The 52,585-nt window shown below is 55.0% G+C and overlaps 2 protein-coding genes across 4 annotated transcripts; both read right to left on the reverse strand.

The window, feature by feature from the left end:
* Window positions 1-15,783: 15,783 nt before the first annotated feature.
* On the reverse strand, window positions 15,784-27,564 carry LOC115343976. The gene is made up of 19 exons (XM_030020614.1): window positions 27,312-27,564; window positions 26,709-26,803; window positions 26,364-26,489; window positions 25,976-26,055; window positions 25,435-25,555; window positions 25,024-25,110; window positions 24,183-24,287; window positions 23,544-23,724; window positions 22,316-22,422; window positions 21,732-21,881; window positions 21,369-21,523; window positions 20,833-20,980; window positions 19,989-20,126; window positions 18,992-19,168; window positions 18,183-18,338; window positions 17,552-17,653; window positions 17,053-17,155; window positions 16,652-16,711; window positions 15,784-16,382 (listed from the first exon to the last, which is right to left on the reverse strand). Exons 1-19 carry the CDS (start codon window positions 27,427-27,429, stop codon window positions 16,231-16,233), a joined length of 2,361 nt encoding a protein of 786 aa, XP_029876474.1. The 5' UTR covers window positions 27,430-27,564; the 3' UTR covers window positions 15,784-16,230.
* A 6,606-nt stretch (window positions 27,565-34,170) lies between these two features.
* On the reverse strand, window positions 34,171-44,925 carry LOC115343548 (coiled-coil domain-containing protein 81-like). 3 transcript variants are annotated; one of them, XM_030019605.2, is made up of 15 exons: window positions 43,561-44,925; window positions 42,833-42,894; window positions 42,102-42,258; window positions 40,977-41,233; window positions 40,484-40,569; window positions 39,680-39,792; window positions 38,807-38,924; window positions 37,855-37,981; window positions 37,176-37,376; window positions 36,691-36,848; window positions 36,270-36,392; window positions 35,962-36,082; window positions 35,276-35,473; window positions 35,027-35,151; window positions 34,171-34,346 (listed from the first exon to the last, which is right to left on the reverse strand). In XM_030019605.2, exons 1-15 carry the CDS (start codon window positions 43,622-43,624, stop codon window positions 34,187-34,189), a joined length of 2,070 nt encoding a protein of 689 aa, XP_029875465.1. In that variant the 5' UTR covers window positions 43,625-44,925; the 3' UTR covers window positions 34,171-34,186. The 3 variants fall into 3 exon arrangements, with proteins under 3 accessions (XP_029875465.1, XP_029875455.1, XP_040979950.1); XM_030019595.2 differs by having other exon boundaries at window positions 42,647-42,894; XM_041124016.1 differs by having other exon boundaries at window positions 42,622-44,925.
* Window positions 44,926-52,585: the final 7,660 nt, after the last annotated feature.

Consider the following 52,585-nt stretch of genomic DNA (forward strand, 5'->3'; position numbering starts at 1 on the left):
CTCAGAAAGATCAAGGACCAGCTTGCTCCAGGGATCAGTAGAGGCCAACCCATTCCCTCCTGGCTGATGAATGCCTGGCTGGTGGGGACTCAATGGCTATCTCAGGCAGGGTGGTGAGTACATTAACACTTAGCTGAGTGTCCCCAGCTAAGGGGATAAGCTAACGTAGGTTGCTCCTACCTAGGTATTCTATGCATTAGCCAAGAAGTAATTGCTCTGTGCTAAGTTGTTCATATCCCCTTTGGGCATGAGAAAAAAATTCTGAACAAGAGTGATCTGGAGAGGAAGGTTATACTAAATTGTTAAAGTTCTGCTACCCTCTCTGACCTACTCTTGGTCGACTGCATGTGTCTTACTTCCTGCATGTGTGTGCATTTTATGGCAGTGGGGGTCTTGTAATGTGCCAGTGTAACCCACTTGCATTGTGACTGGTGGGAGTTTCAGTGGCATTGGTGGGCAAAGTTAGGCCACTGTGATACCTAACTGGGAATATCACCTGGATTTTGTTGTCCTTCACTGCACCATTACTGCTACCTGACAGAGCTGATAGAGTGAAACTCTCCTGTCTTAATTCTCATCAGTATACACACTGTACTGCTCTCATTTCTGGTTCTTATGTGTGCAGGTGTATAGAAAGTTTCTTACCTTAAAAGGTCTGTCTTTATTTTGTCCAAAATCTCTGAGTAGCTGAAGATTTTTTGTTTGTTATAGATACAGTATATCATTTGTTTGCCAGACTGCCTGACTAGCATCCCTCTGGGATTTTCAGTAGCAGCAAGGAATTTCTTGATGGGCTGTTCCAGTGATTCCAGTCTTAACAAATGAGAAGTTTAATTGTAGTAAATGGCAGGTGTCTAAATTGTAGGTGGGATGATCTAACTTTCCTCCAGCAAGATTACTGAGTTCACTCTTGAGTATCTAGGTGTATGAGAGAGAGAGAGACAAGTGTCCTGAAGTTCAGAGATCACCCAAAAGTATTAAGAACTGGGATGGATTGCCTCCTTGAAGAAAGATTAAAGGAGTTAAATATATTATGTCAGTCAAGTGGAAGGAAACTTTTAATCTCCACGTATCTGAAGGAAGAGTGTAAACATGAAGGAGGACTACAAATTACTTAGTGGGCACCAGTGAATAAGAAGAATAATGGGATATATATGAAAGAAAGAGAAAACTCAGTAGTGGGACATGGAGGAGGAAGGATGCTGTCCCTTGAGAAACAGGGGAAGGTTGATGTGTAGGAGACACTGTGACAGCTAGAGCTGTTGTGCTGGGTCCTAAACAAGTCCCTAGAGCTTAGACAGCAAGGCTGCCAGGCAGGAGCTGCAAAGGATTTGGGTCAGCATGATTTTGAGGGACCTCAGCATGCCAGCAAAGTGGGGATTTCATGTAGTGCTCTTAGGGACTTTGCTGACTGCCAGCCTGTCTATGGGGGAAGCTACGTGGCTCATCTGGAGACATAGACCTGCAGCCCTGTCCATACGCAGGGCTGCAGGACTGTTGAATTGACTGGGCTGGGGGCCTGGTGAAATGTTCCAATGAACTGCTCCTGAATCATCTTAAACCTACGAGATCCAACAGGTGAAGCTGAATAGCTGTTTGAGACTTTGCATCAGTGCGCATTTGTCTATGAATGTAGCTGTTTTCATAGACATTGAGGAAAGTTTTAGCTGTGGCTCATTTTATAGCTGAGCTGGTTGTCCAGGAACTGGTTGCTTTGATTATGGGATATTTCTAAGGTGTGGTTTACATAACTCGCTTGTTTTATCTACTGCTTGATTTGATAATAACCTTTTGGAATAAGAAAATTAATGACTAGCAGCTAATATATGCTCATAGGATGAATGTTCTGGCAAGTATTTTATAAGAGAATCTGCAGGCACTGTATTGTTCTACTATAGTACCCTCACATCTTGTCTGTATCATTCATCTGTGATCCACTTGTATTTTCCTGGAGACAACCAAGCCATGAATTCCTTGGTATTGCTTACAGATGGGAATGAAGTGGTATACTAGGAAAGACAGAATTTGCCAGCTCTTGCAACGCACTGGGATCTGACATAGCACTGTTTTCCCACTCAATTTATTTTTATTCTGGCAAGATGGCAGAGGAGAAATAAAATGTTATAGGATGTTTGCAGGGGAGGTCATCTTGTACCATAAGCTAATTGTAGAGCATGTTGTTTAACACAGCACATGCTGCTCTCTGGACTCCTATCAGTGTTTGATCGAAGGGTAGAATCACTACTTGTCTTCTGTCTGAGATTTTGGAGTGTATCTCCAAATTATTGCAGAGAGAGTTTAAGAACAGAAATGTATGGATGCAAGAACAACAGACCACTAAATCAACCACAATGTCAAATAACAAATAAGTGTTATAAGAATTATGGCAATTTTGAAACATTATTTCCTTCTTAATGGCTCTAGAACCATTTAAAGATTTTTTTTTTTCAGTAGTCTGTTTATTGAAGCAAATGCATTAGAGTATCAGAACACTAATGCTGTGTGTTGAAGTCTATTCATGGTAAACAACATGGAATTAAAGCAATTTTCAGGAGGTGTGCCTTTTTGAGAATGCAATGGAGGTAGTACTTATTTCTATCTGATACATGCTGATCAACATGCAGGAAACGTTTGGCAATTAGTGGGTGAGACCTGGAGAGCAATGCTGCACTTTTCTCACTGAAGTTCAGATGAGAAATGTCTGCCAAGTCAATATGTTGGGTCTGACTTCAGAACTATACAGCCCTGGTTACTCCCACTGATGTTGGTCCATGTTGCCAGAGTTGAGAAGCTTTGAAAACTAAGCTCCAGGGCAGACAGGAGGCTAAGTCAGTGGGAAACTTCTTCCTCTTCATTAACGATTCATCTATCAATGAGCCTAATGTGTTGGCCTTGCTCTGGCAGGAGTTAGTGCTGCCTTTTCTTTATCCTAGATGTGTTCGGGGACTGGGGTCTGCTCTATAAAGACCTGTGCAGAGATTTTACATTTACTTGAAAGCAAATACCAAAGATTTTGGAACTTGACTGCATTATCAGCTGGTGATATGAACAGAGTGTTTTGACTTTCAGTTCTTGGCTTGTGTTATCATTTGCATTCGTGAAAATAAGACCTTGCAGTGCATTGCCAAATAATCATATCTTTAGTGGCAGTGTCTGATGCATGTTAGTGACAGCCCAGCTCGCGAAAGGCATGCAGCAGCGAGTGGCCACATTTCCCTCTGTATGCCTGTTCCCCCCTCCTTTCATTCTCTCTTTCAACTATTGGGTTGAACACAGAGAAACTTAAACCTGCTGCTATATAACTGCAGCTCATTGCTAATTCTCCTGGCTTGGAAATGCTTAACAAATACAATGAAACAGTGTACACTACTTTACTAACTGCTGGAGAAAGGCATCCAATCGATTGATGGTTTGAGTCTTGATATTACAATAGAGGAATTGGGGAATGAAGCTCGGAGAGATGTTTGAATTAATTGAATAATTCAGTTTAGCATTAACATGATGAAAGAACAGATCCCCTGTTGGGGATGAATCTATAATGCATACATGGATTTTTCTGCATGCCTTTTATCATTCAGAGCAACTGCAGTCAAGATGATGATGTGGAAACAATTAAAATCTAAACAAAGGGAATTTTTTTTAAAAAAGAAGTTTTTTGAGGAGGAAGCAAAGTTGCAAATATTTCATAGGATTTACAGGAGAGAGTTTTTGCTCTTTCAAAGTGGTATAGCAGCAGAATTCAGAACATAAACATAACCAATCTGTCTTTTCATGGGAGAGTGAGAGACTGCATTTCTTAACCATAAAAGAATGAAATTCTAAGCAGCAAGTGAGTAAGACATATTTGCAAAATGGATTTTATTTACATAAAGTACATTGCTTATAATACTTCTCTAATTAAATTGTCACATTGTACTACTACACAGGTAGTACATCGGTTCAAAGTGAGTGGACAGCCAGCTTTGTGCTGATAGTCTTCTTCCCATCCTTGGCCCTGGATCTCCAGGAGGATACAGGTCCACTGTCTAGGACATGACTTCTGGAAAGCAATAATTAAATCCCACATAAGCTCTTCAGCCTGACTCTGGCCATCGTCTCTTTAAGATGGGAAATCAGTGAATCTGTCAACTGCTAGCAGAGGGTGGTGCCTTCCAAGCATCTGTATATTGGGATCTGACAGTCTGTGTTTGGGAGTTTTCTTAACATAGCCACCAAATAAAAATGTCAGCAGTGAATCTGGGTGCCAAACCCTGTTTTTCCTTCTTCTATATACAAAGCATATTCCTTTGGAGTATGACCCACAACTTGTCTTTGAGAGGAAACCCAGAAACAGATCTTAGCTCTGCAAGATCTTCTTGCTTTTTAATAGAAAAGGACAGCGCAAATTTTCTTTCTAGAGCAAACTTATGAATAGTCAAGAGGGCACATATATATCAGATTGATTCTGTGACAAAAAATGATCATGGTGTGAATGCACTTAAGAATCAGATCTTTTGACAATGTTTTTAGTGTTTTCTGACATTGTTTGTTTGATAGTGGAGCTGAGGAAGAGAGGGAAATTCCAGCCCATAAAAAAGTCTCTTTTGAATATATTGTACACAAATTGTGCAGATAAATTGCAGTGCCATGATTTGTCTTCTTTCTCTACCTGCCTCCCTCTCCCAGAGAGTCCTAAGAGCTTTCTATTTGGAGATAGTGATGCACTTTGATTTTTGATGCTTGTTAACAAAATATCTCCAAATGTCTGACTGGCATTATTTAATGTGGCTTTGCTGAACCAGCTGACAGAATTCCCCTACAAGTTCCAAGTTCAGTCCCATGATGCCCCAGCTAATGGCACAATGCCTTGGGAGAAGTAGTTGTGGATGTATCTTGCCCCTCTTCTTCCCTGGACTGAGCCCCTTGCTGACCACAGCTCCGAGGGATTCCCAAACCACATCCTGAGACTCTATCACTTTTGAAAAACTTCAGAGGAGAGGGAACAGGAGGTCTTTTCATCCTGTCTATGGCTGTTGGATCTGGGAACTGACTTTAAAGGTGGAGCAAGGCAGCTGCCTGGAAGGGCTTAATTTGGACTCCACAACATCTCACCTGGTAGCTTCACCTCCACTTGCAGAACAACCATCCTGCAAAGCTGCTGGGGAGCATCTCCCATGGCATGTCAGAGCACCTGAACCCAGAGCCACCAGAGAAGGGCCTGGCACAACTGCAGTAGGTGTTAACAGAGCAAAGAGCAAAACTGGCAGGGCAGAGGGTGTTCCTCCCATTGACAGTTACAGCTCAATCCCAGTGGATTGTAAGTGCTGGCACAAAGGGTGAGCATCAAAAGCCAGTCAGATTACTTTGCTGATGTCATGCTTTTATTGCTTAGCTGCTGCAGAGAACAAGAGAAAGCTATCAGCCTCTGTAACCTCTGTGGCACATGTCCTTTACCAGCAGGAGTGATTTAAGGTGCTATCTGTTGACAGATTAGCCATCTTTCCCTGGTTGCTGGGGCCTTGAGAGGTTTCAGAAATCACAAAGTCATTTGTAAGCCTAACAAAATGAGAGCTCCAAGTGCAGAAATACAGAGCATCTGCAAAATGCATGGCTTTTAAAACCAAGCTGATAAAGCTCAGCCTGCCCTCCTTTGGTCCTGACATTCTGGGTGTGAATTTGGCACCAGCTAGCTCCAGCTTGCAGGTCCCTTCTTCTCTTTGTCAGCAATTGTGGCAAACCCAAAAGCTGTTGTTAAATTAGTTAAATGCACTCCATACCTAAATCAAGCAGTAACCCGGTCTCTTGGGATGCAGTCCTACTGCAAAGTGTTTAGAGTTACCTGCTCCAGAGCAATGCAAAAGCTTCATACAGGCTTGCTTCCACAAATGTTGCTTAATGTCAGCACTAATTTATACTTCAATTCTCCATGTTGGGCAGTGTTCAGTGTAAAAGGAACTAGGCCTTAAGCCTTATTGCTTCTAAGACTATTCAGGAACTAGGCTTTAAGCCTTATTGGTTTAAGACTATTCATATTAGACATACAACTAATTATTAGAAATTGTTTTAGATATGATTAATAGAATGCAGGTGCTTATAAAACAATATGCATAAGCTGCTTATTAAGCCTATGTGTCTCCCCCTCCATGGCTGGCTTGAAACCCAGTCAAGCTGAATCAACAGAAGAAGGATCTTAGACCTAAGCCATGGGAGTAAGTGATTAACTTTAGAACAAGATAAATTAATAGAATAGCCTGAGTGATTTTCAGAAATTCAAAGGTAATCTTTGATGCCTAAGAAGATAAGTGATTGTGGTGACCAAAGACCTTCTGCCTACAACCTGCTAACTTCAGAAGAACCGGGACACGAGAATTGATGAGATAAGATGATGAATGATAACAACATGGGAACTGAGATTGACTGGAAAATTACAAAGACTTTGAACTAGGACAATGGGTGGTAAAAAGGTATATAAGATTGGGAAATTTTTGGAAGGTTGCCATTCACTGTGGTGGTGGTCCAACTCTGAGTTGTTGATAAAGCAAACCTAGAGAAACCCATGAATGAAAATCCTTTAACATAGGCTGTGCAGAGAATGAAAGTAACAAAATGTTTAGGTGATGAGGAAAGACCTGATCCCCAGTGCTATTGGGCCTGTGGATGGGCTGCAAAGGGAAGGTTGTCTCCAGAAACAGCTTTCAGTCCTGGCACATTCCTTGTGGGAGAACTAGCTGGCCTTTTTAAATTTGGAAACAGGCTCTACAGTGAATAACAGAGAATGACTACATTTTTAGGTGCAACGCAAACAGGGAGCCAGGGTGTTGTTGGGCCAAAGAGCCTGGGGGACCTGCGCTTGCCTCAGCACCTAAACATCTCGTTACTCTTATTCTCTGCACAGCCTATTTCCAAAATTGAAAATGCCCAGCTAGTTCTCTGTCACGGTTTAATCCCAGCCAGGACCTAAGCATCACGCGGCCGCTCACTCACTCCCCCCCTGCCAGTGGGATGTGGGAGAGAATCGGAAAGAAACTGTAATTTGTGGGTTGAGATACGAACATTTTAATAGAACAGAAAGGAATAATCTAATAATGAAAGTAATAACAATAATAATACTAATAGGATTGGAATATACAAAGCAAGTGATGCACAGTGCCATTGCTCGCCACCTGTCGACCAATGCCCAGCGAGTTCCTGAGCAGAGATCCCTCCCAGCCCAACTCCCCCTGAGACAAGGGGAGGCAAAAGAATCTCAGTAGACATAATAAAGGGGGATGAAAGATGATGTTTAGTGCTTACATAGTTGAAATTAGCTGAGGTAGAGACAGTCCTTGATAAGAAGAGCTGGTCCCAAAACCAGCCAATGAGGTAGAGACAGTTCCTGATAAGAAGCAGGAGCTGGCCCCCAGAGCCAGCTAAGACTGGTCTTGCGGCTTGGGTGAATACCAAGACACCACTGAGCTTGCGCAAGAAAAGAGGTTACTAGTGGTGATGAAGAGGAGTCATCTATCTTCATCTCTGCGACCACCAGACGAGCACCATAAAGAGACACTGCACAAGCGCAGTTGAGAGGAGACCATGGAAATGACCTCTCGGAGCTAATTTTAATATGAAGCGGGTATAGGTCATGCATATGTATAGGCGTATTGTGAATATGTAACACTTGACTGTATAAACTTGAAGCGAACTGCCGAGTCGGGCGCGCAGGACTTTGGTGGGACTACCCCCTGTGCTGCCCAGCACTGAATGAACTTACCTACTTTACAATCTCACTGATTGTGGAGTCTGTTTTCCGCGTGTCACCCCCAGTTTATATACTAGGCATGACATTCCATGGTATGGAATACCTCTTTGGCCAGTTTGGGTCAGGTGTTCTGGCTGTGTCCCTCCCAACTTCTTGTGCCCCTCCAGCCTTCTTGCTGGCTGAGCATGAGAAGCTGAAAAATCCTTGACAGTATAAACACTACTTGGCAATAACAGAAAACATCTGTGTGTTATCAACATCTTTCTCATACTAAATCCAAAACAAAACACTATACCAGCTACTAGACAGGAAATTAACTCTATCCCAACCAAAAGCAGGACAGATATTCAGTCTTCAGTTTCAAGGTCCTTGACCCTTTTGCCTTCATGTCAGTTGAGAACAGATAAAAGTCATTACACCTTTTGGTCTGCCTCAGCAGAAGGAAGCCTCTTGGGCACTGGCAATTGCAGCCTCTTCCTCCATATCTGATAGCGAGTTTGGATGGATTGCTACATCGGAACATCTTCCAGTTACTTCCAGCTCCTCTCTTTAAAAGAAAACAATTGTAAAACCAGGACAGAAGTTGATAAACTTCTGTCCTGGTTTTCCAGATTGTGGGAAACACATTTTTCTGAAGTCACCAGTGGTGCTGTATATTCCGTTGTGAGGCACAGCAGGGGCTTCTGCTGTGATAGTCTCTGGGTGCCTGATGGAAACTCAGGATTGGCACTGGAGAAAAAGCTGCCAGGTTAAAGGTGCTGCTGTCCTTCAAAGTGACATCTCTCTCTGAGCAGGTGACAAGAGGGGCTGGACTCCAGCACAGACTGATGTTGGAAGGACAACAGTTGACTCCAACAATCAGTTATTGAAACCATAGGAATGGGAATGGAAAGTCCCCACATTGAATCCATTGAAGCAAGGATGTGAAACAATGAGGTTCTGTCAATGCTATTCCCTTACTGCCAATTTATATCATAGGTGCCCAGTTTTGGAGTAGTGTCAAGAAAAGCATGTCCTTAGCTAACCTAGCTTGATTTTTAATGTTAAAAATGACACCCACTTGTGCATAATGAGTATGCAATTGTAAGAGACCACCTTAATATACTGAGTTAGGTAATCACGTAGACATGTGCAGAAGCACTTTTGTTATATTGTATTGGGTCTGAGTGATACAGAGTTAATTCTCCCCATAGCAGCCCTCATAGCGCTGTGCTCTGCATCAGTAGCTAGAAAGGTGTTGATAACACACCAGTGTTTTGGCTACTGCTGAACAGTGCTGGCACAGCACCAAGGCTGTCTCTCCAATATTTTTGCCCCCCCTCAACAGCAGGCTGGGGCTGGGCAACATCTTGGGAGGGGACATAACCAGGACAGCTGACCTAAACTAACCAAACAGACATTCCATACCATATGACGTCAGCTCAGATATAAAAGCTAAGTAAAGGGAGGAGGAAGGGGGGCATTTTTGTCTTCTGGAGCAACCACTACGCATACTGAACCCCTGCTTCCCAGGAACTGGCTAGACATTGCCTGCTGATGCGAGGTAGAGAATAATATCATTTGTTTTTCTTTGCTTTCATGCACGACCTTTGCTTTCACTTTATTAAACTTTCCGTATCTTGAACTATGAGCCTTTTGTTATATTTTCTCCCCCCTCCCCATCCAGCTGAGGAGGGGGAGTGATAGAGCGGCTTTGGTGGGCACTTGGCGCCCAGCCAGGGTCAACCCACCACATATATAAATTGTTTGTAACCAATCATGTATTTTTTTGCCCCTTTTTCCTTGATCCTGCCGTGTGTATAAGACCCTGCTTGTGTTTCAAGTGTGTGCTGGCTGTGTTAGATGCCTCGCACCCTCTTCTGCGCAGAAAAGAAATAAAAACCAAGTATCTCGACTCAGTGCGTTACTGGCCGTCTGCATACCGGGTAAAAGAACCCTTTGGGGACAACGAGACGAGGTTTGCCACGCTGCTGCCGCTGGGACAAGCGGCATGCCAGGGTGTCCCTGCCACCCTGGGGCTCACAGCTGTCATCTCTTCCTCTCCCTGCCACAGCTGTAGCTGCTGCGTGCCACCAACTCGCCCCGCGGCCCCGGGCGCTCCTGCCCCAGACGTGCTGGGTGGCAGGGGAGCGAGGAGGCGTCGGGCCAGCCCATGTGTCACGTCGGCTGCAGCCTCCTGGGCCACCCGCGGGGCCAGGTGGCCCTCCAGCTCGTGGGACTGTACTCCACAGCATGCTGGGAGCTGTACTCCCTCCCCTGGGGCATGCTGGGGGGGGGTGTAGTCCTTCACCCCCAAAGGCATGCGGGCAGCTGTAGTCCCCCTCCCAGCAGCTGGGCGGGTGTGCTGGTTTTGGCTGGGATAGAGTTCGTTTTCTTCATAGTAAATGGTATGGGGCTATGTTTTGGATTTGTGCTGAAAACAGCGTGGCTAACACAAGGATGTTCCAGTTATCGCTGAGCAGTGCTTACACAGCGTCAAGGCCTTTTCTGCTTCTCACGCTGCCCCGCCAGCGAGGAGGCTGTGGGCGCCCAAGAAGTTGGGAGGAAACACAGCCGGCACAGCTGACCAAAGGGGTATTTATTCCCTACCGCATGGCGTCGTGCTCAGCAATAAAAGCTGGGGGAGGAAGGAGGAAGGCGGGAAGTTTGGAGTTACAGTGCTTGTCTTCCCAAGTAACCGTTACGTGTGATGGAGGCCTGCTTTCCTGGAGATGGCTGAACACCAGCCTGCCGGTGGGAAATAGTGAATGGATTCCTTATTTTGCTTTGCTTGCGCGCACGGCTTTTGCTTTACCTATTAAACTGTCTTTCCCTCAAAACCCATGAGTTTTCTCCCTTTGACATTCCGATTCTCTCCCCCGTCCCCCCTGAGCCGCGAGGATGGATGGGGAGGCCTGAGGGCCCTGGCGGCAGCGGCACCGGGGGGTGGGATGCGCCAGCAACAGCTGCTGTGGCGCCACGAGAGTAGCTGGTGACCCATGGGGTGGCTGGAACGGGGGCCGCCCTTCTCGTGGCCCATCCTGGCTGTGTGGTGGAGGGGACCGCAGCCTCTGCAGCACAGCTCTGACTCCTCTCAGGGTAGGATGAGGCCAGAAATGGAGACTGAGCTGTGGAACCCTGAGCAGGACGGCTGCAGGGGCATGCAGCCGGGCTGTGGCCCCAGGCCGGCCCACACCTATCCTTCGAGAGAGGCTGACGTGGCGTGGGCATTGCCACGGGCAACTGCGCGAGATTTGAACGGCCCTGAGGAGGGCCGGCGACCAGGAGCGCCTGCGAACAGGGTGGGAAAACAGGGCGTGGCGTGGCAGTTTGCGTAGGCAGGGAGTGCAGGTAGGGCGTGCAGGTAGGGCGCAGCCCCTGTCTTCCTCTTCCCAGCTCGAGAATGCTACTCAAGTGGTGGGCGTCAGCCCGGAGGGAGACCCCGGTATGGTTGCCTCTCTGGTGAAAGCCATTGTTAGGAAAAATGTGGCAACGAGGAGGTCCCATGTAAACATGCAGCTGTCCAGGTCTCTGGCTGCAGGGAGTGCCTGAGTCTATCACTGATGACAGAGGGCAGCGGGGACACCTCTTGTGTGAGGTGTGACCAGGTGGATGATCTGCTCGGCCTGGTGGTAGAGCTGAAGGAGGAAGTGGAAAGGTTGAGGAGTATCAGGGAGTGTGAGAGGGAGATAGATTGGTGGGCCCACAGCCTGCCACCCCTGAGGCAGAGGCAGCAGATGGAGGCTCCGCAAGAAGCAGAGGATCCCCTGCCCTCTTGCCAGCAGGCAGGAGGGGACCTAAGAGATGGAGGGGAATGGATACAGGTCCCTGCTCTGGGAGGCAGGCGAATCCCCTCCCGGTCTCCCTCACCTTCCCAGTTGCCCCTACGCAACAGGTATAGGGCTCTGGAACTTGAGGACAAGGCCAGTGAAGATCAGGGTGTAGATGAAGTCCTATCTAGGGAGGTGCCTAGGCCCAGTCGGGCAGCCCCATGCATTCTCACATCCTCTGAAAAAAGAAAAAGGAGGGTAATTGTCGTAGGCGACTCCCTTCTGAGGGGGACAGAGGGCCCAATATGCAGACCTGACCCATCCCACAGGGAAGTCTGCTGCCTCCCTGGGGCCCGGGTAAAAGACATTACCAGGAAACTCCCTGTTCTGGTACGGACTTCTGATTATTGCCCATTGCTGGTTGTGCAGGTTGACAGTGATGAGATTGCAGAGAGAAATCCAAAGGCAATCAAAAGGGACTTCAGGGCACTGGGACAATTAGTGGAAGGATCGGGAGCACAGGTAGTGTTTTCCTCAATTCCTTCAGTGGCAGGGAAATACACTGAAAGGAACAGGAAAACACACCTGGTTAATACGTGGCTCAGAGACTGGTGCCATCAGTGGAATTTGGGGGTTTTTTGATCATGGGGAGGTTTACACAGCACCGGGCTTGCTAGCGACAGATGGTTTCCAGCTATCTCAAAGGGGTGAAAGAATCCTCGCTTGTGAGATGGCAGGGCTCATAGAGAGGGCTTTAAACTTGGTTTGAAGGGGGTAAGGGATAAAACTAGGTGCACCAGAGATGAGCCTGGGGGCAGCGTGCCGATGTTAGGGGTGGATTCGATAACCCAGCTCAAATGCATTTATGCCAATGCACGCAGCATGGGCAATAAACAGGAGGAGCTGGAAGCCATCATGCAGCAGGATAGATATGACTTAGTCGCCATCACGGAAACATGGTGGGGCAAATTCCATGACTGGAGTGCTGCAATGGATGGCTACAAGCTCTTCAGAGGGGATAGGCAAGGTAGAAGAGGTGGTGGGGTGGCTATCTATGTTAGGGAATGTTTTGACTCTACAGAGCTACACGATTCTGATGACAAGGTGGAGTGCTTATGGGTGAGGATGAGAGGGAAAGCCAATAAGGCAGATATTGTGCTGGGAGTCTGTTATAGACCGCCCGACCAGGTTGAAGAGATGGATGAATCATTCTACAAGCGGCTGGCAGTAGTCTCAGAATCGTGTGCCCTTGTCCTTGTGGGGGACTTTAACTTTCCAGACATCTGCTGGAAATACAACACAGCAGTGAGTAAACAATCTAGGAGGTTCCTGGAGTGTGTGGAAGATAACTTCCAGACACAGCTGGTAGGTGAGCCAACCAGGGGAGGAGCCTTGCTAGACCTATTGTTTACGAACAGGGAAGGACTGGTGGGAGGTGTGATGGTCTGAGGCCGTCTTGGGCTTAGCGACCGTGAAATGATAGAATTTTCAATTCTTGGTGAGGCAAGGAAGGTGGTCAGCAAAACCACCACTATGGACTTCCAGAGGGCAGACTTTGGCCTCTTCAAGGCACTGGTTGAGAGAGTCCCTTGGGAGACGGTCCTGAAGGGCAAAGGGGTCCAGGAGGGATGGACATTCTTTAAGAAGGAAATCTAAATGCCTCAGGACCAGGCTATTCCCATGTGCCGCAAGTCGAACCGCCGAGGAAAACGACTGGCCTGTCTGAATGGGGAGCTTTTGCTAGGAGTCAAGAAAAAAAGGAGAGTTTATCATCTCTGGAGGAAAGGGCGGGCAACTTGGGAGGAGTACAGGGATCTTGTTAGGTCATACAGAGAGGAAATTAGAAAGGCAAAAGCTCAGCTAGAACTAAATCTGGCCACTATTGTAAGGGACAACAAAAAATGTTTTTACAAATATGTTAACAGTAAAAAGAGTCCCAAGGAGAATATCTATCCTTTAATGGATACAGAAGGGAACGTAGCCACCAGAGATGAGGAAAAGGCCGAGGTACTTAATGCCGCCTTTGCCTCAGTCTTTAATAGGGAGACCAGTTATCCTCAGGGTACTCCACCCCTTGAGCTGGAAGGTAAGGATGAAGAGCAGAACATACCCCCCTTAATCCAGGAGGAAGTAGTTAGTGACCTACTATGCCATCTGGACACTCACAAATCTATAGGACCTGATGGAATCCATCCAAGAGTACTGAGGGAACTGGCAGAGGTCCTTGCCAAGCCACTCTCTATCATCTATCGGCGATCCTGGTCAACAGGGGAGGTCCCAGAGGACTGGAGGCTTGCCAATGTGACTCCCATTTACAAGAAGGGTTGGAGGGAGGATCCGGGGAACTACGGGCCTGTCAGCCTGACCTCGGTACCGGGGAAGATTATGGAACGGTTTGTCTTGAGAGCACTCACATGGCAAGTCCAGGATAAGAAGGGGATCAGGCCCAGTCAGCATGGGTTTACAAGAGGCAGGTCCTCCTTGACCAACCTGATCTCCTTCCATGACCAGGTGACCTGCCTAGTGGATGAGGGAAAGGCTGTGGATGTTATCTACCTTCACTTCAGCAAGGCCTTTGACACTGTCTCTCCTGGTATACTCCTTGAGAAGCTGGCGTCTCATGGCTTGGATGGGCATACTCTTCACTGGGTGAAAAACTGGCTGGATGGACGAGCCCAGAGGGTTGTGGTGAATGGGGTGAAATCCAGTTGGCGGCAGGTCACAAGTGGTGTTCCTCAGGGCTCAGTGTTGGGCCCTGTTCTTGTTTAATATCTTTATCAATGATTTGGATGAGGAGATTGAGTGCACCCTCAGCAAGTTTGCAGACATCACCAAGTTGGGAGGCAGGGTCTATCTGCTCGAGGGTAGGAAGGCTCTACAGAGAGATCTGGACAGGCTGGATCGATGGGCCGAGGCCAATCGTATGAAGTTCAACAAGGCCAAGTGCAGGGTCCTGCACTTTGGTCACAGCAATCCCGTGCAGCGCTACAGGCTTGGGGAAGAGTGGCTGGAAAGTTGCCCAGCAGAGAAAGACCTGGAGGTGCTGGTAGACAGGCGGCTGAATATGAGCCACCAGTGTGCCCAGGTGGCCAAGAAGGCCAACGGCATCCTAGCCTGTACCAGAAATAGTGTGGCCAGCAGGAGCAGGGAGGTGGTTGTTCCACTGTATTCGGCACTGGTGAGGCTGCACCTCGAGTACTGTGTTCAGTTTTGGGCCCCTCACTACAAGAAAGACAGAGTTGCTGGAGCGTGTCCAGAGAAGGGCAACCAAGTTGGTGAGGGGCCTGGAGCATAAGTCTTATGAGGAGTGGCTGAGGGAACTGGGGCTGTTTAGTCTGGAGAAGAGGAAGCTGAGGGGAGACCTTATCGCTCTCCACAACTACCTGAAGGGGGGTTGTAGTGAGGTGGGTGCTGGTCTCTTCTGTCAGGTGGCTGGAGATAAGACGAGAGAAAGTGGCCTCAAGTTGAGGCAAGGGAGATTTAGGTTAGATATTAGGAAAAATTTTTTTACTGAGAGGGTTGTCAGACACTGGAATAGGCTGCCCAGGGAAGTGGTTGAGTCACTATCCCTGCAGGTATTCAAAAAGCGAGTAGACGGGGTACTTCAGGACATAGTTTAGTGGGCATGGGTGATGGTTGGACTCGATGATCTTGAAGGTCTTTTCCAACCTAAATGATTCAGCACTGTGCCCCTGTATCCCAGGGCGCTAGGTGCGGAGCAGGGCTCTGCTGCCTGCAGCGGGAGAGCCCCGGTTAGGGCAGAGCCCTGTACCAGGCAGGCTGGCAGCAGGGAGGGGACCTCCAGCCCAGCCCTGGAGAGCTGAGGGGTTTCCCAGGGACTCGCGGGGACAGCCTGGGCTTGGCCCCATAGAGCGGAGCTGCTGGCCGGGGGGAGTGAGGAGCTCTCTACTGCTGGGCATTTGATGTCCCCCCTCCTCCAAGCCCTTGGGGAGGTGGCTGTGGGGAGCCTGGCGCACCCTGGCCCCCCTGCCTGGCTGATGGCACCAGGCATGGCCTGGCCCTGTCCTGTGGGACGCAGTGCTCTGCTGAGCCCTGGCAGCTGCTGGGATAACGGCGGGATTTGGGGTCTGGCTGATGCTGCTGCACTGGCGAGAGGGCCGTGCCAGGGGCAGGGGACAGGTGCTGCTGCTGAGGCGGAAGAAGGCCAGAGCAGGCCAGCTGCCCAAAGGGCTGGGAGGCTGGCCTCAGCAGCCCAGAGGAGGTGGGGCAGGGTGCCCCTGGGGGCACAGCTCTTCCCGCTCCACAGGGAAACTTCTCCCCTGGCTCACGGGCAAGGACGTGCAAGACCGGAGCATGCCAGAGGTGGCCACGTCTGAACACCAGGATGAAACCTCCAGGTTTTGCAGTCCAGCAGGGCAGCTGGGCCTCTGTTGCGAGGACACGCTGGGTCAGTGTGTGCTGTGCTGCCACGGGCTGCTGGAAAGCCTGGGCGTGAGGCAGCTCTCAGGGCAATCCTGGTTCCTTCTCCCTTTTGCCCTCTGCCTCCCCAGAGAAAAGACTTCCGCAGGAGGTGAACAAACATGACTTCTTCTGGGGGCAGGCCTAACAGAGGGAGGACATTCTAAAACAATATTGGGGCCAGGGTGTGCCGAGGGGTGAGCTGTCCTGCACACAGCGGTAGAGGCCTGAATAACGCCGGCTGCTCAGCATGCTCAGGGTGGTTCCTGCGTGAAGGACACCATCATGGCCTTGGGCTTGTGGTTCCAGCTTTAATCAAAAAGAGCCATTTTCTTGAAGAGAGCTTCATTTCTGCCCGGCTTTGCAGGGCCAGCAGCACAGCGCCCACAGGGTCCATCCCGATGGTGGCTGCTCCGTCGGAGATCTCAGGGTCAGCATGGTCTCAGCTGCCAGGGATGAGACTGAGAGTTCGGCATCTTTCTCCAAAAGCTGGAGGGCTGCAGCAGAAGGAAAGAGAAGAGAGCTGAAACCCACCTATCTGCAGAGACACCCAGGCATCCCCTCCAGACCATGCCAGCCCCACCCATCCCTTTCCCTGGCCAGATGGAGCAGGTGGGACAAATGCGGCAGCTGGACGCTGCTGCTCAGGAATGCCCCCGAGACGTTGAAGCGTTGCCCCGGAGCAGGGCGAGGCATAGCAACACACCGCCCAGGCTCTGTCCCCTGCGCCGCCAGTCCTGGCGCACGCAGCACTGCCCCTACTCACCGTTGCAGATCTCAGACAGCTTCTCCTCGCTTTTGTCCCTCAGGTGCCGTGCGGCAAGCCCTAGGCACAGAGCTCTGTCGGACCTCCTGCTCCCCAGCATGCTCCCAGCAGCACAGCTCGTGGCTCTGCTGGTTTGGCTGCACACCCTCCTCCCCCTCAGCAGGGTGACCCCAGGGAAGGACAGTACCTGAGGGGGGGGGGTGGGACCGAGCAAGGCTGCCACTAAGCCCACCTGCGCGGGCAGGGGTGGGAGAGGGACGCCCAGAGACCCTGGCTGCCCAGGCCCTGCACGGGGCAGTCGGGGCTCCGGCAGCCACAGGGCTGCCCCGTGCCGCCAGTGCAGCGGCTGGGACTGGGACCAGGCTGCCTAAATAGGGACCCCAGGGGCTGCTGTGGCTCACCAATGAACCTCACGGCTGCTTCTCGCAAGGTGACCTGAGCATCCTTCAAGTATGGCAGGCTCTGACTCAGATATTCTTCAACTCTGCTCCTGTCCTGCACCAGCTGGAGAGAGCACAAGGGCATGGGGCTGACACAGACCCTCCCCAGCGGGCCGAACCGGTCCGTCCTCCCAGCACCCCCTGTCCCCCTTCCACCTCAGGCCATTCCCATCTCCCAGCCAGGAGCCCTGTGGGGTGGAGGTTCAGAGTCAGCTGCAGGCGGGGCGGGGGCTGGAGGTCCCGAGATCCCTCCGTCCGTCCCACTGCCAGGGCCCAGGTGGGCTAGGGTCTCCTTCAACATCCTGAGGGGAGAGGGGCCTGGAGAAGAGCCCCTGGGGGCTCTGTGCCTGAGGGCAGGGAAGGAGGCTGCAGCTCCAGGCTGCGGGCTGGAGCAGGGCAGGCGAGGCACAGCTGCACCCCTTGTCCAGCCCAGGCCCTGGGGCTTGGGGGTTGTCCTCACCAAGCACTCCCCAATTCTGCCTGTCTGCTGTGTCTGGGTCAGGCGCTTGAGCTGTTTCCACTTTAGCAGCTTTGCAGCGACGAGGAGGGCTTCCTGAGAGGCCTGCAGAGGAAGATGGGGATTGAGGGGATTGTGGACAGGGAATGGGGCTCAAAGCCCCGGCCTCCAACGCTTGCAGGGGCAGCTGGGAAGCTTCTAGGGACTCTTGTGTTCAGGCCTTGGTGGCCATGGGCTGCTGCTGAGCCCTGCTGGACCAGGTAGGGCAGGTGTGGGGAAATGTCCGTGCCAGCTTCTCCACCCCTCCTCGCGCTGGGTATGCTGGGACCCTTCCTCTGGGGTGCACTGGAGGCCACCTGAATGGGGGAGCAGGGGTGGGAGGGGACCCCCCACCTTCCCGTCCTCCTCTGCAGCAGGAGGCACAGAGGGAGGACGGGAAGGCAGTGGTGGGACCGGTGCAGGGAAGGAGGGGAGCTCTGCCCTGCCCTCAGTGACTCAGGCAGTTGGACCCTGAGGTGACACAGACTCCAAGCGTCCAACTGCCAGCAGCCCTTGCCCCTCCCTGATGCCCAGGCCACCCCCGTGGTGTCAGCACGCCCTTCTCCACGTCACTGGTCAGGTTTGAAACCCGTACCTTGGCCACGCTCTCGCTCTGGTCACTCATGTGGAAGAACAGTGGGAGCAGGCTTCTCCGCACGTTCTTCCTCATCTGCTGCTTGTCGTTCCCCACCACTGTCTGCATCACATCTCTGAAGAGGCAGATGGAGAGCTCTCGCAGCTGGCTGGACTGCTGGTAGGGAGGAGAACAGGAAGACTTCAGCAACAGCCGCTCCCTGAGCAAGGGCATTAGCGTGGCTGATGTGAGCGGAGATGCTTTGGCGTCAGGTTCTGCACACAGGAGCTGTGGGCCAGATCTGCAGCCGTGGCTGAATGGCCCCAGGCCCACAAAAGGCCACGCAAGAGGTTTCCATCAGGCAGTGCCTGTGCCAGCCCCCCCGGCATTCACCACCAGCCGCACCAGTGCAGAGCTCCCCAGGGATGGCCTGAGGAGGAGACCGGGCTGGCCCTCGGCAATGCCTCCGGGACACACGTCGCCACCTAAGCCTCAGCCCCTCGCCACGGCACTTGGGGAGATCGTCTGGTCCTGCCTGGCAGTGCAGCCAGGGGAGGCCTCGCAGATCTGAGAGCAGCTCTTGGCTTGCAGGTGCTTTGCACAGGGGCTAGGCTGGGCCTCAGCACAGGGGGCTTGGGTCGCCTGGAGGCATCAAGTTGTCAGGGAGAAGCCGTGCTGGGCTGCAGAGCGCAGAAGCCATCTCCACGAGAGCCCAGGAGCGTGAGGAGGGGAACAGCCCTGTGCAAGTGCTGCCGCAGGGGCGGGCTGACGGGCAGTTGTCCTTGCAGAGGGCCCATCAGTGGGGCTCAGGCTCCCACAAGCAGCCTTACATCATCAAAGAGTGGCGGGAGCTTGTCCACCAGCTGCAGAGCGGTGGGGCTGGCCTCCTTCCTCTTCATATGACCTATCACATTTCTGAAGACAAGCAGGGCCTTCATCTTGTTGCCACTGTTGGCATTCTGCTGGGTCTCCATGATGTCTGGCAGCAGGACCAACATTTTTCTTGCCTGCATGAAGCACAGAATTTCCTTTTTGTCAAGCGGTGAAAGACCACCCTGGCAAAAATGCTCTGCCCACTAAGCACCAGCCTCCCGTCCAGATTCCTGGCAGGTGGCACAGGAATCCCTTCAGCCACCTCTTGGCAGGTGGTGGCCATGGGCGCACCGTTGGGGACACGAGGATAGCAGGGGATAGGGAAGTTAGGGCAGGAGAACAAAGGCTCCGTGTCCCCTGCTCAGCCATCCCCTTTTCCGACGGGCCCAAGCGGGCAGGTGGGTTGGTAACCCTCCGGGCCTGGAAAGCTCCCCAGACGGCCACCTGGCCCCTCCATGCAGCGCTCTGTTGGCCCTCACGGCAGGGTGCGGGGAAGGGCAGAGATCTCTAAGCTGGCAATGAGTGAGTGGGCTGTGACCCCTTCATGACAGAGACCCACTCCCCCAGGCCCCAGGGTCAGCCCGTAACATCAGCTGTACCCGAGGCTCCGGCTCATCCTCCCCCTCTCAGCAGGATGCTTCTTCTGCGGACAGTAATCCCTCGAGTGAGGCAGTTTGGCACTGGCTGCCTCAGTGCAGAGCAGAAACTCCTGCCCAGCACCACGGGGACGCGCCAGGAGCGAGAGCTCCTGCACGTGGGTGAGGCAGCTGTTCTCCTTGCGCTGCAGTGGCAACGTCTGCGCCTGAAGGACCCCGGGGCCCGCGAAGGGGACAGCAAGGGCATTTGGAGCTGTCACCCCACCTCCTGACTCCCAGCCCAGGCCAAGGCACCGCGTTACCCACTGCCGCAGCCCCAGCCTGCCAACGTGGCTTCACTTGACTATGCCCTGCTCACCGTCTCAGGTCTTTGCGACAGCGTGACGAGGCCTCTGAGCACCAGTGAGAGCAGCGCCAGGCTTGGACGCCTCAGGTACCTATGGACTTTGTACAGGCCAGCAAACTCCTCTGGTTTAATGTCGCTGGAGGCCAGCAGCTGAAACAAAGATGGCAGTGAGAGACTGGCAGAGCCTGCAGGGCTCCCAACACCGTGCAGCTCCTGGTTCCCACTGGCAGCCCAGGGCCAGGGCACCACAGCCAGACAGCCTGTCCTGGGGGCAGCTCTGCCCGTGGACGGCCTCTTGGCACCCCAGTGCCCTACACCCCACCGCACACCACGTGGTTGTCTGTGCCAGCTCCTCCTGTCCGCTGAGCGTCGGCAGCCACTTGCTCTCATGCCTCTGAGGAGCGATTGAGCAGCAAGAGCTGGCACAAAGGAGGCACAACACGCGAGTGGTGACGAGCGTCTCCTGGCCCCAGCCTTGCAGCCCACTCAGCCTGTGCAGAGGCCATGCCTCTGCCCCTGACCGAGCCCTTGCCCTGCCCCAGGTTTCCAGCCTGCAGAGCAGTGCAGAGGGATGGATGCGGGCAGGGCGGGAAGCGGAGCGCTGCCTGGGCAGGCAGGGGCTGCCTGGGCTTCGTGCTCGTGCACCGGGGGCCCAAGCAGCGTGGAGTGGCCCTGCACGGCTGGCGCAGGGGAACCTGGTGCTAGGCAGGTCCCTGCTGGCCCTAAGGGGCTGTGTCCGTCTGTCCTGGAGGAGGTGACCGTGTCGGAGCAGATGGGAGGGGAGAGGGCCGTGCCTGTTTTCCTGGAGAGGCAGGCACAGCCCAGAGAGCGAGCAAGGACCGGTCTGATCACTCACAGCCAAGTGATGGATGCAGGCGTCCTCTGTGTTGGAGCTGAACACCCTGCGCAGCTGCTGGTCCTGGAGCTTGCTGAGTAGCTCCCTCAAGACCTTCTCCAAGGTGTGGGGCTGGGAAAGCATCACATCCCACATGGCCAGAGCAGCGCTGCAGGCCCAGAGCACTCTGTCAGCAGGGCTGCCTTGGCCACCACACTGTGCCCGGGCCAGCGCGGCAGGTCCCAGGCTGTCCTGCAGCCCTGGCCATTCTCAAGCCCCTCGCTTGAGTGCCTGGGTCCCTGCCTGGGCAAGCAGGAGGGGGCTGAGGTAGTGTTCCCCATGGGGCAGGGAGGAACCTTGTGGTGGGGCTCTGGGCTGGCTTGGCCAGGTTTGGCTACTGCAGGCCTGGCCGATCCACCAGGGCTGGAAAGCGTGGTGGGGTGGAGGGCCCTTCTCCTCAGGGGTGTCCTGTGGTTTTCAGTGGCTCTAGCAGCCTGAGAGTCCCCAGGCCCCTCTCCCCACATGGACAAGCCCACAGGAGCTGCTGGGGTCAGTACCTATCACAAGATGGAGAGAGCTTCAACAGGCTCGTGACCACTTCCATGGGGCACTGGTCAGTCATCAGCAGAAGAAGGCGGTCCAGGCTGTGCCGGGCTGACGCTGTGTGGACGTGCTCCATGTTTTCATAGATGCACCTCATGATGTTTGGCACCTGGATGGCACACGGGTGAGGATGGTGCTGCCACTGGAGTGCAGCCGTTTCCTCAGCTGCCTCTGAAACTGCTGCCCTATCCATCCTACTCTCCTGGCTTAAAATGGCTTCAAGGTGCCCTGAGGCACCTGCATTAGGGAGGGGGGGGGATGGAAGGAGGAACAACGCCTGAAAGGGCTCAAGGGCAGGGCAGCCACAGGCCGCTTACCTCCGTCAGCCAGGAGGCAGGTTCTCTCACAGCCACATCCAGGATGCTGCTCGCCTCCTCCTTGTCATAGATGCTTGAGTCTCTCATGGCCTCAATGGCCACAAGGACGATGTCTGTCCTCTCAGAAGGCTGGAGGTATTTTCCAAACGCCTATGGGAGGGAGGAAGGCGGGGAAGACACGTCACACCGAGTGTCCTGGTGGTGCTGCTTAGCTGAGCGGCGAGAGCAGCTCTGGCAAGAGATGGCCTGGCGGTGCTGACAGCAGTGCCCACAGGAGAGCTGGAAGCAGGGGCTGCAGTCACTGCGCGGTGGAGGATGAGAAGAGAGGGCCCTCAGGGTGAGAGAGGAGGGCTGGGGTCGTGGGCACAGTGTGCTGGCCCTACAGAGAATCCGGGCTTGCTGGTGGACAGGAGGGCTGGAGCTGCTGCTGGGACACTGGAGCGCAGCCCTTTTTAGTCCCTGCTCAGCGACAGCAGCAACCCTCTCACCAGTGACAGTGAGGCCATGCCAACCCTGCTGATTCCGGATCCCTTTGCTCACACAAGTCTCCTGCTGATGCCACGGACAAGCGAGGAGCTCATTACCATTGTAGTGTTGCTGGTGCTGGGCAAAGAAAGCCAGGAGGTGATCGCAGCTTCCTGTTCCCTTTGACGCTGTGGATGCTCTGCATTATCCTCTGGCAGTGTCGTGCCTAAACAGGAGGGGATCACAGGAGAGTCGGTAGGACACAGCGTCTTTGCCAACAAGCTTACCAAATGGTGAAAAGAGCTTTGAACTAGGAATGGCTGAGGAGGGAGGTTATGACCCACAGTCAGGGGAGGAGGTGGTGGACAAGGGCGTAAAGCACAGGGTGGCAGGCGAAGGGAACAAGAGGGACCTGAAGGACGATGGAGAAGGACGAGAGACACTTGCCTCAAGCATATGTGTGCAAATGCTCACAGCCTTGGAAACTCAAAGGAACCAGAGCTCTGCATGCAGTCGCACAACTAAAACATTGTTGGAATAACTGAGATGCAGGGGACGGCTTGCACGGCTGGAGTGCTGCGGTGCACGGATGCAAGCTCTTCAGGAGAGATGGGGAAGAGGAGGCTGCGGGGGGTGCCTCGCATTTGAAGGAGCAGCTCAGATAATACGGGACAATCAGGAGTCTGAGAGAGAGTACGTGGGTCAGAAGCAGAGGAGAGGCGGTGCTGGTGACATGGTGGTGGCAGCGTGTTGCAGACCACCCCCCCCACCCCCCCACCCCCTTCTTGGCGAGAGGATGTGGATGAAGTCTTCCTGAAAGCACGTGGGGAAGTCTCTGTGTCACATGCCCTGCTTCTCATGGGGAACTTTAACGTCCCTGAGACCTGCCTGCAAGATGGCAGGACGCAAGAGGTCAGGGAGATTTCTGGAGGGCGTCAGGGACAGCTTCTTGCTGCAGGCGCTGGAGGGACCAGCTGGGGTGATGCACAGCTGGATCTGCTGTTCTCCAATAGGGAAGAACTATTTTCAGGACGTGGTAATCAATGATAGCTTTGGCTGTGGGGACCATGAGACAGCCGGGTTCTGAGAGGTCCCGAGAAGAGTGGGGAAGGAGAGCAGCAAAGAACAGTTGGTCCCGGACTTCTGGCGAGCATTCAGCTTCTGCAGCAAAACGATAGCTGGGATGCTACGGGAAGCAGCTGTGAGGGGCAAAGGAGGTCAGGGAAGCAGACTTTCATGGACAGCCTCCAGAAAGCACAAGAACGGTCTGTTGCAATACCCAGGGAAACAAGCAGGCACATGAGGAGATGTGTGTGGAGGGATGCGGTCCACCACAGCTTCTCTTACATTTTTGCTGCAGGATGAATCTGAAGAGGTGATGAAGAGCATCCAAAGCAACCCAGCTGATCTCCCAGCTCTTGCAAGTGCGGCAGAGGATGAGATGCCCCAGCAGCTGTCCCAGCACGGGCATATGGATCTCTGTGTGGCAGGCAGGGCTGGCATCATCTCCTACAAAGATGCTCCAGACCTGGGCGGGGGAGGGAGGACAGGTAGAAGGGCGGACGGGCAGCAGCTGCGACCAAAGCCCTGAATGCAAGACTCTGCCCGGGGGAAGGATCCCCGGTGAGCTGGAGCTTTGGAGGGCCCTCCCAAAGCAGCTAGCTGGGCAGCAGGGCAGGGAGAGCTGCCAGGCCTGGGCTCCCACCAGGGAGAGCTGCCAGGCCTGGGCTCCCACCATGTCCCTTGGGCAGTCCCGTCCTGCACAGGACTGGGGGCCGAGACGGCTCCTGGCAGAGAGGGAACTGGGGAGAGAAGACCGTGGGAAAAAGAAAAAAGAAAGAAACCAAGACCCTCGCTCCAGGGCAGAGCCTTGCTGAACGCCTCAGCCGGTGCCCAGGCTTGCCGCGCAAGCATCTCTGAGCTGCAGGCTGCTCCCGTGTGCAGGGAAGGGGAGAGAGCCTGGCTGGAGGGTGCCTGGCTCCTTACCTCCACGGAGGAACAGCTGGCCAGCAAATCGCTCAGCCTCCCAATCCTCCCCACGGCCCTCTCGCACACAACTGCACTCTGGCAGTTGGTGAAGGTCAGCAGCATCTGGGAGGAGAGAAACTGCCGATGTGCCCTGCGAGCTGGCGCCCGCACCAGCAGAAGCAGCACTGCTGAAGTCCTGGCTGGACACGTGCGGTCCCTGTGGCCAGGCAGGTAGGGAGATACCACACCCAGGGCAGCGTCGGCTCCTTTCCGTGCCCTCCCCCAGAACACAGCCCTGTGTCCCCTCTCCATGAAGGCTGGGCTTTTGGGCAGGAGCCTGCCCGGGGGGGTCTGCAATGTGGGAATGGGGATACAGCCCCCTGGGAAGCCAGGAGTACAGAGCTTCAGGGCTGGGCTCCCTGTGCAGGACAGGCAGGTCCCCGGGGGTCTCTGCCCCGGTCAGACCTGGGGAGGAAAGCACAAGGGACTGCGAGGCAGGGGAAGAGCACCACCAGCTGCCACCACTGTGGTGCCTAAGGAGAGGGGGTCAAATGCCTCCCACCGCTTTGGTGCAAGGAAAGCTCTGGGGCCAGAGCTGGCCCAGAATTGCCATGGGCAAGGCTTTGCCGTGACACAGGAGGAGGCTGCAGAGGGGAAGTCACATCGACTGCAGGCAGGGGGCACTGGGCTCCGGAAGAACACGGTGGGCCACCCCTGCCTCCCCCAGGGGAGCTGGGCCCCCTCCCTGCAGTGTGCTCTGTGCATGGCACTGGGGTGGGAACTGTCCACTCGAGAGTGGACACTCCCTTCCAGGGTGAGGAACAGCCCCTGCGAACCCTACTCTTTGCCAACACCAGACCTGTAAGATTGTCTGCAGCTCTGTGAAGCCAGAGGCAGAAGAGCTGAGCACCAACGTCCGCAGCATGGTGTCCATGGCGTCCAGGGTCTGCAAGGAGGACAAAGGGTTGTGGCAGTCTTTCTGCAGTCCCTCTCAACCCTGGAGACGGATCTGAACTCCCCACGCCAAGAGAGGACGCCTGCGCTGCCTCGCGGTGCCCAGGGGAAGCCTCGGAGCAGGCAAGCTGCTGTGGGCAGAGCAGCCTGCGGCACTGGACGTGGCCAGGCCCACGGGAAGGGGACAAAGGGATGAGGGTGGCAAAGCAAAGTCGATACCCTGCCCTGCCTTGGATCTCCGGTTGTCTCTCAGCACGCGGCGGCCGGGGAGCAGCCCAGAGGGACTGGGGGCTCCTGAAGCTCAGCCGGCACTTACCTCAAAGTAGAGAGTAGTGTCCAGGCCCTGCATGTCTGTTTTTGGAGGAAGCAAGAAGACACTCTTGAAGCAGGCTTCTAAGAGGCTTTTCTTTTTGCCCTCTAGCACCATCTCCACTTTGCTGCAAAGAGAGGGGCGGGGGGGGGTGTTCTGTCGGACACTGGTGCTGGGAGCGGTGCCTCGATGCCTTGGGCAGGTGGACACGGAGCTCTGGAGCAGGGGGTCCCCAAGAGGGATGGAGGGTGTGTGGGGAGTGCTGCCAGGAGACACCTCCTCCGTCCTCGATATGGCCTGGGCCAAAGGACAGTCCTGGCAGGCAAGCCTCCCGCCTCCCGCTCTGGGGAAGAGCCGAGACGTGGCGGGGAGCTGCAGGATCCCTCTGCCCTCCTCCCCTGCGCCCTGCCAACAAGCTGCCAGCAGGGCAAAGCAGAGGCCCTCTGATGGCACCACTGGACTGTGCCTGGATGGGGGGTGGCCCCGGCCAGGCCCAGGGCCACGGGTTGTGGAAAGGTTCCAGCCAAACCAGGGGCCTGGCAGGTACCTCAAGGCAGCGATGGCAAGCATAGCTTGCTGCCGCACCGCTGTCTGCAGGTGGTCCCTGGGCTCCTCTTCCAGCAGCGCCTGCAGAGCACATCCGGGTTGGGACCTGGCAGCTGCCAGCACCCAGTGCCGGCAGATCCAGCGCCAGGTGGTGGCAGGGCTGGCGGAGACCCTCTGCCCCTGCCCCAGCACCGGCCCCCAGAGTGCCCCCCGCCCCGGTGCTGGGGTCTCTGCTGGCAGGGCTTCTCAGCGGCATCCGAGTCCCCTCGGGGCAGCTCGGTGTCCACACACGCTTGTCCCTGCCTTCCCCTGCCCGTGCGCTGTCCTCACGTTGTGCCGGTGCCCGGGGACCTTGCCGCCCTCCCCAGACCCGCCGGGTGTCCCCTCACCTTGATATTCTCTGCCAGCTCAAATTTGTGGCAGAACGCGTTCAGGCCCCGTGACAAGCCCTTGCACCTGGCAGCTTTGCACAGGGTGCAGATGGTCTCTAGGAACCGCATCTTCTGGGCCGTCTCCTGGCAGCCAGGGGACAGAGAGAGGCAAACGGGGAGCGTGAGAACGTAGAGACGCGGCCAGCAGGACTGGAGCACTGGGGCTGCAGTGCTGTGCAGGAGACCTGGCGGGAGCGGCTCTGCCCAGCCAGCGGTCGCCCAGCAGCCCCGTCAGCAGGCAGCAGAGCCGGTGGCTCCATCGGGAGACGCAGGCACCGCTACCATGGAAATGGCCGTGGTTACCTTTTCGGAGCTCTTTAGAAAAACCTGGATGAACTGCATGGATTCTTTTTCCTTTCTGTACAGAGCCAGCCAGCTGGAAGCGGCAGAGGGGGCACCTAGGAAAGGAGGAGAGCAGGGAGGGCTGTAGGGAGAGGCCGAAGGCAAACACGGGGAGAGGAAGGAGCTCTGCCCTCCGTCCAGCCCCGTTCCCGCTCCCCTGGCGCGGTCTCCCCACGGGTGTCCGGGCTGGAGGATGCCCGGCAGGTTGGGCTGTGATGCTGGAGCGCAGCACGGCACAGAAAGCCACGAGGGCACCGAGCTTAGGAACTCACTTGCAGATGGGCTGGAAAGGTCCCCGTCCCCCACTACGGCTGCCTAGTGCCAGGCCAGCTGCCTCTTGCTGCCCATATCGCGCAGCAGGAGCCGGGTCCCCTCTGCTGTCTCCCACCCTGCGGGAGGCTGTGCTGGGGCAGTCTCCCAGCCCTAAGCAGCATTCCGGCAGTGCCGTGCTCCCCACCCGTGGGACTGCCACTGCCGATGTGCCGGGGAAACAGGACCCTGGCGTCGATCCGGGTGCGGTCGCTGGCCCCAGCCCTGCCCAGCCCAGCAGGGCCCCTCACTTACCGATCTGCAACGGCTTGGGCACGCACACCTCGTGGGGCTCCGGTGGAGAGCTGCTCTCCTGGGGAGCCCTGTTCTCCTCCCAGGCCACCCTGGGGCGGCTGGGGGGTCTCTCCGCCATCCTGCGGGACAGAGGAAAGGGGTAGGGATGGTAGGGGAAGGGGTAAGCTTCGGCAAAATGCCTCCGCACCGCGGGGCTGCTGGGGGTGGCGGTGAAAGACGTGGGCTGCGCTCAGGGGCTCCTCGCCAGCTCCACGCTCTCGCCCTGTCCCGTCGCCGTCCTGCCAGACACTGTGGGGTGGGGGCCACGGCTGCGTTGACCATATGCAGCACCACAGGCTGTCACAGAGACGGGTCAGCTCATAAAGGCACCACTGTGACCCGCCACCCAGGCCGGGAGGGGCAGGGTGTCCCCTGTGGGCGGCACAAGGCCCACTCACCCCTGGGCACTTGGGTCCTCTTGGGGTGCCCCAAGCCCCACATTTGCCCTCATATTCCCTCGGGGTCTCCCTGTTGCTCGCCAGCTGGCCCAGAGCCCCATGTTCACACGTCCCAGCATGCCCCCGGGACCTTTCATTCCCTTCAGTGCTCTCCAGAGCCCTGCCTCTCTCCGTTGGCAATGTTATGTTAGATGCCTGAGATTTGTTCAAGCTTAACGCAAGATGTATTTTTTTTGTCGCTTCATCTCTTCTCTTCCTCCTACCAAACAGGAAGAGCTCATGCAGAAAAGAGGGAAAAGAAAATGAAGCATCTTCTACTGAGTTTGCCCTTTTAGGATTTGGGAACCTTGCAGAAATGGAGATTGCTGTCTTGCTGTTTTTTTACCTTGTTCTGGTTTTTTGACCGTGAACAAGAACCCCTCATCATTGCGCTGGTGCTGGCTGACCACCACCTCCAACCCTCCACGGCCATCTTCCGGGCCACTCCTCCTGCCTGATGGCCTGCGCTCCCTCCCAGCTTTCAGAATGGCGGGAAGCCCGTTTCTGCGGGGGCTGCACAGAAGTTCTACCATTTGAGTGTTTTGGTCTGTGGGGAATGTTATCCCCCGGCAGGGGTGTCTTATGCTTGGTTTTTAGCAATACGGAACCTTCTCCCCTGCAGCACAGCAGGAATACCACTTTCTGCTTTAAGCTCAGAGCAGGATAAGAAAATGTAAGGTCAGTATCCTAACCGAGTGTTTCTGTCCCAACTGACTTGGTACGTTGCTAATGAAATCTACCAATTCTTTTGTAATCTCACGCTAATCTTTAATCATTCCTGCGATGATACTACACTGGCCACAGTGCGGAGTTCACCACAGATGTGACGAGATGCTCTCTTCACATCGCTACAATTTCTGGCATCTTACAATTCACATCCTTTCCTCCGGTCTGAAAGTCTCTTTCGGCAAAAAAGATGTTTACACCTGCTCCTCTCGCCTGATCGTTGTTTGGTGTTACAACTGTCAATGGAACTTTAACATGGTGTATCGCTTACCAGATGCTATCAGAGTAGGAAACCTGAACAAAATACGCTCTTTTTTTTCTAAACTGTCTTAACATGTTGAATCAGTCCCCTCATCTACAGTCTAAGAGACAGAGAGCTTGAAGGATGGTTCAGAAAGTCTTCTTTAAACGTACAGAACTCATTGGGATCCAAATAAAAGTTGGCTGATTTGAACAGCACCTAACCTGCTCCTTATTTGTGCCTTTAGAGATTTCTAAGGTAGGCAGCAGAGAGGACAAACGCTCTTTCATGATGTCTGCAGTCACAGATCACAGAATCACAGAACGGTTGAGGTCGGAAGGGACCTCTGGAGGTCATCTGGTCCAACCCCCTGCTCAAGCAGGGACTCCCAGGGCTGGTTGCCCAGGACCACGTCCAGACGGCTTTTGAGTATCTCCAAAGGTGGAGGCTCCACAGCCTCCCTGGGCAAGCTCTGCCAGGGCTCAGTCACCCACGCAGTAAAAGAGCGTTTTTCTGATGTTCAGAGGGAACCTCCTGTGTTTCAGTTTGTGCCCATTGCCTCTGGTCCTGCACTGGGGACCACTGGAAAGAGCCTGTCTCCATCCTCTTTGCACCCTCCCTTTGGGTATTGATACACATTGATGAGGTTCCCCCCCCCCGAGCCTCCCCTTCTCCAGGCTGAGCAGTCCCGGCTCTCTCAGCCTTTCCTCATGGGAGAGATGATCCTCCAGTCCCTTAATCATCTTCATGGCTGTCTGTTGTACTCTCTCCAGTATGTCCATGTCTCTCTTGTACTGGGGAGCCCAGAACTAGGCACAGTGCTCCAGCCGTGGCCTCACCAGTACTGAGCAGAGGGGCGGGATCACCTCCCTCGACCTGCTGGCAACACTCCTCCTAATGCGGCCCAGGACATCAGCAGTCCTTTTTGCGGCAAGGGCACATTGCTAGCTCAAGGTCAACTTGGTGTCCACCAGCATCCTCAGCAGCCTTCTCTGCAGAGCTGCTTCCCAGTCGGTCGGCCCCCAGCATATACTGGTGCCTGGGGTTGTTCCTCCCCAGGGGCAGGACTTTGCAATTTTCCTTGTTGAACTTCATGATGGTCCTGGCGGCCCATTTCTCCAGCCTGCTGAGGTCCCTCGCTTGAGGCTTCTCCCTTGCGCTCCTCTCTTTTGGTAGCTGCTCACATTTGTAACCACTCCAGCTGTTTAGAAACTGCAGTGGGTCACCAAGACTTCCTCATTCTAACTGGGACTATTGAAGCACTGAAGCCAACAAGCTGCTGCAATATAGTGTGCATGTTGACAGCCCGATTCTTACCGTCGTGTCAGATTTGACATAAGCAGTATGGCTCTTCAGGCTCTGGTTGTGCAAAAAACTGTTGAGAATCTACCACATAATTACATCTTTTCTTTCTGTCGCAGATGCCAACTGTTGCCAGAGCTTTGCCAATGTTTGTCTAGTAACGTAGTTCCTATTACTGCTTACTCTAATACTAGCTTTTAAAAAGCTTAAGAAATAGTGACATGATAACGTCGTATTTCCCCAGGGAAAAAAGGAGATATTTCACTGTGACTCTTGTACAATTGTATCAGCTTTCTGCTTTTCTGTAATAAATGGCTTCCTTTTGCAGAGGGAGAGGTCCTTCTTTGTACCACCCCTGCCTCATCAGCTGCACGCAGGCATCTGGGCAGCATGCACTCAGCTGAGTCCCAGAGAAACTCTTCCTTTATGAACTGGGGCCTGCCGAAAACCTCGGGAGCTGATACGCTCCCCTGGGGAAAATTGCGTCCTTACCATTCTTGGTCACCCAGCCTCAGCTTTTCAGGGGCCTTTCCCCTTACCCACTTTCAACGCACGCCTCTTCTGCTTGGGACATGACTGTTCGCAGAACCCCACCACTGCTCCCTTGCACGGTCCCAGCCTGCAGGACATTTTGAAGCACAGCTCACGTCGGCGGCAGGGGGACACTGAGGAAGAGGCAGTGAGGTGTCCTGGCACTCCCAAAGACCCCTGCACCCGCCACGGGGCACCCAGCCCACGGGCCACAGACCCATGGCATCCCCATCAGCCAAGTGAGCCCGGCAGGAGTGTGGGACGGATAAAGCACCTTTGGGATTCAGCGTGCAGCGTTGCTGCCAGCCCCAAAAGAAAGGTCCCAAAAGAGGCCAACAGCACAGCCAATTGGGCCTCTGTGCCTTACGCGCCTGCTGAGCAGCCGCCTAGGGGCAGCTGGGCTCTGCTGAGGGGAGCTGCAGTGAGGACAGGGCAGCCACAGTAGCTCAGAGGTGACGTCCCAAAAGTACCCTGGGCTGCACAGAGACCATCCCGACCGTGCGACCAGTGTTCCCTTCACAAGGGACGTCCTGGCAGGGCTCGAACCTCTTTGGCCATGGCCTTCCTGGGTCTTCCCGCTTTCCTGGAACTCAGCACAGCTCCCGGTCATGTCCAGGGCAGTCTAGTTCAAGGGGCAGGCCCAAGCTCCTGACTTCTCTGGGTGGTTTGCTCTTATTTGCTGGGGCACGGAGCTAACTAAACCCTAAGCTGTTAGACAGAAACACCGGTCACCAGAAAGCCACGCTTCAACAAAAGCAAGATGGTGACCATTCCCTGTAGCTGCTGCAGGTGCTGCTGGGTGCATCAGCACAGCAGCAGGCAGGCACCAGCAGGGGAAAGGGGCCCTCTGGGAGTGGTGGGGAGCAGAAGCATCAGCCTGATGTCTTCTGCTTCTGCAAGGAAGATGCTTTGCAACTTGAGAGGCAAACATAATCCCAGAGGTCTGGGCTTTCCTGAGGTCAGCTGTCCAGCAGGAGCGTGGGCCCTGCAGGCAGAGCAGCGTACCGTCAGCAGGAATGAGGGCTACAGCCTGACTTACCCTCACTGGCGCTGCCCGTGTAACTCTTGCGCCCACCTCCTGTGCCCTCAGCTTGGCGTTAACACGACCCGTCTCTGAGGGAGAGCACATTCACTAAGTCCCGAGCCGCTGGGAGGAAAATGTCACCAGAAGATAGCTCCAGGGCTGCGCAAGCTTTCTGCCGACTTCACCTCCTTGTGACTGCTGCATGTGGGGCAGCTGCTGCGGTACAACGAAGAGAGGCTGCATGTGTACTGTGGGCTAGGCCTGGGCCCAACTGGGCGCAGGGCATGGCAAAGGCTCTGACGTTTCCAAGTGCACCTGGCTGGTAGAGAGGGAGCTGGTCTCTTCGGGAGAAATAGGAGGAGCGGTTTGAGCAGGGTTTCCCCTTGTGAACATCCCATGCTGCAGCCGCGCCTACACACACACACACACAGAGCCTGCCCCGTGACGGTGGTGCAACACAGGGCCCTTCCCAGGCAGATGCCCCTTTTTCCACACGTAGCCACTGGAAGGACTTTTGTGTCCCTTAAGAGAGGAAAAAAGAAAGAAAAGGCAAAGAAGCCGGCCCTCTCCCAGGAGAGAGGAAGCTGTAACTTCTGCAGTCACAATCCTGCCCCATGAAGCTTTGTCCCGTCTCCGTGACTCCCCACCCGGAGCAGAAGTATTTAGTCAGCCCTGCCTGTCCCAAGGACTTGTAGCAGCGGTGTGATGCTGTTTCTCTGCAGTTTGCAGAAGGCGACAGAGCTCTGGCTGGGCACTGTCCTCAAGGAAGCCATGCCGCAGGAGTGAACCTGTGGTGTCAATGTGGCAGGTGGTGGGGTGCTCCAGATGCAGATGAAAGGCAGCTCCGTAGCTGGTGGAGAGGCACACGCACTGCTGGGGGTAGCTCCTGGGCAGTGCGGGCCGAGTTGCTCAGCCTTGCTTTTTTAAAGTAATGCCTTTAATTTACTTGCCACAGGACCCTGTGGGTGGTGGGAGGGGGGTGGCAAGGCCCCTGGGCCTGTGGGGTTACACCTCGCCAGTGTCATCCACACACAAAGGCCCTGACCTGGGGCTGCTGGGCCTAACCAGTGGGGCTGTGCCCTGAGGCTCACCTCAGCCCACCAGAGATCATCACTTGGTCTCCTGCTCCAGGCTTTCTCCTGGCGAACCGGAGGGCTGGCTCCTGGCCGTGCCGCAGCTTCCTTCATCTCGGGGAGACCCACGGTCGGTGCTGAGGCTGTGCAGCCGGTATAGGCCTTCAGCCCTGCACTGGGGCATCGGACGTGGCGAGGGGCATGGCACAGCAGGGGCTTGGCCTCTCACGCAGCCTTTCTTTCTGCTTGCAGCCCAGCTACCCTCTCCCCAGCCCTGCTGGCGCATCAGTGGCGGGGGGGGGGGAACCAGGGGAAAGAGCTTTCCTGGCGGGGGCAATGGGAGAGGTGGGTGCAGAGCTGCTTTCTAGGCCGGTGCTGGGAGCCCCCAGGCAGGAATCAGCATGCCCGAAGGTGCCTGATCCTCCCCTGCCCATCGGGAGACCCTGCTGCTCCTCAGGGGTGGCAGTGCCCAAGGAGAGGCCATTGGCTGCCTGCTGCCAGCCCTGGGAGGCCCTGGGACGCACAGAAAGGCACAGAGAGGTCCCTGGGGGCCATGAGAAAGGCACAGCAATCCCGCAGTGTGAAAAGGAAATGGTGTATTTCTATGTCGGCAAAGTCAGGTCCCCACAAATTCAGGGCTTTTCAGGAAAAAAGTAGCCCGCAGAGGATTAACAGGCTGACCCAACCTCATGTAGCGAGCGCCGTTAAGCCTGCCTGGGCTCTGGAAGCGTCACTGCCCCTGCCTGCATGGAGTCCCCTTGGAGCCCGCGCAGGGTGTGGGTGCCCAACAGCCAGCCGTTACGGGCTTCCGTCCCTCCTCCTGCACAGCCCGCTCTCGGGCCCCCTGTTGCATGCATTATACCCACCCAGGTGTCTGGAGAGAAGTTTTCGGAGGTGTCCCCATCTCACCTCAGCTCCACCCTGCCTTTCTAGCCAGGAGGTGTCAAACAAAAGGCTCTGGAGCCCAAGCAGAGCTTTGGCAGAGTCAAGCCACCCAGCTGAAAAGCCGCCCCCTGTAGCTTCCCTCTCCCCAGGCACGGTTCCTGCCTGGGATTTCATTGTCCCCGTGGCACAGGGTGGTGGCTGCACAGCTCTGGGTACCCCTGACAGCGCTGCGCTGGGCACCCCGCAGCGCCCTGGCTGTGCGAGCCCCCGGATGCTCCCCCCCCTGCAGCTCTGCTCCCCTGGGTGCCCAGCGCTGCTCCTCCTCCCCCCTCTCCCCCCGTGGAAAAATCCCCTCCTCAGCAGAGATGTGCAGCCACAGCAGGGCACACTGCCAGAGACCAGGAGGTGCAAGGGCCACGAAGAGCAGGGCTACAGCCAAGCTGGTACAGCAAAGCCTTGCGAGAGGGCTGCCCTTGGAGCAGGACTGAAGCTCCAGCCCTGCTTCCTGCAGTGGCCTTTCCCTGCCCCACCAAAGCTCGCCCACTGCCGAGTGCAGATTTCACAGCCACCAAGGAAAGACCCACATCGTCAGACCCAGTGGTTTGCAGATGGGGGCTTTACTGAACAGACGGAAGCACTGGTGTTAACAGCCTGGCTGGCCGGCACTGGCGCTCGTCATGCTGGAGGAGGCTCTCGCTGGACATCTCTCTCGGGAGCCTCTGTGCCCGAGAGGCTCTCCTGGCACTCGCCGACGTCCACCAGATCTGCTCCGCAGGGCTGAGGAGTTGAATACAAAGCTCTGCAGTCTTGGATGCACAGGGAGGTGCAGAGCACCACTGCAAGTCTAGTCAGGACACGTGTGGTGGGATCTGCTTCTGTCTGGAGAGAGCGGGCCCATGGTCCGTGCAATGCAACCCCAGCCTGCTGCTCTCCACGCCGCGAGGGCTGTCAGGAAAAGACCCTCTCTGCCCGGGGGCTGTGGGAACTCAAAGGAAGGAAGGGCACTGCCGGGCAGGGGCAAACGCCGGGCATGTTTGGAGATCCTTACCTGAGGCAGTCCTCCTCACCACCACAGCAGTGGGCTTTTCCCTCTACCTTCTCGAGGAGGCGGGTCGCTGCTCCTCGCAAAGCCCACTGGGTCGTGGGGAAAGGCTGCTACCGCAGCAAGGACAGAAGTCTCACATCTCGACCAAGACCCTCCCGCCTCTCCCCTCTCCCAGTCGCCCTCGCCGCCATGGTCCCATTCAACCCCACAGCCCCCTCAGTGCCGGCTGTGCTTGGGGCTGCAGAGAGGCACCTGGCATCAGGGACTGACCCGTGCCATTCCCACGGTATGACAAAGGAGAGGATGCTGTCCGTGTCCAGCCCCGTGGCTCTGGGATTTGCTTCCCCCACCCACAGCTGGGTCACCAGCCCCCAGCTGGCCCAGGTCTGGCCTGAAGCTGGCCTACACTCACCTTTTCAGAGGTGAGGACTCCAAAAGGCAAAGACTCGGCTTGTCCTCTGGGCTCTCCTCATCCTCCGCGGATGGCCCTTTTCTGCCCTCTCCCCACCACTCTGGAGTGCCACGAACGCAGGAGCCCTGCACACAGAGAGAGAGAGAGAGGGGGGTGAGCACAGGAGGTGTCACTGGGCAGCAGGGAACTGGTACAGCCCCACACAGGACAGTCAGCCCCCACGCTCCTAGGGCTTAGGGACCTTCCCACCTTGGCTCCCCGCAGGACAGGAATACTCTTTTCCTCATTGTTTTTCACTGCCTGCAGCACCTGGGCCTCCCATTGCTCTCGCTTGTCTTTCCAAGCCTTCGGGGGTGCCACTTTTGCCCTTGCCTTCTGCTGGCACTTCTTGCGCAAGGAGTCCCAGAGCTTGCGTCCTTCCTCCTCCGTGCACGCACGGGGCTGCGCCTGCAGGGCCACGGCAATGCAGCAGCAGGCAGTGTTAGTCTCCCCGGCGGAGGGCTGGGGGGATTTTAGCTCTCTCCCTCCCTCCTGCCCCTTCTTCTCAGCCTCTCTGTCAGCCCTGGTTTGCTCACAGTCCTCACAGGCCCGACTGCAGAGCCTTTCTGCAATGACACCCCCCCCCCCCCCCGAGCCAAGTGACCATGGGGCTGAAAGCAACCCAGCTGCTTGCTATCCCAGACAAGCCTGGCAGTGCTGTCGCCAATGCAAACACCACCAGATCAACTCTTCGGGTGTTGCTGGAGATGACAGAAGTGAAGGCTGTCTTCTAAATGGACAGAACAACCTGCTGCCTCTCGAGAAAACCTCGGGAGAAGTGCTTCAGCCTTCAGCTAAGCACACGATATGGGGTCTTGCAAGACACGACATCCGTATCACTATGCTTTTCTACAGCTGGATACGACACAGTCCCTCCTGGAGCCCACGCCACGTACCGGTCCTGCCCTCCTCTTCCCTGCCCTAGCAGGGGGTGCAGGTTGGGGTCCAGCTTCGCGCAGTTGTGGGCTGCTGCATGCCTCTTGCCCCAACCGACGCCACTGCAGCACTGCCAGCTCGCTGCAGGCACACAGTGGGAGGAGGTGGCGTGAGCACAGGGAGACTGCTCTCCAGCCGGGGCTCCCAAGCTGGGTGCCCGCCGCAGAGGCCAGTGCCAGGAAAAGCGCCTGGCTCCCCCGGTGCTGCGGGGAGCGGGAGGAAGGGCAGCGCGGGAGAGGAGACACTGCCCGTGTCTGGAGAGATTTACCACTTGAGCTTGTCCTGCAGATCCGCCTGGTCATCCCTCTGCCCCCTGCGCTTGCGGGTGACCTGCCCCAGGATGCACGTCACCACCTGCCGCAGGGCCTGGCGTGTCCGTGGGGAAAGGCTCCTGCAACAGCAAGGACAAAGTCTCTCTGACCCTTCAGCTGCGACTCTCCTGCCTCTTCCTGCGCCCAGCCCCACACCTACGTGGCCCCATTCGGCCCCACAACCCCTTCAAGGCAGGAGGAGTTTCAAGCACCTGCTTTGGCCCCTGCCATCGGGCTCTAACCCATGGCTGGAGAAATCCCCGGGCGCTCTGTGAGGCCCCATGGCTCAGGGCTTGGCTTCCTTGACCCACCACCACCACCAGTGGCTCACCACCACCCCAGTGCTCCAGGCCTCGGCTGGAGCTGGCGCACACTTACCGCTTAGGGGGGACAGCGTCGTCCTCGCAGACTGTGGGTGCCTCTTCTCCGGCCTCTTCCCACTCCTCCGTCATCGTCTCCAGGAGGTCGGGGCTGGAGTCCCCCGTCTCCGTGCTAGTCGAGGGGCTGACTGATGCTTGCTCAGAGGAACTGGATTCCTGCACAGGAAGAGACTCTCGTACAGCAGCCCCACACCCGGAGGGTGCTGCTTCCCAGAACGCAGACCCCCAGGCCACTTCTGGCAGGGACCGCAGCGGGATGGGGAAAACCAGGAGAAGGACCTCAGCATACCCTTGGGGTGATGCCTGAGTGTCACCAGGGTTTCACTACAACTCCCTGTCACCCCTCTTGCTCAGGAAAGGCAGCAGTCACCCGCCCAGCTCTGCTGCAGCAATGCTGCTGGGATGGCTGGGGTGCTAGAGGTATCTTGCAATCTCAGCCCCCCAGAAGAGAAAGTGCTCTTTTTCTACAGTAATTCAAAGTACCTGGCTCCTCTGTGTCTCCTTTTCTCTCTCAGCTTTCGCTTTCAGCGTCTCCTTTTCTCTCTTAGCCTTCTCTTTGGTCACTGGCGGGGTTTGCAGTTTCCTTTTTTTCTCCTCTGCCAGTTCTGTTTTCTCTTCTTCCTCTTCATCCAAGTATTTCTGGATGTGTTCTGGAAGCTTCTCCTTCCTCTTCAAGTGTTTATTCTGGAGGGGCACGAAAATGCAACAGAAGGCAGCATTAGTCTGCCCTGCAGAGGGCTGGGCTGGTTTCATTCCTACCCTCCCTTCTGCCCCTTCTCTTCTGCCTTTCTGCCCACACTGGTTTGCTCCCAGGTTCCTGCAGGCTCCACCAAAGAGCCCGTCTGTAATGACCAGGAAGATAAGCGACCACCAGGCTAAAAACCACCTGGCAGATGGCTGTCCCAGACAAGCCTTGCAGTCACGTTGCCGACAGAAACATTCACAAGTAAGGTCTTTGCGTGTGTTTCATGAGGCTAATGGAAGTGAAGAACATATTCTCAAATGGCAGAGTCACCCGCCTCTCTTCAAGCAAACACCAAAGCAACTAGTCAGTGGTCCTGTGCACACACAGTGAAGAATCTTGTGAGAATCGGCGTGCGTGGAGCGACGCCTCTCTACAGTCCGGTACGACACGCTCGCTGCAGCAGCCCGTGTCAGGTACCTTTTCTCTCCTCTCAATAGCTCTGGCAATGAAGTCTACTGTTCGGGGTTCGACCAGAGGAATTAGTTTCTGTTTCTCTTTCTCCTCCTTTTCCTTCAAGGAGCTCCCCTGGATGGCCAGTAGCTGCCTGCAAAGACACAACAGGGCGTGTTGGCAGGAGTGCAGGAGGAGCTGGTTCTGCATCCTGCGCTTCCAAGTGGTGCACATGCTTCTGCAGCAGAATGCGCTCTGCTTGCTTCCTTGTGAACAAGTCCACAGAGACAGAGAAGACCCCAAGCTGTCAGATTCAGATGTGCCCAACAGCCCCACTAAACCTCAGGATGCCCAGGTCTAGGCCCTCTCTTGCTGGAGCAACGAGAGGAACAGAGTCCTAAGCCCGGAGGTACCGCTACAGCCTTCGGGTCACTGCACCGAAGTCTGCTCAGTGGTCCGAAATAAAAGAGTGCGCACGGGCTGTACGAGGAGGTTGGGCACTGGGGACGCGGTGTCAAAAGGAGGAGGAGGACACGACCCCATGAGAAAAGCAATCCTGCCACTGAGCTCTCCTTGGCCCTTCTCGTTTGCGGGCCATGAGACATAGAAGAGGCTTCTGGTTAATCGGAGGAACCCTCTGCAGTACCTAAGTGCGGAACACCGTTCTCAGCAAACAGAAAGGTCGCGGTCATTTCAATCTGAAGGGAAAGCCAAACAGACCTTCCGCTCCTGGAAGGAGCACCTGCAGTTAGTTACTCAACGGATACGCACACCAGGAGCAAAGAAAGAAATGATGCTGCTGGCAGAGTCTCCCAAGAAGCTAAAAGACGCTTGCCATGCGCCAAGGAACCATTAGTTAGTGGGACGTGGGATAACTGCACTTTGAGTTTGTCTAGCCCCTGTGTCCAGGAGAAACATCCCGCTCCCACACAGACGAGAGAGCGCGGGGTCACCCTCACCATTTATGCAAGTGTCTCACCTGGCACGAGGCTCACTCCCCTCAGCTTTCTGACCCTGCTCTGACTTTACAGTCGCTGCAGGTAACCGCTTTGGAGAAAGCCTTGCTCGACGAAGGAGGCGCTGCTCGGCAAGATCCTCTAGAAACAGGAAATGAGACGACTCTTCAGAACAGCACCTTGGTGTTGTTCTGGGAACTGGGTGCCTATTATGTCCCAGTTCCAAGAAGAGTGATGTGCAGGTCTGCTCAGGCCTGTGGTAACACTGGTGAAGGTGGTCCTTTTCACCCCTTTGGATGAAAGCCATGTCTCCTGGGAGGTCTTAGGCCTTTTCTGACACTGGGTTTTTTTGCCCAGCTCCTCATGCCTGCAGTGCACCATTATTCCCTGGGGAAAACTGTTTCGACAGCTTTCTCTCATCCATGTGCTGTAATGGGGGGGGCTCCCTGCGAGATGCTGGTGGTCTCCAAGAGCCATTCTGGGGAAGGGAATCATTTAGCACGAGAGGAGCCAGCTCTTGGATTTCTGCACTGGTCCCATGCACACAGATTTGCTGCTGGGGCAGGTTCACACCAAAGGCATTGCTTCTGAGACATCTGAGAATATGATGGAAAGAAGCAGGGTTAGAGCCTGGCACTGTTTGCAGCACAGGCTGGGGAGCGGAGGCCGCTGGGAAGGTGTCCTTCGGCAGTCCCAGTGGCCATTTGTGGTGCAGGGCTGTCCTGAGACCTTGTTCCACAACGGGTCGCTGGAGCTTTACCATAATGGCTACAGAGAGTCACAGGAGGTGCCTCTGCCTCTTCCAGGCATCCTGGGGGAACCTCAGCTCTAATCCCCTCCAGGAGCGGAGGAAGGAAAACCGCCGGCCCCCTGCCAGCAAGCCGCTGGTCCCTTACCTTTCTTTCCACTGCCATCACCTTTTCCCCAGCCCTTCTCTGGGGCGGCCTTCACATGTCCTGTCAGGTCTGCTTTCACTGTTGGCATTTTAGGCACGGTCTCAAGCTTGTACCTGGAAAGAGGAAGTAGGCACCAGGCTGAAAAAAGGACACCGCTTTGTTTCCCAAGGCAGCCCATCCCGGAGGACCACAGCAGGAACTCCCGTTGCTGCTTCTGGGGAAAATGATTCCGCTCTTTACTCATAGTGCACACGGAGGGCAGACTAATCTCTAGTGCTCTGATTATGCAATACCATTCTGAATCCTGATCTAGTCCTCCAAGTCTCTTGTAGAGCCTTGCAGATGAATGCCTTTGCAGCTATAAGGAGTCACCTCCCTCCCCTCAGTCGTCGATGGCACCGCACAGCAATGTTGGCACGAGACAGAGCTCTGCAGAACCCCACCAGCTGCAAGGTCCTGTTTGGACAAGAACCCACCCCTCCACCACTTGGCCCCAGGCAGAAGGCAGTCTCACACACAGGAAAGAAAAAGAGCGCGAGAAACCTGATGGAAAATGTTGCCTAAATGCCTCTCTAGGTCCACAGTAGGACAGGCACATAAAGCATTGTCGCTGTCCCATGTTCCTCCAAATGAAGTCAAACTGAACAAGAGCAAGCAGGGAGTTCCCTGCCAACAGGCCTCTCAAACACTCAGTCCTCAGTGCCATCACGAGTGTAGTTCTCGGCGCCTGGCAAGGCAGCCCTCCCAGGCATGAGCTGAGAAGCTGCTCGCTTGCTCAGCCAAGGGCTGCAGCAGCAAACATACCCTGGTAGGACGATAACACGCCCAGAAGAGGTCTGGGAAGCAGCAGTGTCATGGCGTGAGATGACCGAGTCCCTCATCTCTGGCATCTGCAACAAGGATGGAGACAGGTGATGGGACACGGGGACACTGGGAAGGGCTGGCTGCTCAGTCCACCTCAGACCAACGCAAGCAAAAAGCCAGAGCAGCCAAAGGGCTCTGGCCTCAGCACGCCTTGCTCTGCCTGTGCCTCTGCTCCCTACCCCGAGAGTGAGGCCAGGAGCGCTGCCCACCATCAACGCTGGCCTTTTGTCACAAAGTGAGGCCCCTCCGGCGGTACCTCTCGCAAAGCCGGACCATTGCACGCAAGGGAAGCGCTCTACAGAGCGCCTGCGGTACTGTAGACCGCAAGGAGCCCAAGCGGCTGAACAAAAGGCATGGCAGGCCAGGAGAAAGCAGCCCCCCAGAATGCATTTCAGAAGAACCAGGAGTGGCACTGGGAAAACAAAAGTCCTACCTCGAGAACAGCTTGCAACATCTGGTCAGTCCCATTCAGCCTTTTCAGAAAGTCTGTGTAAAATCTCATTTTTACGTCTCTTCCCTGGATGATCAGCATGCCCACGTCCCTCCAAACGAGGGCAACGTTATCCCTGTTCTCGAGGCAGACACGGAAAAGACGCATGGTCCTTTCCACGCAGAGCTGCACCGTGCCCTCAGAGACAGCGTTGTCTGAGGCTATCTGAGCGTATGGCAGTTGCTCAAAATGTTGATGGCCTGAAAAACAAGAGAAGAGAAACACGTGAACTTGCAGAGCTGCTGAGCAGGCTACAGTCAAAAGTCTGCAGCTGCCAGGCTCTCATGCAATACGTTGCTACTGAGTTGCCTAGCTGGTACAGCGCCTCTCAGGAGAAGCTCCCGTCATCCCTTCCTGCTAGAGGTGGAAAGTGAGGTGTGGAGCCAACAGCTGTGGTTTCTCTGATACAGAAAGGGAAGGAAAGAGTCTTAGGCGCTTGGCAGGCAGAAGAGCCATGACTGCAGGACAAGGTGGGGAGAAAGGCGCCAGGTCCCACGGCAAGCTGGAGGGTGCCAGCCCACTGGAGCTGTGCCCACACTCTGTGCTCTCTTTGTTGTTAGACAGAAATGCACCCCAAACACAGTCCCAAGCTCTTGGTGCCCCCCCGGGTCCTGCGACAGCTGCTGCAATGGCAGCAGCGACTCGGAAGCGCAGGCATTGCGGTCACTGGGTTTTGGAACGAACCGTCTCTCCCCCGCCGCGTTTCCCCCTTGCAAAGAGGCTGTGAGAGCCGGGAAGAGCCTGTATTAGGTCCAGCGCAGCAGAAAGAGGGAGCGAGAGTTGAAATACCGTGTAACAAGAAGACACGGCACCAATAAAACTGGAAGGAAACATGTTGCTGAGGCAGGTCAGAGAGAGTGTGCTGTTATGCTGTATTGTCCTCTGGTGATTATTCAAAACGAGTAGGTAGGCAGGGTCCTTTTCACAGCAGGCTGGTTTTGTCCAGCCGAAGCTGTTCTCAGGACTGCGGTGGGAGTTTGGTACTCCGCTCAGTCACCTCTGGACAACAGAGCACACCTCCCCACTCTGCTCAAAAAGGCAAGCGCCGCTTTCAGTCCCTCTGCTTACCAGGAACGTCTATGCAACCATATCGGAGGTCATGATCCCGCGCAATAGCGTTCGCAAGATGAAACACGGGTCTCTCCACAACCACCAGATCCTTCTCCTTGCTGACTACTCGCTCTCTGACAACCACAAAAGTCCCAAGTCCAGGAATGCGGACAGCCTGAAACAGATGAGGTGGTGGATCAGAAGTCTTGGAGGGACAGATGGATGACTTGTCAGAGAATGGTGACGGCGCTGAGTGCCCTGCCCATGCCTGAGGTACAAAGGAGCAAGAGGGGCTCTTTGGAAACCTTGGGAGAAGACAAACAGGGCCCACGCTTTTCCCTCTCACTCCCCTTCATTCATGAAGAGCCAGGTAGTTCAGGAAAAGCTGACAAACATCCTTTGGCTCAATAAGATAAAAGATGGGTGGGTGGGTGGTGGGGGGGAGGGTGGTTCCCACACTTGGAATAAACCCTGAAGTGTCCCAGGCTGCCAAGTTTTGTCATGCAACTCTGACCATGGGGACTCCAGAAGCACCAACCCTTTTTATGACACCAGGCCTGGACCTTATGGTACATCTGAATGGACAGAGGAGGTGGTCCGTTGCACATCTGTGCATCGCAGGGTCGTGCTGGGGCATTGTTCCGTCTTTCAAAGGAGGGGCAAACCAATTGCACTCCATGGCAAAGGTCTGTCGGGACTTCGTCAGCCTTCGTCAGGATGTGAGGGGAGGAGAAGGAGGTAAGTCCCACCTGGTGGAGAGCCAGCCGTTGGCTGAGGTAGCATGATGTGCTGGCCCAAATCTTGACGAACTCTGGAAAAACAAGGGAAAGACATGTCATGCTCTGAGGCAGCGACCGCAAAACCATTCAGCCCGCTCCTGTCCAAGGACCAATGTATTTCTAACACAAGCGTTTCAGATGGTCTCTCTAGAGCCCGGCAAGAACCAAAGGACCCCTCAGCTGGCCTCCAGGCGGGCTCCTTTCCTTTCAGGTGCAGCTCTCCAGGGTGTGACTCGCTCCCATGGGAAACCGGCAGTGGATTGCCACGCCAGCGAGGGCACGGTGCTGGGTTCCGCGGAAGTCTCAGAGGGTCAGGGCAGGCCCCGGTGTCTCCCCAGCCAGTTTCCCTGCGTTGCGTCTCCAAACACACCGACTCTGCACAGCCCACGAGCACCTTCAGCTCTTCCACTCAGACATGAGCTCAGGGTGGGCAATGCCCACCACCAGGCAAGGAGCAGCCCTTTGGGGCCAGGGGCTTCTGCCTGGGGTGCCCCAGGAAAGCAGGAACCACGTCAGGAAGAGAACCAGGAGCCCTGGCTGTCGAATCAGCCCCTCGGCCCTCAGGGATGGTCAAGCAGGTCCCTCCTTGCAGTCACCAGTCCTGAGCAGCCACCCCCACAGCCCTCAGGGTTTCCATGCCTGTTTTCAGAGACGTCCTTGACCTGGCAGCACTCATGAAATGGGTCTGAGGGCCTTACCAGTGTTCTTGAGCTTCTCAGTTGTTGGAGACAAGTGAGGCCGCAAGAAGAGGTCTTTTGCCATCTTAGTTCCACCCTTGCTCCAGGTCAAGAACTGCAGCAGGTGGCTGGCCGATGGCTTTCTTGCTTCCTGCAAAAAGCCTACTCCTCCTCTGCTCTCCTCCTCCGCCGCCCTTCACCACCCCCAGTGCTGTTGTGCTGCCTCTCTCCGCCTTCTCCTCCTCACTGCAGAGCAGCTCTTCTAGAGCAGAGCGCTGGCAAGAACAGCCCCCAGCGCCTGGCGTCCCCTCGGCCTTGCCGGGGTGTGTGGGGTGGATGCTGGTCCCGATGGGGAAAGAGGGGCTGTCCCACTGTGACCCCAGACTGTGTCACAGAGGGGCTGCACGCACCCCCCCCCCCCCCCACCTGCCCAGGCCCTGCCAGGGGGGCTCTGCAGTGGGAAGGGTCTTCAGGGGGCTGCCCCCCCTCACTGTCTCCAGACCAGGAGGGGCTTCCCCAGGCTGGGGCTCAACCCTGCCATGTCCCCACGTGGGGACACCAGGCTCTAAGTGCTTATGGGCTTCCTTCTACCCTTCCCTGCTTCTTCCTGCCTCTCCTACCCAACATGTCTGCAGCGGGGAGCGGCGGGCTCCCCTGACTGGCGGAGCTTTGGCAGGCGGTGGCTGCTCACACCTGCTTTGGAGCTGGCTGGAACCGTCTCCGACTGGCCCCAGCAGCACCTGACCCGCTCCCACGCGGGTCCCGCTGCAGCTCCCGCTGCTCACCCCTTGCCATCCGCGCCCAGCACAGAGCACCCTTGCCACCGCAAACCGCGTGTTTTAAGGACCCTTGGGACATACATCCATCGCAGACGCTGCCTTTAGCATCCTCACAGTGGAAATGAACTGCACCCCTCCGCCCTCAGAGCAGACCACAGGGGTTACTCCTAACAGTGGGGCACGTATATTGGCTGAAATCGTCCCCTGCAAACCCAGCTGCCGGGCTCGGTGTCATCACAGACCTAAGGCTCATCAGCCCCCTTGACGCTTTTTGCAGCGTTGGCCCTACTATTGCACTGCCAGCGTCATCCGTGATGCTGATCTCACCTCTGTTTCCCAGCATATTTGCCTCCAAATACAACAAGCGTAGGTCACTCCTTGACCGGCTGGGCATCCCACCACCTCGTGAGGCATTACCAGAAGGGTGTTACCTGCGTGTTACAGCACCCAGGAATGGCCAAGAGCTGTGACGAACCTAGGTGCTAAGGGAGAACCTGTCTGTGCCCAATTTACTTAAAAAAGAATGATAAGACTTTTTTTTTTAGATCCATTCCAAATCTCCTGGTGAGACTGCACCATTGCCAAGAATGTAGTCAACAATATACTGCACAGAGAAGGAGAGTAACGACATGTTTACGCGTGAGGCAAGCGCAGACAACCAGCGTCCTTGGGCCTGTGAATGGGCTGCAAAGGGAAGGTGATGGCCAGCAACAGCTTTCATTCCTGGCACCTTCCATGCCGGCGAAGTAGCTGGACTTTTTCAATTTTGGAAATAGGCTGTGCAGAGAAAGAGAGTGACGAGATGTTTAGATCGCTAGGCAAGCACAGAGCCCCAGTGCCCTTGGGCCTGTGAACGGGCTGGAAAAGGAAGGTGATGGCCAGCAACAACTTTCAGTCCTGGCACCTTCCATGCCGGCGAAGTAGCTGGACGCTTTTAATTTTGGAAGTAGGCTGTGCAGAGAATGAGAGTAACGAAATATTTAAGCGATGAGGAAAGATCTGATCCCCAGTGCTATTGGGCCTGTGGATGGGCTGCCAAGGGAAGGTTGTCCCCACGAACAGCTTTCAGTCCTGGCACCTTCCTTGTGGGAGAACTAGCCGGCCTTTTTTAATTTGGAAACAGGCTCTACAATGAATAACAGAGAATGACTACATTTTTTAGGTGCGACGCAAACAGGGAGCCAGGCTGTTGTTGGGCCAAAGAGCACGGGGGACCTCAGCACCTAAACGTCTCGTTACTCTTATTCTCTGCACAGCCTATTTCCAAAACTGAAAATGCCCAGCTAGTTCTCTGTCACGGTTTAATCGCAGCCAGCAACTAAGCACCACGCGGCCGCTCACTCACTTCCCCCCTGCTAGTGGGATGGGGGAGAGAATCGGAAAGAAACTGTAATTCGTGGGTTGAGATACGAACATTTTAGTAGAACAGAAAGGAAGAATCTAATAATGAAAATAAGAACAATAATAAAATTACAATAATAATACTAATAGGATTGGAATATACAAAGCAAGTGATGCACAGTGCCATTGCTCACCACCCGTCGACCAGCGCCCAGAGAGTTCCTGAGCAGCGATCCCTCCCAGCCCAACTCCCCCCAGTTTATATACTAGGCATGACGTGACATGGTATGGAATACCCCTTTGGCCAGTTTGGGTCAGGTGTTCTGGCTGTGTCCCTCCCACCTTCTTGTGCCCCTCCAGCCTTTCTTGCTGGCTGAGCATGAGAAGCTGAAAAATCCTTGACTTAGTATGAACACTACTTAACAACAACTGAAAGCATCAGTGTGTTACCAACATCCTTCTCATACTGAACCCAAAACATAACACTATACCAGCTACTAGACAGAAAATTAACTCTATCCCAGCCAAAACCAGGACAGATATTCAGTCTTCAGTTTCAAGGTCCAAGGCAAAAGCCTTGATGTCAGTTGAGAACAGATAAAAGTCGTTACGCCTCTCGGTCTGCCTCAGCAGAAGGAAGCCTCTTCTCTTGGGTGCTGGCCGTCTCAGCCTCTTCCTCCACATCTGATAGGGAGTTTGGATGGATTGCTACATCGGAACCTCTTCCAGTTACTTCCAGCTCCTCTCTTTAAAAGAAAACGATTGAAAACTTGATAAACTTCTATCCTGGCTTTCCAGCTTGTGGGAACACATTTTTCTGAAGTCACCAGCGGTGCTGTATATTCCGTTGCGAGGCACAGCGGGGGCTTCTGCTGCGATGGGAACTCAGGATTGGCACTGGAGAAAAAGCTGCCGGGTTAAAGGTGCTGCTGTCCTTCAAAGTGACATCTCTCTCTGAGCAGGTGACAGGAGGGGCTGGACTCCAGCACAGACTGATGTCGGAAGGACAACAATCGACTCCCACAATCAGTTATTGAAACCATCGGAATAGGAATGGAAAGTCCCTACATTGAATCCATTGAAGCAAGGATGTGAAACAACAAGGTTCTGTCAATGCTATTCCCTTACTGCTGATTTATACCATAGGTGCCCAGTTTTGGAGTGGTGTCAAGAAAAGCATGTCCTTAGCTAACCTAGCATGATCTTTAATGGTAAAAATGACACCCACTTGTGCATAACGAGTATGCAATTGTAAGAGACCACCTTAATATACTGAGTTAGGTAATCACGTAGACATGTGTAGAAGCACTTCTGCTATATAAATTGTTTGTAACCAATCATGTATTTTTTTGCCCCTTTTTCCTTGATCCTGCCGTGTGTATAAGACCCTGCTTGTGTTTCAAGTGTGTGCTGGCTGTGTTAGATGCCTCGCACCCTCTTCTGCGCAGAAAAGAAATAAAAACCAAGTATCTCGACTCAGTGCGTTACTGGCCGTCTGCATACCGGGTAAAAGAACCCTTTGGGGACAACGAGACGAGGTTTGCCACGCCGCTGCCGCTGGGACAAGCGGCATGCCAGGGTGTCCCTGCCACCCTGGGGCTCACAGCTGTCATCTCTTCCTCTCCCTGCCACAGCTGTAGCTGCTGCGTGCCACCAACTCGCCCCGCGGCCCCGGGCGCTCCTGCCCCAGACGTGCTGGGTGGCAGGGGAGCGAGGAGGCGTCGGGCCAGCCCATGTGTCACGTCGGCTGCAGCCTCCTGGGCCACCCGCGGGGCCAGGTGGCCCTCCAGCTCGTGGGACTGTACTCCACAGCATGCTGGGAGCTGTACTCCCTCCCCTGGGGCATGCTGGGGGGGGGTGTAGTCCTTCACCCCCAAAGGCATGCGGGCAGCTGTAGTCCCCCTCCCAGCAGCTGGGCGGGTGTGCTGGTTTTGGCTGGGATAGAGTTCGTTTTCTTCATAGTAAATGGTATGGGGCTATGTTTTGGATTTGTGCTGAAAACGGCGTGGCTAACACAAGGATGTTCCAGTTATCGCTGAGCAGTGCTTACACGGCGTCAAGGCCTTTTCTGCTTCTCACGCTGCCCCGCCAGCGAGGAGGCTGTGGGCGCCCAAGAAGTTGGGAGGAAACACAGCCGGCACAGCTGACCAAAGGGGTATTTATTCCCTACCACATGGCGTCGTGCTCAGCAATAAAAGCTGGGGGAGGAAGGAGGAAGGCGGGAAGTTTGGAGTTACAGTGCTTGTCTTCCCAAGTAACCGTTACGTGTGATGGAGGCCTGCTTTCCTGGAGATGGCTGAACACCAGCCTGCCGGTGGGAAAGAGTGAATGGATTCCTTATTTTGCTTTGCTTGCGCGCACGGCTTTTGCTTTACCTATTAAACTGTCTTTCCCTCAAAACCCATGAGTTTTCTCCCTTTGACATTCCGATTCTCTCCCCCGTCCCCCCTGAGCCGCGAGGATGGATGGGGAGGCCTGAGGGCCCTGGCGGCAGCGGCACCGGGGGGTGGGATGCGCCAGCAACAGCTGCTGTGGCGCCACGAGAGTAGCTGGTGACCCATGGGGTGGCTGGAACGGGGGCCGCCCTTCTCGTGGCCCATCCTGGCTGTGTGGTGGAGGGGACCGCAGCCTCTGCAGCACAGCTCTGACTCCTCTCAGGGTAGGATGAGGCCAGAAATGGAGACTGAGCTGTGGAACCCTGAGCAGGACGGCTGCAGGGGCATGCAGCCGGGCTGTGGCCCCAGGCCGGCCCACACCTATCCTTCGAGAGAGGCTGACATGGCGTGGGCATTGCCACGGGCAACTGCGCGAGATTTGAACGGCCTTGAGGAGGGCCGGCGACCAGGAGCGCCTGCGAACAGGGTGGGCAAACAGGGCGTGGCGTGGCAGTTTGCGTAGGCAGGGAGTGCAGGTGGGGCGTGCAGGTAGGGCGCAGCCCCTGTCTTCCTCTTCCCAGCTCGAGAATGCTACTCAAGTGGTGGGCGTCAGCCCGGAGGGAGACCCCGGTATGGTTGCCTCTCTGGTGAAAGCCATTGTTAGGAAAAATGTGGCAACGAGGAGGTCCCATGTAAACATGCAGCTGTCCAGGTCTCTGGCTGCAGGGAGTGCCTGAGTCTATCACTGATGACAGAGGGCAGCGGGGACACCTCTTGTGTGAGGTGTGACCAGGTGGATGATCTGCTCAGCTTGGTGGCAGAGCTGAAGGAGGAAGTGGAAAGGTTGAGGAGTATCAGGGAGTGTGAGAGGGAGATAGATTGGTGGGCCCACAGCCTGCCACCCCTGAGGCAGAGGCAGCAGATGGAGGCTCCGCAAGAAGCAGAGGATCCCCTGCCCTCTTGCCAGCAGGCAGGAGGGGACCTAAGAGATGGAGGGGAATGGATACAGGTCCCTGCTCTGGGAGGCAGGCGAATCCCCTCCCGGTCTCCCTCACCTTCCCAGTTGCCCCTACGCAACAGGTATAGGGCTCTGGAACTTGAGGACAAGGCCAGTGAAGATCAGGGTGTAGATGAAGTCCTATCTAGGGAGGTGCCTAGGCCCAGTCGGGCAGCCCCATGCATTCTCACATCCTCTGAAAAAAGAAAAAGGAGGGTAATTGTCGTAGGCGACTCCCTTCTGAGGGGGACAGAGGGCCCAATATGCAGACCTGACCCATCCCACAGGGAAGTCTGCTGCCTCCCTGGGGCCCGGGTAAAAGACATTACCAGGAAACTCCCTGTTCTGGTACGGACTTCTGATTATTACCCATTGCTGGTTGTGCAGGTTGACAGTGATGAGATTGCAGAGAGAAATCCAAAGGCAATCAAAAGGGACTTCAGGGCACTGGGACAATTAGTGGAAGGATCGGGAGCACAGGTAGTGTTTTCCTCAATTCCTTCAGTGGCAGGGAAATACACTGAAAGGAACAGGAAAACACACCTGGTTAATACGTGGCTCAGAGACTGGTGCCATCAGTGGAATTTGGGGGTTTTTTGATCATGGGGAGGTTTACACAGCACCGGGCTTGCTAGCGACAGATGGTTTCCAGCTATCTCAAAGGGGTGAAAGAATCCTCGCTTGTGAGATGGCAGGGCTCATAGAGAGGGCTTTAAACTTGGTTTGAAGGGGGTAAGGGATAAAACTAGGTGCACCAGAGATGAGCCTGGGGGCAGCGTGCCGATGTTAGGGGTGGATTCGATAACCCAGCTCAAATGCATTTATGCCAATGCACGCAGCATGGGCAATAAACAGGAGGAGCTGGAAGCCATCATGCAGCAGGATAGATATGACTTAGTCGCCATCACGGAAACATGGTGGGACAAATTCCATGACTGGAGTGCTGCAATGGATGGCTACAAGCTCTTCAGAGGGGATAGGCAAGGTAGAAGAGGTGGTGGGGTGGCTATCTATGTTAGGGAATGTTTTGACTCTACAGAGCTACACGATTCTGATGACAAGGTGGAGTGCTTATGGGTGAGGATGAGAGGGAAAGCCAATAAGGCAGATATTGTGCTGGGAGTCTGTTATAGACCGCCCGACCAGGTTGAAGAGATGGATGAATCATTCTACAAGCGGCTGGCAGTAGTCTCAGAATCGTGTGCCCTTGTCCTTGTGGGGGACTTTAACTTTCCAGACATCTGCTGGAAATACAACACAGCAGTGAGTAAACAATCTAGGAGGTTCCTGGAGTGTGTGGAAGATAACTTCCAGACACAGCTGGTAGGTGAGCCAACCAGGGGAGGAGCCTTGCTAGACCTATTGTTTACGAACAGGGAAGGACTGGTGGGAGGTGTGATGGTCTGAGGCCGTCTTGGGCTTAGCGACCGTGAAATGATAGAATTTTCAATTCTTGGTGAGGCAAGGAAGGTGGTCAGCAAAACCACCACTATGGACTTCCAGAGGGCAGACTTTGGCCTCTTCAAGGCACTGGTTGAGAGAGTCCCTTGGGAGACGGTCCTGAAGGGCAAAGGGGTCCAGGAGGGATGGACATTCTTTAAGAAGGAAATCTAAATGCCTCAGGACCAGGCTATTCCCATGTGCCGCAAGTCGAACCGCCGAGGAAAACGACTGGCCTGTCTGAATGGGGAGCTTTTGCTAGGAGTCAAGAAAAAAAGGAGAGTTTATCATCTCTGGAGGAAAGGGCGGGCAACTTGGGAGGAGTACAGGGATCTTGTTAGGTCATACAGAGAGGAAATTAGAAAGGCAAAAGCTCAGCTAGAACTAAATCTGGCCACTATTGTAAGGGACAACAAAAAATGTTTTTACAAATATGTTAACAGTAAAAAGAGTCCCAAGGAGAATATCTATCCTTTAATGGATACAGAAGGGAACGTAGCCACCAGAGATGAGGAAAAGGCCGAGGTACTTAATGCCGCCTTTGCCTCAGTCTTTAATAGGGAGACCAGTTATCCTCAGGGTACTCCACCCCTTGAGCTGGAAGGTAAGGATGAAGAGCAGAACATACCCCCCTTAATCCAGGAGGAAGTAGTTAGTGACCTACTATGCCATCTGGACACTCACAAATCTATAGGACCTGATGGAATCCATCCAAGAGTACTGAGGGAACTGGCAGAGGTCCTTGCCAAGCCACTCTCTATCATCTATCGGCGATCCTGGTCAACAGGGGAGGTCCCAGAGGACTGGAGGCTTGCCAATGTGACTCCCATTTACAAGAAGGGTTGGAGGGAGGATCCGGGGAACTACGGGCCTGTCAGCCTGACCTCGGTACCGGGGAAGATTATGGAACGGTTTGTCTTGAGAGCACTCACATGGCAAGTCCAGGATAAGAAGGGGATCAGGCCCAGTCAGCATGGGTTTACAAGAGGCAGGTCCTCCTTGACCAACCTGATCTCCTTCCATGACCAGGTGACCTGCCTAGTGGATGAGGGAAAGGCTGTGGATGTTATCTACCTTCACTTCAGCAAGGCCTTTGACACTGTCTCTCCTGGTATACTCCTTGAGAAGCTGGCGTCTCATGGCTTGGATGGGCATACTCTTCACTGGGTGAAAAACTGGCTGGATGGACGAGCCCAGAGGGTTGTGGTGAATGGGGTGAAATCCAGTTGGCGGCAGGTCACAAGTGGTGTTCCTCAGGGCTCAGTGTTGGGCCCTGTTCTTGTTTAATATCTTTATCAATGATTTGGATGAGGAGATTGAGTGCACCCTCAGCAAGTTTGCAGACATCACCAAGTTGGGAGGCAGGGTCTATCTGCTCGAGGGTAGGAAGGCTCTACAGAGAGATCTGGACAGGCTGGATCGATGGGCCGAGGCCAATCGTATGAAGTTCAACAAGGCCAAGTGCAGGGTCCTGCACTTTGGTCACAGCAATCCCGTGCAGCGCTACAGGCTTGGGGAAGAGTGGCTGGAAAGTTGCCCAGCAGAGAAAGACCTGGAGGTGCTGGTAGACAGGCGGCTGAATATGAGCCACCAGTGTGCCCAGGTGGCCAAGAAGGCCAACGGCATCCTAGCCTGTACCAGAAATAGTGTGGCCAGCAGGAGCAGGGAGGTGGTTGTTCCACTGTATTCGGCACTGGTGAGGCTGCACCTCGAGTACTGTGTTCAGTTTTGGGCCCCTCACTACAAGAAAGACAGAGTTGCTGGAGCGTGTCCAGAGAAGGGCAACCAAGTTGGTGAGGGGCCTGGAGCATAAGTCTTATGAGGAGTGGCTGAGGGAACTGGGGCTGTTTAGTCTAGAGAAGAGGAAGCTGAGGGGAGACCTTATCGCTCTCCACAACTACCTGAAGGGGGGTTGTAGTGAGGTGGGTGCTGGTCTCTTCTGTCAGGTGGCTGGAGATAAGACGAGAGAAAGTGGCCTCAAGTTGAGGCAAGGGAGATTTAGGTTAGATATTAGGAAAAATTTTTTTACTGAGAGGGTTGTCAGACACTGGAATAGGCTGCCCAGGGAAGTGGTTGAGTCACTATCCCTGCAGGTATTCAAAAAGCGAGTAGAC

The sequence above is a fragment of the Aquila chrysaetos genome, chromosome 1, assembly GCF_900496995.4.
Source record: "Aquila chrysaetos chrysaetos chromosome 1, bAquChr1.4, whole genome shotgun sequence".
NCBI lineage: Eukaryota > Metazoa > Chordata > Aves > Accipitriformes > Accipitridae > Aquila > Aquila chrysaetos.

Bases quoted from the DNA above. Each gene is read 5' to 3' on its own strand.
- LOC115343976 (XM_030020614.1), bottom strand. From the start codon at position 27,429: ATGGCGGAGAGACCCCCCAGCCGCCCCAGGGTGGCCTGGGAGGAGAAC. The intron at 26,804-27,311 runs GTAAGTGAGGGG...CTCCTTTCCTAG, and splicing joins GCCCAAGCCGTTGCAGATCG to GTGCCCCCTCTGCCGCTTCC. The intron at 21,882-22,315 runs GTAATGAGCTCC...TCCCTCCCATAG, and splicing joins GCACCAGCAACACTACAATG to GCGTTTGGAAAATACCTCCA.
- LOC115343548 (XM_030019595.2), bottom strand. From the start codon at position 43,624: ATGGCAAAAGACCTCTTCTTGCGGCCTCACTTGTCTCCAACAACTGAG. The intron at 38,925-39,679 runs GTAAGGGACCAG...TCCTGTTTCTAG, and splicing joins TGATGGCAGTGGAAAGAAAG to AGGATCTTGCCGAGCAGCGC. The intron at 34,347-35,026 runs GTGAGTGTAGGC...TCAACTCCTCAG, and splicing joins GAGTCCTCACCTCTGAAAAG to CCCTGCGGAGCAGATCTGGT.